Source organism: Medicago sativa, chromosome 3 (genome assembly GCF_051527215.1).
Source record: "Medicago sativa cultivar Bolivia chromosome 3, Bolivia_mono, whole genome shotgun sequence".
Lineage (NCBI taxonomy): Eukaryota > Viridiplantae > Streptophyta > Magnoliopsida > Fabales > Fabaceae > Medicago > Medicago sativa.
In genome coordinates, this window is record NC_140751.1 from 59,125,823 (window position 1) to 59,188,172 (window position 62,350).

Genomic DNA, 62,350 nt, shown 5'->3' on the forward strand with positions numbered 1-62,350 from the left:
CTGCCATCGGTCTGGGTAGGCGTGGTCAACTCTCAGACGTCGTATGTAACTCTCGGCCCGTATTATAATCTGGTGGGTTTTAGGACGTGTCCATCGTATGATGTCGTTTGCTTAACAGACTAGGGTCGGACCCGAGCAGAGTCGGATCGGGCTTTTACCCAATCCAGAACAATTTTATTTATTTTTATTTCTAAATGTAAAATAGATCCTTGTTGACAATATATTATTTTCCTAAAGTAATTGAAAACAAAAAATGGTCTATAAAAAAAATGATATAGTTGCCAATGGACACGCAACCAGCCACAAGCATCCGTTGTATTAAAGTACTAACGCCGTTAACTAACAACAGAGTTTTTTTTATTGTTTTTTTAAAATAAGAACTAACAAGGGATGTTTATGTTAATTAGATTAGATAAACAAACTAGGGAAGTCAGTATTCATGTTTAGAGGGAGTTTGTGTGTAGTTTAGGGAAGATGAGAGTAATTTACCCAATATACTTTTTTTTTGTTGATAAAGCTAGGAAATGAAATAAAAGAAATCAGGAGCTGCCTGAACCGCTTACAAACAATTAATCCATGATTATTCTAGTAGAAGGTAAACCTAAAGAATTCCTAGAAAGAAAATGTTCCACAAATGGAGGAGGAAACTCCCACCATTGGGAAGTGAACATGGCTAGACTTTGGCCATTCCTTGCCAAAGCATCAACAACTAAATTGCCTTCTCTAAGAACATGAGAGAAAGAGCATGTAATTTGGTTAAAATAAACCATACAGTTATGCCATTTGGCCTGCATCCTCCAAGGGACCCCATCTTGTTTATTGAAAGCTTTAACAACCCTTAAGGAATCAGTTTCAATGCAGATATTCCGAAGAAGTAAGCTAGAAGCTTTTTCCAAAGCAAACATACAAGCGCTGAATTCAGCCTCTAAAGGTGTAACATACCCAATATTTTGGGCAAAGGCACCTAAACAAACAGAAGAGGAATTTCTAAGCACAACTCCAATAGCACCTGAAGGAGGGCTCCAAAAAGATGATCCATCACAGTTCAACTTGATACAACCAAAGGGAGGAGGTGTCCAGCTAACATCCTGAGTGTGAGTAAGCCGTCTAGGCTTTAAGGCTATACCAAAGAGCCTAGCAAGCTTAAAGTCTGTCATAGTAGCTGATCCCTTGCTAATAGACAGGTCAAAACTAAGCTTAACTTCAGTAAGCATAGTATGAAAAAGAAAACTCATAGAGCAGTGCTTGTTGGAGAAGCACCTGTTGTTTCTTTCAATCCAAATACTCCAAATAATGTGAACAATAGCAGAATTTATCAAATGCTTCACCATTTTACTATTGATAGCAGTACTGCCCATAAGAAGAGATTGAATGGATGAGAGGTCAAGAATGTAATCAGTGCCCTTCATGAGCCAAAGCCAAAGTTGCCCAGTAATAGCGCATCTGAGGAAAATATGGAGGGAAGTCTCTTCAGACTGCTTGCAGAAACAACAGATTGACACAATTATACAACCTCTCTTCTTGAGATTATCCTCAGTAGGGAGTTTATTATGTAGAAAACGCCATGAAATGAAGGCCCTGGAAGGAGGAATGTATGTATTCCAAAGAAGTGTGTGCCAAGTAACCTCTTGACTATGACCCAACATGAAATTAAAACTAACTTATTTGTCATGTTCAGGGCCGGCCCTAGGCATAGACCGGGAGTGCGACGGCCTAGGGCCCTTGCCGGTAGGGGGCCCTAAAATTTTTTTTACGATAGGGGGTGTATATAGAATTATTTGGTTTTTGGGGGTGTGTATAGCAAAGTTTACTTCAACAAGGCTGTGCTGAAGCCTGTTAATGTTTATGGCCCTTTTGTCTCAATTTGCTATATATACCCTCTTATATAAAAAGATTTCTATAGAATCCTGCTCTTTACCCAAACAGTATTGCTCATTCCCAAAGTAAAAGACCAAACTGCCCCTACGCATGTTAAGTTACGCTAGTACAAATATTAACGCATGTTAACATGCGCTACGTAGGTTAACATGCGTTAGTGTTATTTGTTGAAAAGCACTGCGCATGTTAACATACGCTGGTGTTATAAGTAAAAAAAGATAACGCATGTTAACATGCGTTAGTGTAATGGAGTGCGTGAGTTAACTCACGTTGCCATTTGCACTGGCGTGAGTTAACTCACGTTCATAGCAGAAACAGAAACTACATGCATGTATGCAGTAACAGAACAAACTTTTGAAAAGTCTAGAAAGACCTGTAATCACGCCACATTCATAACTTAACCAAATTACGCCAGTTTAAGAAGTTTATCGGATAATACGACATAATTGATCAAAATTAATTAAAAACATCATTTTTCTCACGATCACATAATCACACATAAACGATCCAAACGGTCCAAATTTTACAAATACGCCGGTAATGACCCGTAATAATTTAAACACACTTAATGACACGTAAACGATCCAAAATAATTCTTTTCGTATATTTATATAATATTAGTTACATATTGGCCATAAATATCAAAATTACACAATAGGCCACCAAAAAATATGTCGGGGTGTAATACCACCAAAAAATAGGACGAACACCCACCGACCCAAAAGTGTCATAACCTATCTAACTAGACTAGTGATAGTGCATAATCTCCATCTTCATCCATGACTTCGTTCTCTTGCTTTGGCTTTTCCGGGGTGTCCAAAGTAATAGGATTGTGCTCATTTGTTGGTTTCTTTGGCGGCTTCGGCTCCTTTGACATGAGCTCATCGAAGGCGGCGTTTCTATCCAAAAACTGAAAAAGTCATTGCTCCGCTTCACCAATCTTGTGAGTCATCCACTCCTTAGGAGGAGGTGGTAGCGGACAATTTTCTTTCAACTTCACATGAAGAAAGTGGTCCGGAATCAAGCAAAGGCACATTATGTTGGAATCTGGATTAAGTGGTGGAGCACTCCAGATTGGAAAATATGTCTCACATGAACCACCCAATTCGGGCAAAGTCAATAGAACAACCGCTCTATTGTAGCAACTAGCAATAATGTGACCCATATCCGGAGTGGTCAACCACTTCTCTGGAGGCGCAATACCACTTCTACTTGTTGGAGGGTGTAAACCATCCAAGATAAGTTTGTAACGGCTCTCGATAGCATATATTGGCAAGTAGTCACTCTTGTGAGTTTTCAACTCATTAATAAGTGCATGCGAACCAAAACATGATCATCCTCATGAAATCCCATGTGCCTAGCTACAACCCGGAAACCACAATTACCATCCCCTCGAACATTCACAATGTCTTCAACGTATGGTCTCATGAGATTTGGAATTTGTGACATGTATGGTATTTGTAAATAAGGTTGTTTTTTTGAAGTAGAAGTTGAAGTTTGTGAGCAGGAGCAAGTGCCAAGACGAGAACCTTTAGTCTTATGAGACTTACTCTTGCCATGTGTGCATTGACTATCGGGATTTTGAGCATCAATAGTCTCCCACCTAGAGGGGATTCGACCGGTGGACCTCGTTTTCGGTGTAGACTTCACCCTTTTAGGTGCCCCCTTGGTGGCCACTTTTCTCGGAGGTGGCTTCAACATTGTTTCCTCCAGAAATCCTAGTTCACGCAACTTGTATTTGATGAAGAGTTTCATCTTGTAAGGGGACCTCTTGATACGTTCTTGAATGGCGTCCCATTCATCCGTAACGGAAAAATTGGCATCAACCTCTTCTCCAATTACACTTAACATTCGCCAATGAGAGTGTATTTCTTCCAAAAGAATAGGCAATTTTTGCTTTCTCTTCTTGGCAAGAATACAAGCACAAGGCAACCTGAACGTTGCCATTTGCACACAACCACAATCTTCTTTAGCAAAGCCGAATCTCTTAGAGCGTTCATATTCTTCATCGATGAAACCCAAAGCGGCCTTAGCGACATACCCCTCCAACTCGGAGAATAACTTGTTTTTTTGTATTTGTGCACCATGACGGTTTTGCTCCTCCCAAAACTCCCATGTATCTCACCGAATTGGTTTTTCAACATTTTGTCTATTTCATCCCAACATGTTGCCAAATCTCCCACACTACTCCTCAAGTATCTTTTCAATTGTGCATGAGCTGATTCAACAATGTTGGTGCTCCTACACCCTAGATGCAAGTATGTATTCGTCCATGCCCTCACAAAATGCTTCTTAAGGGGCAAAACGGTTTCCTCAACATATTTAACATACAATGGAAACGGTCCGCATACCTCATCTTTGAATGTCAACCATGCAATTGCAAATGAATCATCCGTAGGAGAGTTAACCACATCTCTCCAAGCATTCACTATTTTCTTAACAAGCTCACATTGCTTGTCATCATCCGCTTCCTTTGCTTCTTTGGCAACAACTTTTCCTTTTCCTTTCGAAGGATTGGCATTGACTTTATAATCCGTGATGCACCTAGATCTTACATTCTTCTCAATATGAAAATAGCAAAGCACATGGTCCGTTTTAGGGAGAACTTCGGCAACGGCTTTGCTCAAAGCGGGGTCCCTATCGGTGACAATCACCTTAGGCATGTTGTGTTTTGAGGTCAAAAGACCAACCAACATCTCAAGTGTCCATATGAAGTTATTCTCTCTTTCAAAGGAAAGAAAGGCAAACGCAACCGAATAGGTCAATTTGGTAGAGGTGACACCAACAATCTCAAATAATGGCATTCGGTACGTATTGGTTTTGTAGGTGGAGTCCATGACCACAACGGTGGGAAAAGTGTTGAGCATATCAATTGAATCCGGATGAGCAAAGAATAAATCTTCAAGAGTGGTTTCCTCGCTATTTGCTCTTGTGAAATAGACATACCGATGCTTCTCCAACTTTGTAATCAAGTATTGCAACTCGGTCTTGTCCTCCCTTTGCCCCTTGCGCCATCTAGTTCATGCATTATACACTTGCTTGATGCCTATCACACTTTCTTTGTTTCTTTCCTTCAAATCCGTGAGAATATTCCTAGGCTTTGCCAAGCTCTTTGTCATGTCGATAACTCTTTGCTTCTCCTCCCCTTTTAGTCGACCCGCAAGAAGGTGGCCGGATAAGTTTGGCGCCAATTCATGGTTGTGAACTCCACAAAGCATTGCAATCCACCATTCTTGTGTTTTTTTTTCAAAGAAGCATTTCAACCTAAACGGACAATTGCACTTCCTTGATCCCGTGCCTTCAAGCTTCGGTTTCTTCCTCGTCTTAAGTGGCTTGTATTCACCACTCCTCTCACATTGCATCGTCATGTATGGTGCTATTGTACTAGATTTATCTATAGAAATAGTAAATCCCGCCCTAGCCGCTTGTCGACTAACCCAACCATGCAATTCTTCTCGATCTTTCCATCTCTCGTTTGTTGTAAAAAATGTACCGGTGTTTTCATCAATAACACGAACACCGATAGGTACCGGTTTAGGCTTCTCTTCAAAGTTACCGGTAGGTACCGGGTTTGCTTGATTGTGAAGTATGTGAGCTTCAACTCGAAAAGGAATTTTCACTTTAAACTTCACATCATTGGGTGGTTTGCCTACGCCGGAAGCTTCACCGGAAGCTTTGTTTTTGCCCGGTTTGGGCTCAACGCTATCCTCTGCCACATGTTCCACCATGCCATTCAATGTCTACTCAATAAAAAAATACAAAGAAAAAATAAATAAATGACTTGTGCGGCAAGCAAAGCAAGTAAAAAAAAGTGGCGCAAAATTTCAAAATCTGGGCAACAGACTGGGCAACACACTAGCGTGAGTTAACTTGCACTAGTGTTATCTTCCTACGCAAGTTAACTTGCGCACACCTCACAACTAGCGTGAGTTAACTCACGCTCAGCCCTAGCACCTACTGACAAAAATGACGTGACAGGCAGAAAAACCAGGAAAATAGGATGAGTTTTGGTGATACATTACCTGTTCTTTGATGCTTGATGAGCGTAGAAACTTGCTTCCTGACGATTTGCAATGATTTGGAGTTGAGATTATGACCCAAAAATTCGCACTTTTTGGGTTTTTGGAGGTGGAGGGAAAGAAAAAATGGTGTTTTGGGCTTGCATGCTGAGTTTTGAACAAAAAACTGCACTTAGCGTGACTTAACTCACGCTGCATGACTTAACTCACGCTGCGTGACTTAACTCACGTAGCGCATGTTATGTTGCGTAGGGGTAATCTGGTCTTTTACTTTGGGAATGAGCGAAATCATTTGGGTAAAGAGCAGGATCCATTTCTATATACACCCTCCCTATAATTTTTTTTTAGTTTTTCTTTATAACTAGTTTAGAGACCCGGCGTTGCCCGGGTTAGATATTAAATAAGTTTTATAAGTTTGTGTGCACGAATACACGTGTCAGTATATTTGATTGAATTTATTTAAATTTACAATTATAATAATTTCTTAAAAATAAATATAAATGATGAGATGAATGTCCAATGCAAGAATAAAAAGTGTAACAAAATCAATAATGAATTAATCCAAGTGGTAAGAGTTTTGTGTCCCTTTAAACATGTGGTCATGGGTTTGTTTCGTGGCCCATGCGTATGAGAGAAAAAAATCGATTGAAAGGGAAGAAAGTGGTTGATATATATATATATATATATATATCAAAGTATATGTATGAGAAATAATAAAATTGGTGTTTGGCAAACCTGAAGAAGGAAAAATGTTATATGAAAAGAATGTTTGGGGTTTCTGCTTGTGCTCAAAATATGTAAATATGTGATTAACGAAAATTTATTTATTTATAGTTAACATATGCATTAGAATATGCTGCTAAAAGATAACATAATAACTAATCGAACCCTTTTTTTCCTCAAACATAAAAACTAATTGAATGATACAGTGCTAAAAGATTAGTAATAACTAATTGAAGCTTCTTTTTCTAAAAAGAAATAAACAAATTGGAGTCTTTTAATCATAAAATAAGATCATATATGTAAACTTTGTTGAAAGTATTATGTGTAGTTTGTTGTGAGATATTTCTGCTACATAAAATATTAGAAATTCAATAAAAATTTAAAGAAAATATTGAGTGGATAAGATCAAAAGTTTGTTGAGATATTTATGTTAAATAAAATATTTGTTTTTAAAAATAGAAAAAATAATAAAAATACTGAGAATGAAAGTGGAAGTGACACGTGGCATAAAAAACCTTACTTTATATATATACTATTGATGTGCCAAAAAAATTATTATCGAACAAATTTGTGATATTTTTTGGGCCCTTTGTTTCTAATAATATGCCTTATTAATATTAAATATATTGGTCATATTTATTATCCAAGAAATAGAGAATTTTATAACAAAACAAATTATATTTTAGTTTAAAATAAGCCTACTAGAGAAATTAATCTTAATGTTGTCTTTCAAATGTTCCAAAAAATTAAATTATATCATTATGCTAAATCATGTGAGACGAATTTAGGATCATGTGACCCACTCATCTTTTTTTCTTTCTTTCTTTTTTGGTAGTAAAAAACGGGGAAAAACGAAAAGAAGACCTGATAAAATCACAATAACGAGCTAAAAAAAATTATCATGTATTATGTAAGAGGCCCTTTTCTCATATTATGCCTAAGGCCTATAAAACTCTAGGAACGGCCCTGGTCATGTTACCATCCACAGAGTCCTTCCAATTAAAGGTATCAGGCATATGTCCTTTCGGAAGAGGAATTTGTAAAATTTTCTCTGTTAACATAGCATCTTTCTAGATGAAATACTCTGGAAGACTCCAAGAACCATCCACAATATAGTCTGACACAGTCATGGACAAATTTTTGTGCATACTATCAGGTAAATGCCAGTGATCCACAATAGGAATATCAATCCAGTTTTCGGTCCAAAAGAATATATTCTCTCCATTTCCAACCCTCCAAGTAGCTTTTTGCTGAATAAGAGAGACAAAATGCTTCAGTCCTGGCCAGATTGATGAATTAATGTGATACATTTTGGCCTTTCCTTGTTTCAGAAATCTCACCCTGCAGAACCTGGCCCACTGCTCGTTAGAAGTAAGCAACTGCCAACAGAGGTACAACAGAGATGATTTGTTAACCAAACCAGGATCCTTGACAGACAATCCACCTTCCTTATAGGGCCTACATAAGTCTTTCCAAGCAATGGTACAAACCTTTCTCTGAGAGACATCCCCACTCCAAATAAAGTTACGGATGTGCTTAACAAGAGAAGATATAAAACTAGCAGGCCATTTATACACATGAAACGAAAAAACAAGCATGCTACTTATGATTGAATTCACAAGCTGAACTCTTCCCATAATGGATAGAAGTTTTCCTTTCCAAGATCCCATTTTAGCAATAATTCTGTCAAAGATGGGTTTAAGATGAATGGCTTTAGGCTTCCCTTTGAAGAGGGGAAGACCAAGGTAAGAGAAAGGGAAACTACCATGACAGAAACCAGTAATGGAAGTGATGACCCTTCTTCTAAACAAAGGAACATGCACATCATAGAATTTACTCTTTTTAGCATTGATCAGTTGACCTGAGAACTCCCATAAGTGTTAAAGATATTCATAAATTCTTTGATATTAGCTAAAGTTCCCTAACAAAAAATTAGCACATCATCAACATACAAATAGTGACTGGGGACAAACAAGTTTTTGCAGGCTTTGATTTGAGAGAGTTTGCCATTTTCCACTAAAGAAGCTATTCCTCTACTCAACACTTCTTCTGCTAAACAGAACAGCAAAGGTGATAATGAATCACCCTGTCTAACACCTTTGGTGCAACCAAAGAAACCAACCGCTTTTCCATTCACACTGAAAGAAAGTCTGGCAGAAAGAAGAATGGTGTGAATCCATTCACGAAAACATTGGTTAAAACCAAAACACCGTAAAACTTGAAGCATAAACTCCCAATTAACAGTGTCAAAAGCTTTTTTGATGTCTATTTTAAGAGCAATTCCTTCACCAGCAGATTTCTTATGGAGTAAGTTCACTGCTTCAGAAGCAGTCATGATGCAATCATGTATATGCCTGCCTGGGACAAATCCTCGTTGATTCACAGATATAATTCTAGCAGCAATAGAACCAAGCCTGTCTACAAGAATCTTAGTGATGAGCTTGAATTGAAAATTGGCCAGAGCAATGGGCCTGAAGTTATCAAGACTGTCTGCTCCTGGAATTTTAGGCAGTAAGATAAGAAGGTTAGAATTAAGGTTAGGCATTATGTAGTTATTGGTAAAGAAGAATTGGGTAGATTTAATCGCATCTGCTCTAATAATATGCCAATAAGCCTGATAAAAATGCCCAGAAAATCCATCAGGGCCAGGAGCTGAGTCCCAACTCAAGGCAAAAACTGCATTCTTGATTTCAGGACCCAAAGGAATAGAGGTAAGGTGCTGATTATCTTCATGAGTAACCAAACAGGGAATAAGAGTTTGAGGAAGATCATTCACCACAAAACTAGGAGGTGTGGAAAAAATAATGGAGAAATAATGCAGAACATGATCTTCAATAGCCTTAAGACTATCATAGACCTCTTCACCACATCTTAGCATGGAAATTTGACTTTGAGTCTCTCTAATTTTCATTGCATATTGCTCTATCAAGCCTTTGTGCTATGTAGGCAGAACCCTCTCTTTTGTTGGTCCAGGTATATTTCACTCCTTTGGTGTCCAGATGTATCAAATAGTTTCTGTTAGTCTAATTTAGAAAATCAAAACAGGCAGTTTGATGGGGTAACCTTCCTCCAATTTTTTCATGAGCACCAAGCGCAGAGTTAAAGTCTCCAATAATAAGCCAAGGCCCTCTGTGCAAGTTGATGACATCAGTAAGAGCCTCCCAAAGACATCTTCTGTTAGTGTATAAGGTATCTGCATAGACAATAGCAATGAAACAAACTGTGTCTTCAAGCAAGCAAGAGAAAACCAGACATTGTTCATGATCCAGCAGTATAAAAGGTTTGAAATTTTTACTCCAATGGCACCAAATACTAGGAATATTATCATGTCTAGTATTAGTAGCATGATTGGTTAGATTTATTCTTTGCCATTGCCAGGCCGGGACACTGTCAAAACTGATCATAGGTTCAGCCATAAAGAGAAAATCTGGCTTATGAGTTTGAATTATTTGATTGAGATAAAGTTGAGTCTAGAGTTACCAATCCCTCTGACATTCCAATAGATCATCTTCATTGTGTACTTTTTATGTTATTGCTCTTCTTAGATCTGGTAATAATTTTACCAATACCAGTTTGATTAGCATTTCTTGGACTTTTATGTCTTCTTGCCTTCTTGGTAGTTTTTGTGATAAAACCAGTTTCATTGTTAGCTTCCAAATATTGCAAAGCTACCGGATGTAATTCATTAGGATCCATCCCTAATTCTGAATCAGTGTCAGGTGCAATAGTGCTATCAGAGCCATCTTCATTGTCTACTTCATCACCCCAAAACATAATAATTATTTTCACACTCTGCAAACAGGACTCAGTGTGCTTAGTAGAGTTCTTGGAGACTTGCAATTTACCTTTAGCTGGCCCTGGCAATTCATCAGTAGTGATAGGTGTCATCTGCACTGGAGCCTTATCAGGTTTTTGCACAATTAAAGGATCCCAAGCCTAACCAGTTGACACAGAGACAACCCCGGGGAATGACTGCCTCCCAGGAGTGTTGTTCTGCACAAGAGAAGATGAACCTGGTATGGGGAATGACAGCCTCCCATATGCAGAGTTCAACAACTGATTGTTTGTTAAACAAGATAAAGCCTGGGAAGACCTTTTATCTAAATCACTAGGAATTTCAGAGCTAAAATCTTGAGCCAAACAGTCATTCTCCTTGGAACTTGGTACAACAGGTTCAAGAATAGTTGGAGCCTTATTCATTGAGCTGATGTCTAGCACCTGGTCAACTGGTGAAGCCTCCCCTACAGGAAGTTCACTTTCTGCTTCAAGTAATACCTTAAAAGCATTGTGCATAGCCAATGTTGAAGGAGGGTTATTCTCCTTTTGGATTACAGGTACCACTGTCACATCCTCATTGACTCCTTCCTGTGTGACACTCTGATTCAAGACATTGATATTCTTACCCACAATAACAGGATACATAGATGAAGCATGATTTCCAGAGCTAGATGTCACATTATGGTCCATTTTGCCTAAGTGTTTAGTATAAGGTTGCTCAGCTAGCTTTCCAGGCATGTTAGACATATTTTGTTTCTTTGTGGCATTGGCAGTATTGGGTACCATTTTCGTGATTTTAGAGGGAGCCTCATGAGTGTTGGTGGAATTGATTTTCATGCAATTTTGAAGATTATGTCCAAGCATCTTACAATTAGCACAGAATAATGGTTTCTTTTCATAGTGAACCTGAATGGACAAGGCATGGCCCTCCCTTTCCACAATCACAGAGTCAAACATTGTCTCAAAGAGATCCACATCAATCAACACTCTAGCAAATAAGCCAAAACGTCTTTGCTGTATAGCCTCATCTATGGTCAAAGGAGTCCCTAATCCCAAAGCAATTTCATAAAGAGTTTTCTTCCTCCGATACTCTTGAGGAAAATGCAGCAATCTAACCCATATTTGAGCATGTGTTTGAACTTGTGCCTGAGGAATAAAGTCCCTTGTCCAGCAATAGAAACACAGAAAACCAGGCTTGAGATTCATCACTCCCAAAGCCCAAACCTTACGCATATCCTCCTCAGAATCAAAATTGAATTCATAGTAACCCTTACCCAGAGGAAGCAGATTCCAATGTCGCAAATTTGGCCATGAATTGTTGAGCTTCAGTTTCAGAGCTTGCGTAGTCAATGGTGTATCCCCTTTGTGCAAAGTGATTCTTCCATGGAGATTACGCCTGCAATCAGCAATACCAACTTCATATTCTGCCTGAGTTATCTTAACTCGCACCGAATTTCCCATAACTACCTTAGGAAGTAACTGAGAAGGTTGGCATTCGCAAGAGTCCGATAAAACTTGAGCAAAAGATTTCCCAGATTCCGGTGGTTTCGCCACCGTGGGAACCACCGTATCCATGTCAGCAAGGAACGGCCATGGACAGACCATGGCGAAGAAGCAGAGCTAACACCACCGAAAGAAACCAAGAAAACCGGAGGAAGCAGCAGAGCAAGGATCCAAAGAATGTGACGAAAGAAACCACAAAACTCTGAGAAAGCGACGAGAGGAGATCAGAGATGCAGAGAGATGAAGAAAACACCTGAGAAAAGTGTAAAACACCGAGAGAAAACGGTCACCGGAGCCTCGCCGGAGCTAGCCAACACACCGGAGAAGAACAGTTACGGCGAGGAGAGAGAAAATTACAATCAAAAGTTGAAACCCTAGTAGAGCGATATTTTCCCATCATCTAAATCATAACTCTCTTAAGGTTAATGATTTATTTACCCAATATACAAACGTTCCTAAAACCAAACATGTCCAACTAAATAGAAGTGCTTGTGAGTATAATATCTTTTAATGATATATCATCTAAGTTGATGTATTGATCAATTTGTATGAATTTTGTAGATGTCAATGAAGCCATAGAAACATTTTAAATAGAGGAAAATAGTTTTTCAGATCAAATAATGAATGAAACAATTATGATGAATAAGAGAAGAAGATATTATTTCAAGGTAGCAATTTATGCAGCACTTCTGCTAGTAGGCCAGTCATCTGCAACACTTCTAGCAAGATTGTACTTTGAAATAGGAGGAAACACTAAATGGATGGCAACCGTTGTTCAACTTACTGGTTTCCCTATTCTACTACCTTGTTATTTTTTCATCTCATCTTCCAAAAAGTTACCACAAATAATAATATCATAATTGATCAAAATCAACCATCTAATTTCATGCTAGCTTTGGAATACATCTCAATTGGCCTAATTGGGGCCTTAATTTGTTATTTATTTTCATTAGGGCTAATGTACCTCCCTGAATCTACTTTTACACTTATTGACTCATCCCAATTAGGTTTCAATGCTTTATTTGCCTACTTCCTGAATTCACTCAAGTTCACACCTTTCATAATCAACTCTTTAGTCCTTCTAACAACTTCTTCTTCCTTCCATGTGTTCCAAAGTGAGTCATCGAATTCCACAAATGTTTCCAAAAGAATGTATGTGATTGGATTCATATGCGCTTTAGTTGCTTCAGCACGGGTTGGATTGGCACTTTCCCTTATCCAGCAAGCTTTCAAGAAGGTTGTTAAAAGGGAAAATTTCAGAAGTGTCATTCTAGTTTCTCTTGTTTTGGAGGAGGATTTTCAGGAGCAGTCGTGATGCCAGTTTCGATCAAACTCGAGTATTCTTTACAACGAAGCAGATTCTCCATCAACATAGCTCAGTGATCGTAGAAATCATCAAACTTTGGAATAGAAGGTTGGACGTAATATGCAGATTCTGCCATGGATGAAGCTTGAGAGACGAAGAAGAAGATGAAGATGGAACGAACGTAAAAAACTCGTAACTAAATTTCACGTTACTTTTAAATCTTGGTACAAGGCCCAACAAAGATTCCTGATACCACTTGATAGGAGAAAATGTTTGTGTTATTATTCATTGCATTCAAAATACATGAGGGAGATGCTTATTTATAGCAATGTATCTAGTCTAGACATTAGTACTAACTAGTTTACTTGCTTTACAAGTAATACTACAAGCTTAGACTTAAACACAAAAGTAATCAATATTAAGTACAAATCCTAACAAATGTGAATACTTTCTACCCTAATGTTTGGTTGAATATATACTATTTATCCAATAATTCAATGTATGTCATATTTTAATTTCATTTATTTTGAAACAAATTTAATTTTTAAATAAATTTTTCATACAGGGTACACTAATACCCAAACAACTCTAAGGTACTTAAGAATTTAGACAATAAAAACAACTATTTTTGTTTCTTCATTTCGATGTAATTAACATTTAGCAATTATTATCATATTAAAACCATCAAAATTATGATTTATGAAGAAAAAAAAGAAAATTAAAGAAGTTAATTGAAAAGAAAAAAAAAGCAAAAACATATATATTTTTTATTCATTTTATAGAATTGACAATTTGCTTTTAAAATCTATGTAATGTGACAAACTGTCTTAGAAGAACATAAATTAAATACACATCATAATCATAAGAGTACAATTTTTCTTAAAAATTAAAATTATTACTTTCATAACTTTTTAAAATACAATTTTCATTAAGATGTAATAAACTGAAAACTACTAACAACATCAAAGTTGGTTTAAGTTCTTATTATAATACCCTAGCCAAACATATATGGTTCACAACAATATAAATCGAATCGATGATATGAACGAACCCGATCTTTTTACAAATTGAATTGGTTTTATTTTAGTGGGACATCGAGTTGAACCAGATCCACACTCACTCCATTCTATCACCCTCTTCTAAAGTTAAAGAGTCTTTGGTAATGTGAGGAGTGTTTCTCTTTTCGGTTATGATGTCGCTCTCATCCAAATATTGTTGATACACATACGATATGAAGCCCCAAACAGCAAGTACCATGGAAATGGCCTTTATCCCATGCATTTTGTCTTCAAAGAAAACCACAGCTAATATAGGAATAATGGGCAAACCCACAACACTGATAGCATTAGAGAATAGAGAAGAAACCTCACAAATTAGACCAACACAACCAATACTAAAGACTTGCCAAGTTATGGTTATGAAAGTGAGATCAAGAACATAAGAAGCTTTCCCCATCTCATAATCTTCCATTTCTTTCTTTATACCATTCCACTCTCCACTTGCAAAAAGTCCGATTAGAGTAACACAAGTACCTACGAGTTGTTCATACAACATCATATCCATGACACTTTTAAAATTCTCCCTTTTCACAACCTTCTTGAATGCTAGTTGTGTAAGGGAAAGGATCAATCCATACCCTGCAGATGCAACTAAAGTGCATATGAATCCAATCCAATACATTTTCTCGGAAACATTTACGGAGTTTGATGACTCACTTTGAAACACAAGGAGGGAGGAAGAAATTGTTAGAAGGACTAAAGAGTTGATTATAGAAGGTGTGAACTTGAGTGAGTTGAGGAAGTAAGCAGATAAAGCATTGAAACCTAATTGGGATGAGCCTATAAGTGTAAAAGTAGAGACAGGGAGGTACATTAACCCTAATGAAAATAAGTAACAAATTAATGCATTCATTAGGCCAATTGAGACATAGACAAAAGCTAGCATGAAAATAGATGGTTGATTTTGATCAATTATGATATTATTATTTGTGGTCAGTTTTTTGGATGATAAGATGAAAAAATAATATGGTAGTAGAATTGGGAAACCAGCAACTTGAACAATGGTTGCCATCCATTTACTCTTTCCTCCTTTTTCATAATATAGTCTTCCTATAAGTGTTGCAGATGATTGGCCTACTAACACAAGTGCTGCATAAATTGCTACCTTGAAATAGTAGATTCTTTTCTTATTGGTCATAATTGATCCATTCATTATTTGATCTTCAACACTATTTTCCTCCAATGAAAATGTTTCTTTGGCTTCATTGACTTCTATAAAATAGCACAATTTGATCAATACACCATCTTAGAATATATATCATTCATATTGGACAAATTTTGTATATTGACATGTAAATTTAATTTGTATTCGAAATTGTTAGGCCTGTTTGGTTTTAGGAAACGTTTATTTATTTATTATTGTATTTTTTTACAATCACTTTTACACATAAATAAATTTGACAACAGGCCACTTTTACATTTAAAAGTGAAAATACATATAAAGTCCTAAGCAATAGGTGAGTTGGGAGATACCATAAAAGTACTAGCCAGAAGGTTTAGAGTTCTAATTCTCAAACTAAGATTGATTTTAATTTTCAATAACCTACTGTTTTAATATTTTTTAGAAGACTATGGTAACAAACATATTTTTTTTTTTAGAATATGGTAATAAAATAATAAAATATTATAACTTCATAACATAATTAAAGTGCTCTTTGTGTTTTTGAAAGATATTATTAATTGTTTGAATTTATAAGACTGGCAATTTCATAACATAGTTAAGTGCTCTTTGTGTTTTTGAAAATAGAAGATGAGAGTTACATACCCATTTTGTGAAGTGGTAGTTCTTGAACTTCTCCCATATATTTAGAAGGTGAAATTAATAAAGTTTGAGAGAAGAATGAAAGAAAATAGTGAGAGTTATGACAAGGGGGTAAGCGTTATTTAAGAATGAAAAATGCAATGCACTACGAAAAAGTGGTCCACATGAGTCTCATTCGTTAAAGGAACATCCCTATTAATGTCCTACTAATTGCTAGTTGAAACTATAATTTACACAAGTTATTATTCCGAAAATATTATGTGTACACTTCATTAATTGGGTATACACCTTGAAATAATTAGCAAAAAAGAGAGAACAAATAGTTTGATGATGTGTAAAAACAAAAATAGTTTGATGATGTGATATGAATAGAGAGATAAAGAGAAAACAAAGTGTTGAATGTGTATATGAAATTTAGAGGTGTCTATTTATCATTGGAGTAATTATATTTGTACAATCATTTTGTGACAATAAGTTTTATGACACTTCTACTTCCCTCTTCTTTTATAACAAAAAACAAAAGAGAGAAAGAGTTGGAAAAGTATGAGAGATAATTATAACAAAAGTATATGAGAGATAGCTGCCCTAAAATGACTATTCAAATAAATTTTTTGTTATTATTTACGTCATCTCTATTGGATAATTTTCAACTATGTCATCTCATAACAACCGTAAAAATATAAAGTTCAATAAAGATATAAATGAAATGCAAGGCATACAAGCAAATGCGGTTGTTCATGCGCTTGCAGGAGAAACCACGTTTTTAACTAGTTCTGCTGAATATTTTAACATACTCAGTTGTATTGAATCTATGATTATTAATGAAATGATATAAACATGTTTCTTTACAAAAAAAGATATAAATGTCGCTGTAAATTAATTTTATACTTATATCAAATAAAACCTCGTCATATTTGCACAAAAGTCCACTTTGTTTCCTATATATAAATTAAAAAAGGGGTAATAGTGTTTTACCCCCTATAATATAGGTCATTTTCAGGTTTACCCTCTGTAATTTTTTTTTTTGATTTAGCCCCCTGTAAATTTCCAAAATTTCTGGATTTTTTTTTCCCTTTTTGAATGGCTTATTATGGGGGTTTTTAAGATATTTTTTTAGAGGGGGTAAATCAATTTTTTTACAGGGGGTAAACCTTGAAATTACCTATATTACAGGGGGTAAAGCCCTATTAATCCATTAAAAAACTAACCTTGTAACCACAATATTATAAAATAACAACAGAATACAATATTTTTTTTTATTACAGGCTTAAATATAAAACTAGTTTATATTTGTAACCAAAATATAAAATAACAACAGAATACAGATTGTAACCACAATATTATAAAATAACAACAGAATATAATATTTTTTTTATTAGAGGCTAATATAAATATAAAACTAGTTTATATTTGTAACCACAATAGAAAATAACAACAGAATACAGATTTTTTTTTATTAGAGACTAATATAAATATAAAACTAGTTTATATTTACGTACACATCTACCCTAATATAGATAGCGAAATAACATTGAAATACATTCTAGATTTTATATCAGGTTTGTGAAATATTGCAAGTGGGAGTGGGAGATAGATGGAGGAGTACATACAAGTCTATTTGTATAATTTACTTTTGAAAATAATTAGAATTAAAATATTTTAAATTAAAAGTCACAAATCATAGTTCAAGTGAGATTCAATTTTAAAAGCAAAATTAATTCAATGACATTACTGAAATATGTCAAAATTCAAGAATATATATATATATATATATATATATATATATATATATATATATATATATATATATTTGAATGGCAATATATATTGCTATTAAAAAAACCCAGAAAATGGTTGGACCGAAAAATAACGCAAAAACACCCAGCAACTAAAGAAAAAAAAAACACCAAAAAGTCCCCAAAAACACCACAAGCTCTATAAAGGAAATGAACTTCCTCTGCCAGAAAGAAATATAAAAAAAAAAAAAAAAAGACACCCAAGGATGGCAAGGAACAGACCCGATCATCGCCACAGGCCCCTATCAGATCCAACGCAGAACGAGTTACAAATCTCACTCGTAGTACGAGCAAGGGCTAGCAGTGTACTTCGCCAAGAACCACTTCCAGACTAGAAGTTTTACTCTATCCACCAAATGATCAACTGTGGTTACCTCTAATGCAGATTATATCATTGCGGGAGTTCTAGATAGAGCACACAACATCACAGTAAACCTATCTTTCTTACCCCGTCCTAGTCCTAGAAAAGTCTCAAACTACCCACCTAAACCAATTGCAGACAAGAAATCCCACCCCAACCATCTAGCTAATGCGCATACAACACAAGTAGAATGTGAGGACAAAAGACAAAAAGATGGTCCGTCGACCCCAAGGGATCCCCACATAAAACACACCTAGCATTACCCATAGGCAAAGCCAACCCACGTCTGCTTAGATCTTGTCTGATCGGTAAACGATCCTAAAAGAGCTGCCAAGAAAAAACATTCACCTTCGTAGAAGCCCAAGACTTCCACGCCAAAACATGGGTTGTAGTCACATCCCCCACGGCGCCCGTGGCCTCCCCACCTTGAAATCAAACACAAGTGAACCGTAGTTTATTTTTGTTCTTCTTTATACCCTAATATAGATAGCGAACTAACTAGTTTATATTTAGGGCACACAAATACCCTAATAAAGATAGCGAACTAACATTGAAACACATTCTAGATTTTATGTTAGGTCTTTGAAATTATTGTAATTGAGAGTGGGAGATAGATGGATACATACATGTCTGATTTGTATAATTACTGTTGAAACTAATTAATTAGAATGTAAAAGCAACTATATTTAAAATTAATAAGTTACAAATCATAGTTCAAATGAGAATCAATTTTTGAAGAAAAATGAATTTCAATGGCATTGCACAAGTAAGTCAAAATCCTAGTGTCAGTTTCTAGTCTCCCTGCCTTGAAATCAAACGCAAGTAAACTGTAGTTTATTTTGTTATTTTTTTGATTAAAAGTAAACTATAGTATTACGTTAAATTTCACATGAACCAAAGTATTCCACTTATATTCCATCCGTAATGGCTAAAAGTATAGAGGGAAATGACATGCGTGAAATAATTGAGTTTATGGACCCCATTACGTGTTGTACCAATTTGCTTAAAATAAAAATACTGATAAGAAGAATTCAAACAAAGGAAACCTCAAGACCCACACGTCTCTAAAATAATTTGTGCACTCCTATTACCTATTTTTTTTTTGTTTTTTTGAAGAGGACACTCCTATTACCTAGTGTTTTTGGACACATCTTATATATTCTTTTATGACGAGGTAATTCTTCTTACCAATTCTCAAAAGTACTTTTTCGAAGAGTTTCTCTACTAATGAAAGAATTCATTACCTTGCACCGATAAATCATGATACTATATATAAATTGAGACTCTTTAATACATGGAAACAAAATATATTTCATTAGTTTGAATAGGGTTTTATTGTTTGTTTGTTTAAAAGACTATAGCGGTGAAACTCGCACACATAGAGTTTGGATTTGCACAACATAGTAAATATCTCTTCAATTTGTTTAACGTCAGAAATGTACTTACTAGACAGTTTAAATGGAGTTAAAAGACTAAACTTTGCATACATCAGCTTATTACACAAAAAGAATGAAGACAAATGAGCTCAGATCTTTTTCTTTCTCAAATTAAGATTGATTTAAATTTTCCATAGTTTACAATTTTTAAATGATAAAATAGTTTGAAAACATAGAATATATTGTCGTGCCTCTCCCTTGATAAACATCTCTATTTTTTTTTCGGGCTTAAATATGTGATTCGTCCCTGCAAATAGGGGTCGCTTAAAATTTCATCCCTGCAATCGCTAATCCTTTTTTTTTGCCCCTGCAAAGTTTAATCGGTTAAAAATTAGTCCTTTGACCCAGTTAATCACTGCCACGTCAGCAATTTACCAAAAATGGTATGGGAATTGACGAAAATACCCCTGGCTTATTTTTTTTCCTTAAAAAAAAATTCAAAATTTTGAATTTTTTTTTAAATTAAAAAAAATCTGAAAAAATAATTAAAAATCATAAAAAATTTCAGACAAAAAAATGTTAAAATTAAAACTGAAAAAACTGAAATTTTTCGGAGAAAAAATTGTAAAAAAAAATTCGGGAAAAATCTGGAAAAAAAAATTTGAAGGAAAAAAAAAATAAGCCAGGGGTATTTTCGTCAATTCCCATGCCATTTTTGGTAAATTGCTGATGTGGCAATGATTAACTGGGTCAAAGGACGAATTTTTAACTGATTAAACTTTGCAGGGGCAAAAAAAAGGATTAGCGATTGCAGGGACGAAATTTTAAGCGACCCCTATTTGCAGGGACGAATAACATATTTAAGCCTTTTTTTATTCTTTTTAGGGTTAATAGTGTTTTTCACCCCTGTAATATATGTCATTTCCGGTTTTCGCCCCTATAAAATTTTTGGTTTGATTTGCACCCTCGTAAAAAAAAAATTTCGGAAAACACTCTTTTTAGGCCATTCAAAAAACTTTTTTTCAAGAATTTTGGGTTTTTGAATGACCTAAAAAGGGTGTTTTCCGGAAAAAATATTTTTACGAGGGTGCAAATCAAACCAAAAATTTTACGAGGGCGAAAACCGGAAATGACATATATTACAGGGGTGAAAAACACTATTAACCCTTCTTTTTATAAAGAATAGAACCACAATCCAACAAAAGTACCGGTGAAAATTTTGCCTTATTTTTTTTTACCATAATTTTGCTTTCTTTTTATAATAGTGAAATTGTTTTTTACTATACATGCGTCATATATACTTCAAAGAATATTTTGCTGAGACTTTTACTTACAGTTTGGTCGAACTTTAAACTACCAAGACGTCTTCCACTAGGACCTCGAGAGCTAGGACAAAAATAATAATAATAATAATAATAATAATAATAATAATAATAATAAGCATAATATTAAATTGGAATTTACTAAATTCAAATGCCAAGTTATTTCATCCGAAAGGGTTTACTCAGTTCAGTCCACTTATGCCTCTCTCTTGGATGATGTTTTGCCATGGCAATGGGGCAGGGTAGAGACGGGTTTTACCTTCCTCGTCCCCATACCCTACTCCCATATGCTTACCTATTACCCTGCCCAAACCCAACGGGGATGAAAAATCGAATCACATCCCCGTCCCCGATGGGTTTGGGTATACTCGTCTCATACCCATCCCCCGTAGTGGATGTTTTTTTTCCAATAAAAATTAAAGTATTTTTCAGCCCGAGCGTAATGTTGTAATTCATTATCCAGAAAGAGATGATGACGAACGATGACTGTGGTGATGGTGAAGAGGGAGGCCCTGGTTATGGTGATGGAGAAGAGAGAGGCCGAGAGTGTGAGATATGTAAGGAGAAAAGAGGGAACTATAGTGTCATCTGAATGACTGAGGCTCTGATTGTGTGAGCGAAATGATTTAGCGTTTCGGCTTCTATTTATATAAAAAGGGTAATAGATTGATTTTTATACGTTCGGGATGAGTTTGTGTATGGGTTCGGGGTGGGTACCTATATCCCTGTTACCCGTCCCGTACCCGTGTTTTAAAATCAGGGAAAACTCATACCCAGTCAAAACGGAGAAAACCCATCAAAATGGATTTGATTTGGGAGGGTACTCACGGGTATGAATTTTGTTGTCATGCCTAGAGACAGGAGGGAGGGTGTCAGAGTTGTATGATTTGTTTGTGTGGGTTATTGTATATAGAGTGTTATGTATATAGAGCTTATTGAAAATTAATCAACAAACTAACCATCAACAAACTCTAATTACTTAGCTGAATTATTACTCTTAACAATTATCTTCTTTTATTTTCTATCTTTCTGTTCACAGTTTTCAATTTGAGAATTGCTTAAATGTTACCAAGAATTGTGCAACAAAACCAGTATTCTTTCTACTTTGTAAAAATTAATATTGTTTTCATTGTTTGCCAATCACAATATGACCATTGAGAACATTTTCTCATTGAGAAACGAAAACATTTGATTATATCAATTAGATTATAATGTTGTAATATTTTATTATTTAATTATATTTCGATATTATTATGTGGGCAAATATCGTAATAATAATTATATTAGCTATCATTCTTTATAAATGTATTTTGGCTAACCAATCGGCCTTTGTTTCAGGGAGGTCAATTCTTGATAACGCTATGATAGCAATTGAAGTTGTTCACCACATGAAAGTGAGTAGGCGTGTCAAAGATAAATATGTTGCTCTTAAGCTTGACATTATCAAAGCTTATGACCACATTATTGGCTTTATTCGAAGGATGTTATGGTGAAAATGGGGTTTGCTGACCAATGGGTCCACTGGATTTTGATGTGTGTGGAGACGGTGGACTATTTTGTTATTGTTAATAATAATATGGTGGGACCAATTATACCTGGTCGGGGGTTGCGTCAAGACAATCCCTTGTCTCCTTATCTTTTCATTTTGTGTGCATAAGGTTTATCAGCGCTTATTAGACAAACTGAACGACAATGAGACTTACACGACATAAGAATTTATATTGATGCACCTGTCATTTCTCACATTTTATTTGCCGATGATTGTTTTCTCTTTTTCAGGGCCAAAGAGCAAGAAGCACAAGTGATGAAAAATAATTTAGAGACTTATGAGGTTGCATCTGGCCAGGCCATCAGCTTGCCAAAGTCTGAAGTTTATTATAGCACTCACGTGGAAGCTCCTCCAAAAGATTCCATCACTAACACTTTAGGTGTCCGGGCTGTTATGGGAACGGGGAAGTATCTTGCTTCCCTTCTATGGTGGGGCGTAGCAAAGAAGCAACTTTTGGTTTTATAAAGGATCGAATTTGGCACAAAATCAACAGTTTGAGTAGCACATGTTTATCTAAAGCAGGAAGAGAGGTAATGATAAAATCGGTACTCCAATCCATACCTTCATATATTATGAGTATATATCTTCTCCCAGACAAATTGATTGATGGGATTGAAAAAATGATAAATGCTTTTTGGTGGGGACATGGTGGTTCTTTGAGAAAAGGTATGCATTGGTTGTCTTGGGAGATTGATTGTTCATAAAACTCATGGTGGCATGGGATTTAAGAACCTTGCTTCTTTTAACGCGGCGATGCTTGGAAAACAGGTGTGGAAATTTCAAATAGATGTTGATAGTCTTGTAACTAGATTATTATTATTATTATTATTATTATTATTATTATTATTATTATTATTATTATTTTGAAGAAGTTAAATTAATCCACCTAAATTGGCATCAGAGAGAATCGAACTTGGGACTTTAAGGAAGAGCATACTCCCAGGTCTCAAGCCAATATAACCAGGCCAACTCAAATGGGTTGTAACTAGATTATTTAAAGCTCGTTATTTTCCCAACAATATTTTTTTAAGGTTAAGGTTGAGAAGAAACCTCAGTTATGTGTGGAGAAGTATCTGTAATGCTAAAATGGTTGTGAAAAGAGGTGCAAGATGGCACATAGGTACAGGAGAAAATATACCTCTGTTTGGTGCACCATTGCCTAAAGATGGACTGTCTTTTGCATATTACAATCCCATATTCGCGCCATTATCCCATGCTAAAGTCAAGGACATTATTGATCAGCATCACAAGATATGGAATACTCCTTTAATCTATAATATGTTTGATCATAATACGACACAATTGATTCTAAATACACCGCTACAACCTTTGGTTACTGAAAATAAATTAATTTGGAAAGCAGAAACGAATGGTATGCATTCGGTGCGCAGTGCCTATAGAACTCGTGTTACTGAAATTGCAGATAATTCTCACCTACATGCACCAGGCCAGTGGCAACTTATTTGGAGATTAAAAGTCCCCTCCAAAGATTAATAATCTTGTTTGGCGGGTTTGTCGGGGTTGTTTTCCTACCAGAGCTCGCCTAAGTAGCAGAGGTATGCATTGTCCTATTAACTGTCCCCTTTGTGATAACAATTATGAAGATAGTATCCATGTTCTTTTAGAATGTCCTACTAATGTGCATATATGGTGTGAGGTTAACCTTTGGGACAAGATTGATCGTGCTCTTCGACAAGATTGTAACATGGATGCGGTGGTGTTTACTATGCTATCTACACTTAACCCATCTCAAAGTGCTCTTTTTGCTACAATTTTGTGGAGCCTTTAGAAGAGAAGGAATTTAAATTTATGGCAACAAAAGGTTGAGACAAATGCCCAAGTTTTGACTAGGGCGACGAATCTCCTAAGGGACTTGAAGTCCGTGCAGCTCATGAGAAAAGTAGGTGACACAATTCTAGCCACACCTCATCAGGAGCAAAGCAAGCAAGAAATGATTATATGGGAAAAACCAGCGAGAGGTAGGTATAAATGTAATATCGATGCGTCCTTCTCCTCCTCTCTCAACCGAGTTGGTATTGGTATATGTATTAGAGATAATGCAGGTGACTTTGTGCTTATGAGAACTGATTGGTTTTCCCCTCTATGCGATGTTACGATAGGATAAGCAGTTGGGTTGCCCATCACGCTGCAATGGGTATCAGACCTCCGATTTGATAATGTTTATTTTGTACTAGATTCACCACAGCTCGTAGATTCTTTTCATACATGGGTAGATGATAATAGCGGACTTGATTATATTATTAATGCTGCAGACAGTTATTTTAGGATAGTTTTCAAAACTCTCATGTCGAGTTTAATAGAAGGCAAGATAATGGGGTCGCTCACAAATTAGCGATGGTAGCCCCATCTGATCCTAGCCCAAACATTTATGATGATGTATCGTCATGTATTTGGCACCTTTTGAGTAATGAAATGAATTGACTTCCTTCCTTCAAAAAAATTATATTAGTTATTTATCAATTGTGAGTCTTAGTTGATTAGTGATCAAATTAAGTTATGAAGCTATTAGATTTCTAATTGGATGATTAATTAAATATTTAATTAGTTGATATGAACCGCAATATAAGTGGATGCCTGGATGAACCATTAGCGGAATAATGGGAACTTTAATGGTCATCCAATATAAAAGAGGTTATGATCCTCAATACACCGGACACGACAAACTCTCTCTTCTCCTCATCTAAAGAGAACATGAGGCATAAAGGTACCGATTGAGGAAGAACCAATATAGCCGTCGCAAGCATTGTTGTGTATTTCAGATCACCACATCTTCTCTCTGTTTATCGTTGATGTTGAGATGACTGTCATCAAAGCTTCATCCATGTATTTCTTTTACCCAATTAATAATATTCTTGATAAATCAAACAAGTCGTAGACTCAATCATAATCATGTTCAATGTTTTGTTTGCTTTCACTATTGATTCATAATTATTGAACATATTTAATGAAATCTGTTTTTATTTAGACCTAATTTCCAACATATAATTGGCAGATAGAGTTAGATTTAACTAAGAATATCATATATATTCTGACATACATCCATTTCAGATTTCACTCATCTTTCATCCTTGAAAAAGGATCATTTCCCTTGAGATTTTAACACAAGGGTGTCCAATGCACATCTCCACCTTTCATTAATTGTTAAAAAATGGAACTGCATATCATTTGGTAAGAGAAAGGAATGGATGAGATTGCATTGAAGGAAATTGTAACAGAAGAGAATATCCTCCCTTCATCCCTTACCTTCTCCATCAACTCATCTCCTTCCCAATCTACTATATTCCTAATTTTTTGTTCCTCCTTAGAGCAAATGGATCACACAGGTAGTCGTTTATTTCTATACAACATTATCGTAAATGCATAGGTGAACACTTTGATACCCTGAAGTTTGGTTGAGTATATATTCATCATTCAATAATTCAATGAAATATCATATCATATTTTTATTTAATTTATTTCAAGTTAAATCTAAATTTTAAATAAATTTTCATACAGTGTACAATACATTGATACCCAACAAAAAACTTTAAAGTACTTAAAAATTTACATAGTAAAAACAACTATTTTCTTTTCTATATTTTGATGTCACATTTAGCAGTTATCATGTTAAAATAATCAAAATAATGAAGAAGATAACTGCTAAAAAAAGCCCAAAACATAATTTTTGCTAAACTATACTTCTAAGAAAATTGCTTTTTTGACATAGAATACTTCCAATTGACACATGGAAATGACCTTAATGCCCTGGCGGTAGTTAACTACCGCTGGTAAATACGCCGGTTGTTAACAACCGCTGGCTTCTAGCGGCAGTTAACTACCGCTAACACCAGTTACAGAACCAGTGCAGTCTGTAACTGGTTTTTCCCAGGAAATGTGTCCTGTTTTACCTGTAATTTCAAATGGCAATTCCGGAGGAAATCAAACCGAAACAACAACATCCAGCAATCATAAACATTTACATTTAATAGTTTATCAATTATTCGGTTACATTACACCAAACCGATAATGCGTTAACGTTTAACAATTGTTTGAAATTCATCAAATTTTCCACATTATGCAAAACATTACATGTAATGTACATTAATTACTAATAAATGCGAAACTCAAATATATTGATATACATATAAATAGTTGAAGGTTAGTTACATTATATCACCCAAAAAATTGGTCATTACATTATATATCCAAAAAAATACGTCGGCGCGTATCAACCAAAAAACAGATTAACACCGACCAAAAAGTGTCACATTTCATCTAATAAAAGCAAATCATCTAAATGTTCCAGAACATCTTCAAATTCGGTGTGTGCTTTAACCGGAGTGTCATCAAACATAATTGGATTGTCTTCATTTGTTGGCTCTTTTGGTGGAACCGGTCTCTCTTTGACCTCAATGTCCATGAGTGTTTGGAAACGATCGTGTTGATCCAAGAATTCATCCTCCCTTGTTGCCGCCTCTTCGCTCCTGTGATTTCTCCACTCCGGGGATGTTGGAGGTAGTGGGCAACCATCTTTTAATGAAAGAAGGACAAAATGATTTGGGATTAGACCAAGGCAAATCATGTTGCTTTTCGGGTTAACCGGAGGTCGTCCTCTAAGTGGGAAAAAAGTTTCGGAGATGTAGTATTTCCATGTAGTCATCTCTAACACCGGCCTATTGTAACATGATGCAACGATGTGTCCCATATCCGACAATGTCAACCATTTGTCGGGAGGTGCAAAGCTACTAGGATTTTTGGGAGGATACAATCCATCTAAGATGTACTTGTAACGGACCTCGCTCGCATATACCTCAATGTATTTGCTCCTATGCTCTTTCAACTCTTGAATAAGTGCTCTCCGCACCATAACATGACTTTCTTGCGTCAAACCCACGGCTTCCGCTATAGCCCTAAACCCACAATTCTCGTCACCAATAACATCCACAACTCTCTCAATGTATGGTCTCATGAATTTTGGCATGTAATACATAGGATTGGATGAATCATAACTTATTGAAACCAAACTAGGCTTAGGAACCGGAACCGGAGAAATGCCAATGCGAGCACCTTTTCTTTTAGTTTGTGAAGATTTTTTCCGTGGTGAAGATTGACTTTCCGGATGTTGAGAATCAATAGTCTCCCACAAAGATGGGATCCTACGTGTAGTTTTGATTTTTTTGGGAGCTCCTTTGGTTGCCACCTTTCTTGGAGGTGGTGACGACAATGTGGTCTCCGTAAAGGGTAACAACCGCAAAGCCTCTTTGATTTCTAGTTTCATTTGGAACGGAACTCTTTGGAGACGTTTTTGGATACCACGCCACTCCTCCGCGACCGAAAACAAATCTTCATCACTTTGTTCTTTACCCATGTACAACTTATGCCAATGCGGGTGTATCTCATCCAATCGAATGGGCATGTTGTGACGGATTTTCATATCAATGAAGCATGCACAAGGTAGGCCATACGACGTCCTTTGAACACAACCACAAGTTTTCTTCTCAATGCACAAGGTTCTCCTAGCACGCTCTTCTTCCACAAAAATAAAATTCATGGCTTGTCTAGACACATTACCACCCAACCCAGAGTACAAAGTGACATTTTTGTATCGATGTTCCAAGACCGTAACGCTCTTACCAAACGATGATTGTATCTCCCCAAATTGGTTTGCCAACATCTCATCTATTTTATGCCAACAAGTACCCAAATCACCCTTGGAGGTGGACAAATATTCCTTCACCACACCATGAGCTCCTTCAACTCTATTCGTGGTCCTACACCCAAGATGTAACACAAGGTCTGTCCATGCCCTCACTAGTTTGTCCTTATAAGGGTTCAATATGGTTTCTTGAACATAGTTAAGAAACTTTGGATGATCCTTACAAGCATCTTGGAATTCCACTAGATTAGCCGCATATAACTCTTGAGTAGGAGATTCAACCAATTTTTCCCATGCATCAAATATGGTATCAACCAACTTACTATGATTCTCCTCGTCGACAATCTTCTTTTGGCCATCCACCACAACAACGTTTTGTTTAACTTTGCAATCGATGATGATTCTTGATCTAACATTTTTGCCAACATGGAAATAACAAAGTATTGCACTACTACCGGGGAGAACATTGTTTACGGCGTTCATCATACCCGTGTCCCTGTCGGTCACTACCATCTTAGGCATATCACTATTTGGTCCAAGAAGTTTAAGCAACATTTGCAAAGCCCAAGTAAAGTTATGCTCCTTCTCGGACGTCATAAATGCAAAACCAACCGAATATGTCAAATAGGTTGAGGTGACTCCAACTATTTCAAACAATGGCATCCTATACAAGTTGGTTTTGTACGTGGAATCCATTGTCAAAACAGTAGGAAAAGTGTTAAACAACTTTACCGAAGTTAGATGAGTCCAAAATATGTCTTGAACGGTTTGACTTTCCTTTTTTTCTCTTACGTAATAAACATATCCATTCTCTTCCAACTTTGTGATTAGATATTGCATCTCCGTCAAGTCACCCCTTTTTGCCTTTTTGAATTTATGACGTTCATTGTAGACTTGCTTGATATTTGTCATGGTCTCTTTCCTTTTATTCCTCAAGTTTGTCAAAATATTTTTTGGTTTCACCGAAGAATCGGTCAAGTCATGTACAATCTTCTTGTCGTCCTCCGTTAATCTTCTGGCAAGAAGGTGCCCTGCTACATACGACACCATCTCATGGTTGTGAACGCCATTAAGAATAGCCAATTTCCAAGCATTGTCTTCACTAAGGACATATCCACACACCTTGAACAAACACCCACATTTTCTTGATCCCATTCCTTCATGCTTCACTTTTGTCTTCGGTACTTTGTGGTCGCCGCTCCGTTCACAAACCAACTCCAACATAGCATTTCTTCCTTCACAAGATATTCTAATGACAACCGTAAATCCAGCCCTATTTGCTTGTCGACGGACCCAACCGAGCAATTCGTTTTTATCTTTCCATGTGTCTTGGGTTGAAAAGAAATGAGCCGTGTCCACATAGGAATTGACGCTTGAAGCCTCAATTTTAACGGAGACTTCGACCTTAGCGGGAGCTTCAACCTTAATGGAATCGACAACTCTAGGTTTTCGATCACCTGCATTCTCAACATTATCTATAAATAAACAACATACAATTACTAAACTAATTAATAAACATCTATCTATAATTAACATAAACAAAAGAAAAAAAACACTCTATCATATATTCACATAAACATTTATCTAATATTAATAAACATCTATCTAATATTAACATAAACATCTATCTAATAATCCTTCACATTATCATATATTAAGTTCTCAACCCCATACCCTAACCAAACATATATGGTTCACAACAATATAAACCGAATCAATGATATCAACCAACCTAATCTTCTTACATATTGAATTGGTTCTACTTGAATCGGACATCATGTTAACCCAGATCGACAATCACCCTCTTCAGTCACCCTCTTCTAAAGTTGAAGAATGTTTGCTAATGTCAGGAGTGTTTCTTGTTTCGGTTATAATGTCATTCTCATCCAAATATTGTTGATACAAATATGATATGAAGCCCCAAACAGCTAGTACCATAGAAATGGCCTTAATCCCATGCATTTTGTCTTGAAAGAAAACCACAGCTAATATAGGAACAATAGGCAAACCTAAAACACTTATAGCATTAGAGAATAGCGAAGAAACCTCAAAAATTAGTCCAACACAACCAATACTAAAGACTTGCCATGTTATGGCTATGAAAGTGAGATCAAGGACATAAGAAGCTTTCCCCAACTCATAATCTTCCATTTCTTTCTTTATACCATTCCACTCTCCACTTGCAAAAAGTCCTACTAGAGTAATACAAGTAGCTACCAATTGTGTATATATTATCATGTCCATCACACTTTTAAAATTTTGCCTTTTCACAACCTTCTTGAAAGCTAGTTGTGTAAGGGAAAGGATCAATCCATACCCTGCAGATGCAACTAAAGTGCATATGAATCCAATCCAATACATTTTCTTGGAAACATTTGTGGAATTTGAGGACTCACTTTGGAACACAAGGAGGGAGGAAGAAATTGTTAGAAGGACTAAAGAGTTGATTATGAAAGGTGTGAACTTGAGTGAATTGAGGAAGTAGGAAAATAATGCATTGAAACCTAATTGGGATGAGCAAATAAGTGTAAAAGTAGAGACAGGGAGATACATTAGCCCTAATGAATATAAGTAGCAAATTAATGCATTAAATAGGCCAAGTGAGACATAGACAAAAGCTAGCATGTATGTAGATGATTGATTTGGATCAACAATGATATTATTATTTGTGGTATGTTTTTTGGATGATAAGATGAAAAAATAATATGGTAGTAGAATTGGGAAACCAGCTAGTTGAACAACGGTTGCCATCCATTTACTCTTTCCTCCTTTTTCATAGTATAATCTTCCTAAAAGTGTTGCAGCGGATTGGCCTGCTAAGACAAGTGCTGCATAAATTGCTACCTTGATATAGTATATTCTTTTCTTATTGGTCATAATTGATCCATTCGTTATTTGGTTTGGAAAGCTATTTTGCTCCAATGAGAATGTTTCTTTGGCTTCATGGACTTCTACAAAAATAGCACAAATTGATCAATACATCAATTTATATCATATATCATTAATATTGGACAAAATTGGTATATTTACATGTATTTTTAATTTGTATCCAACTTTGCTCGGCCTTTGCATTTTTTTTTTCAATTACTTTAAAACATAAATAAATTTGACAACAGACCACTTTTACATAAAAAAAAAAAAAAACATAACCCACCAATATTTATCGTAGTATAAATTAAAATAGTGTATTTGCAAGCTAAACAGGTCGTGTGTATATATATACATACATGTAGACACACGTGAGGGTGTTAATTTACTCTCATCTAAATACATAAATGAGTATTTTAACAAGTCTACTTCCACTTGTTTTTGACGAAAAAACCATTTTCTATTATTTTGAAGTAAAATATTAACTAAAAGTTAATTTTGCAAATTTTATGTTAAACATTTACATATCTATATATGGGGCTGCTTACTTACTGACAACTAAAAATAAAGGTGGCCTAAACATGATTAACGACAACCTCAACATGATGAACGATATTAGAATTAAGGATCAATATATGTTTACCCCTTGTAATATTAGCGGTTTCTGGGTTATCCACGGTAAAAAAAATAAAATAATTGTTTAGATTGCAACCCAGTAATTTGTAGATTCCTTGGTTTTGGACCTTCATGAATTTTGATTGTACAAAATCGATGAAATGGCAGTGTGCAAACCAAAATTTACTCAAATTACAGGGACAAAAATACCTTAAATTTTGAAATTTCATGGCATGAAATTACAAAATCAAAGAATCTTCAAATTACAGGGTTGAAATCTAAACAATTTTTTTTACAGAGAGGTAATCCAGTAATTGCAAATATACAGGGGGTAAACATATATTAACTCTAGAATTAATACGACCATCGCTAATAGTACAAGAAAAAATTACAGAGTTGAACATCAAATTTACATAATTAACCTTTAGTTAATATTAGTTCAAAATAATAGAAAATAGTTTATATATACCTTTCTACCACTCATTCACCGACTATATACCTTACTAAAATAATTAAGAAGAAACTTTTGTGTTCCATGATTGTGTTTCTTACTAGTTGTTTTCTGTGGATTCTATTGGGATCTTGTCTATATCCAGTTCATCGTATATTTTTTCCGTTTTTGAAAGTTTTTTTTTTTTTTGACAAGTTCCGTTTTTGAAAGATATTATTAGATGTTTGAATTTATGAGACATGCAATTTGATAACATATATAAATTATATTTGTGTTTTTCAAACTTGTCTATATCCAGTTCATCGTATATTTTTTCCGTTTTTGAAAGTTTTTTTTTTTGACAAGTTCCGTTTTTGAAAGATATTATTAGTTGTTTGAATTTATGAGACATGCAATTTGATAACATATATAAATTATATTTGTGTTTTTCAAAATAGAAGATGAAAGTTTGAGTTACATACCCATTTTTTGAAGTTGAAGATCTTGAGCTTCTCCCATATTTAGAAAGTGAATGAAATAACTTGAGAGGAGAATGAAAGAAAATAGTGAGAGTTAAGACGGGAGAAGTGTTTGGTTGTGTTATTTAATAAAAATCCAAATTATGATGGGAGAATTGATGTACAACGAAAAAGTGGTCCACAAGAGTCTCATTCTTGGTACACCAATTATTATTATTATTATTATTTTGAGAGCTGCTACACCAATTATTATTCACTGGTACAATAAAATTATATACTTTTCTCTTTAGTTGATGGATAAATTTTTTACTATGTCATTTGATAACAACCGTAAAAATAAAAATAGAGTTAAAATAAAATTAAACTCATTATGTTACAAAAATAGAACCTCGATGTTACAAAAGCACCGGTGAAAATCAAACTTTCTTTTTATAGTAAAAATTGTACTTCACTATACATGCGCCATGATCACAAAATATATATAATTCAAAAATTAAGAGGCAAATCAAGTAATTTAGCTCAAATTACTAATGGGTTTTGGTCCAGGACGAATCCTTTTAAAGAATCCAAATTTGAATCATATTTGAAAGAATATTTAGTTAGATTTTACTTACCACTCAATTAAAATCCAAATTATCAAAACGTCTTTGTCTGAATTTACTGAATTAAATTAGAATTAAATTATCAAAACGTCTTTTCCTGAATTTACTAAATTAAATTAAAATCTAAACAAAAAAGAATAACTATAAAATTAAGAATTAAGTTGGAATTTACAGAATTCAGATGCCAAGTCAAATTGCAACTTTTATTGCTGGTGGGTGAGTGGGGACATGGAGGAGAGACAAGGTTGATGGAATGGTGTGAGAAAATATAGTGTTAAGAGACTACAATAATATTATGTTCCTCACTTGATTTAATGGCCCAAAAAAACTTTCTTATGGTAGGAAATGATTCCCCTTTCCCATGTTAAATGCCACCTGGTAAGTGTATCCAAATAAGACTTTTATCATATCCATCAACACATGTATTCTAAATGATGCAAGATCTAGCGCCTACCATTTCTTCAAGATAAGTTCTGGATGGATTTTTTTGAAACACATATAGGCATGACAATGGGGCGGGGTGGAGACGGGATTTACATTCCCCATCCCCATACCGGATTCTCACATACTTACCCGTCACCCTACTCATATCCAATGGGGATGAGAAATTGAACCCCATCCCCGTCCCTGACGGGTTCGGGTATCCCCGCGCCCATCCCTGTCCCCGTATTGAATAATTTTTTTTAATAAAAAATAGAAGTTCTTTTGCAACCCCTAGAGAAATATTGTAATGCATTATCCAACAATATGTTCACTTTAACATTTGTTAGACCGATTGATTTAGTTGCTCCTTTAAATATCTATGGTAGTTTTTATACAACACGACAATTATCAAACAAAATAACATGTCATATCAACATTAAATAGTTTTCTTCATTCGGGACGAATTTGGGTAGGGTTCGGGGTGGGTACCTATATACCCGTTACCCGTCCCATACCCTTGTTTTGAAATCAAGGAAAACCCAAACCCATACCTAAAATCAGTCAAAACGGGAAAAACCCGTCAAATTGGGTTTGGTTGGGGTGGGTAACCACGAGTATGAGTTTTGTTGCCAGACACATAGCATCACTCATAGGTTAATTATGAAACCGATACTATTACTAGTAAAGATTTCTTAAAGATATACATTTCTTAAATATATGAAACTGATACCGATGAGACATTGAAAACGACTGATGTTAAGAGGTTACGTTTATCAATCAAACACCAATGTTGTGTCTTTCATCTTTTGCCTTCTGTCTCGTACGTGCCTCATCATTTATAGTGATCCAGAAATTTTAATCAAAGGTAACAACATTTTTTTTGGGAGTTAATGGGAGCAACAGCAAAACAAGAGTTAACGGCTGTAATTTATTTATTTGTTTAAGAAATGAAAATGGGATACATAATAAAAAGTGGACTTTGTCAAAAAAAAAAAAAAAGTGGACTATCTTCCGGGCACAAAGTGTAATTTATTAACTGTGCTTTTTATGAAATTTTGATTTTGATTAAAAATATAAATATAGATGTTTTTGAATTTCAAATTATAACAAACCCAACTAAATATGTTTATTTAGTTCAATTATAATAACAATATAATAAATATAATATAAATTCTTATATTTTTTAACGACATCGACAATAAACAATATTATAGTAATATTTATTTAAAGATACAATTAGGATAATGAAAACACCAACCCAAAATAATCTCTTCTTTAAATTTTGTTTAAAGATATAATTAGGATAATGAAAAAACCAACCCAAAATACTCTCTTGATTTTTTTTTAAGCAAAAGAAAATAATATAAGATAAAAAGAACAAGATACAGAGAGTGGGGGCACATTAAACCTGACCGAGGATTAACCCAAACGGGAATACATCGTGTAATAACAAAAGCGGATCCACCCTAATCTATTATAACACAAAATCAATAATCACAGGCGCAACCTAGCGAACCCGCATACGGGCGCGAAACCAAGTTACAAAAAAATATGAAGAGTGAAAATGTGCAAGCAACAAAGAGGATTTAAACATGGTGAATGGAGTGACCGTCAACACGGTAACAAATCCAAGTGCCAGCTCCCTGAACAAAGCAGCAAGCGGTTAGCTCATTCGAGCATCAAAACGAGCGTGTAGGCAGACATGAACCACCAAACACAACAAGTTAGTAACCTGACCCTTTCAGGTTGAAGTAACCTGACCCTTTCGAGTATAAAGAACCTGACCCTTTCTGGTTTTTAAGACACACAGTAACATCCCCTTTCGGGTTTTTGAATCTCATCCCCTTTCTTATTGGAACAATCTCATGGCGATCAATTGACACAGTTGGGACATCTTCCTGCATCATGAATGAGTTTTGTATCTTATTTAAGTTTCTTAAGTGTCACATTTTTTTATGACAACAGTTTAGAATCCATGGTATCACCTTGGATGGGTTAAAATCCGGATGCATCACATGATCCATCATTTGCAGTGTAAGGGTAATAGCTTTCTGTTCTTATGCCATCTTTTTGCTTTATGTACTCAAAATCATATTCCATTAGCCCACCATTGCATCCTTGATTTTCTTGATTGTCATAATCTACAAGGGTAATAGATTTGACACTTACTTGACATCAATCATAAAAGATTTCCTCTCCTTTTTAAGCAGCATAGTTTTCTGATTCATTTCTAGCAAAGAGAAATCCAGTGGATTTTGGTGTTCAAGGTTTCATTGATAAGAGAGTAAAAGAACATTATTAAATAAAATAATTCAGTGTGTTTCACTATTTGATTAATTGTTAATTTTGTTTGATCAAAATTGGTAAAAAGATTCATCTTACTAGTTTATACTACCTGAAAGGATGCTACACTCACAAAGGAGTCGTGAAAACGTTGATAAATCGATGCCTAAGTCAGGTTATGAAAACTTTGAGACTACTCTACAAAGATAAATCTATAGACTTCGATTTTAGTCTTGTTATTGCCGGAAAGTCTTGTATCATTGCTGACAAGAGCGGTTCTAGAAATACATTAGCTTATCTTCTACCAATCATTCAACGTCTCAGACAACAAGCTCCTACTCTTCTTATACTCACACCCACAGCAGAGTTAGCATCTCATGCTCAATTCTATTTATTTAAGGTTTAGAGACTCACTAACTCACTGCTATTATTATAACTGTTGTTTGTTGTTACTTGCTTTGCAGGTCTTCCATAATTGTCGATAAATGTCTAAATCTGGGGTTCCATTCAAATCTATGCTTGTCGATACTTTAAAGCAGGGCGTGGATGTCTTAATAGCTACACCTGAACCAGGTCTTCCATATTATACAGAACAAAATTAACAGGAAAAAGGAATCAAGATAAATAATGCTTTTAAATTATTACGTATTAACATATGTGATAATGTAACTATGTACCTCAATCCCATTCATGACAGGCATTTCCTTGTCCATGAAAATAATATCAAATCTTTGACCACTGCAATGAATATCTACAGCTTCCTTGCCATTTTTTACAGCTTCACTTTTCACACCAGCTCTTTTCAATAGACCTCGATGAATCATTCGAACAAGCTTATCATCATCTACAGTAGGTGCTGTTAATTCGTGCCTGAATTTTGAGGTTCCATTAGCTCTTTCTGAATTCTGTATTATAATCCCAATGACGCAGTGGATCACACTCTCAATGCTCAAAAATTGTAATTCAAATTTTGTAGTTTCATTTACTTAAAACTCAAAACGTAATGTCCCAGCAAGGTGATAAACACCGACCATCATCAAATGTTGGTGTCTAAGTTCCGTCGATCCCTTTAAGGTGTTGGATCCAGCCTCTTCATCAAAAGGAAGTTGCTTAACCCTGAAAAACGACTGATCAAAAGATACATCCTGATAGGTTTGTGCCATCTGCAGATATGTTACGATAAACTAAGGGTCTATAAAGCAATTCTCTATCAAAAGGGCGTAATATGTTTCCATTCTCTTGGGTGTGTGATTTTGAGTGAATATAATTTTTACCATTTATGGTTGTCATGTGTCTAATTGACAAGTTTGTATTGAATGTTTCTCTTACAATATTATCTACCAGATCATTTGAAACCAACTCATCAATTTGTTTTTTCAACTCAAAGTCACATTATTCGCGATTCGCATTGGCACGTGGTAAAAGTTCCCGAATGGCAACATGAGAAGAATTCAGTATGTATCGAGGTATGATGCTTCGGTACTTGTTTTTATTGCTAGTACTACCTAATCAAGTCTATTAGGCTATCGAAATTTTTTATCAGAAATAACACTTAAAATTTATCAGAAATAACAAAATATTTATTAAAGTGAATCATCTAAGCATGAATCTTTTCAAGTGCTCCACATTATCCCCACCCTGAGGCTTAAAACATATTATTTAATTAATTAAATTAATTACTAGTGCAAAAAAGAAGAAAGATTATTGTAGTAGGAGTACCAAACTAGTGCGCACTTACCGATTTTTATTTTATTTTCACTTAATTTTCTACTTCTTTTTTATCTGTGTTATTTTGCAAAAAACATTCTCTTTGCAAAATTTATGTGCTGCACCATAGGTTTTCCTTTCTCTTTTATTTCCTACTCAATCTTTTCTTTATGAACGTCAAAGAAAAACGTCTTCTTCCTTTTCTTCGATCTTCACCGAATTGTCTCGGTTCATCGATTCATTGGTCTCCATGAGTTAGAGGGGAATTTTTACAAACCAATTTGTAGTTTGCAACATGTCAAGCGAATTATATGACTATGGTTAATCTCCTCTGTTCCTAGCACACAATTTTCTTTTTCTACAACTTCCTTCTCTTCAACTCTTTTTCCCTTTAGAAACTAACGCATTTCTAATTCATTTTCTTCCTCTTCATCCACTTATCATTATCTTTATCTACAAATAAAACATAATAATATCAACTATATATCATTATCTTTTTTCTAAATGAATGATAGTATCCATGTTCCATCATATTAGAAAAACATAAGAGAATTCAAACATAGAATAATATGATAAGCCCTGTTGAGTAACCAAGAACATTGAAGAAAAGAGAAAACTAGAGAAGAAAATCAGAGTGAAATGAGAACTTTTTCATTGAATAAGAGTTTGTTACAATGATCTCTTATATAGGTTGTTATTGTAGGCACATACTATGCTACTGTGTATCAACCCTATTACATTGTACCCTATCATCCCTATAAACTAGGAAGTTAGTTATTTCTGGTAACCAACTCTGAACTAGTGCCAGCTCATGTAACTTGCAGTGCAAGTAACTAAGGTGTAGTGTTAGCCTGTGGCACAAGTAATTGAGAGGCATTGTGTTCCTGCTGCTCATCATTCAATAATGATTCTTCTATCCTTTTTGTACTGTGTTTCAACATCCTCCCACAAGCTTGACCATGATAAATATTTATCATTCCAAGCTTGGATATAAATTGGTTGAACTTTGGAGGTGCTAAAGGCTTTGTTAGAAAATCTGCCAATTGCTCATGTGTTGATATAGGAAGAAGTCTGAGGATTCCCTTTTGAATCTTTTCTCTAACAAGGTGACAGTCTATTTCCAAATGCTTTGTCCTTTCATGGAAAACTGGATTGGATGCAATGTGAATTGCACTTTGACTGTCACAATACATGACTGGTTGCTTGCTGCTGTTGACTTTCAAGTCCTTTAAAAGATAGAGCAGCCACTGAAGCTCACATGTAGCAGTGGAAAGAGCTCTGTACTCAGCTTCAGAGGAAGATCTGGAAATGGTTACTTGCTTTTTAGCTCTCCAAGAGATGAGTGAAGAACCTAAAAAGAAGCAGAATCCAGTTGTTGATCTTCTGGAATCCACACACCCTGCCCAGTCTGCATCAACATAGCCCAGTAGTTGCTTCTCTGAACTTCTAGGGAAGAAAAGACCAAGACCAGGATTGTTCTTAAGGTATCTTAATACTCTACAAGAAGCTTTGTAATGTGTGATTGTTGGGGAATTCAGAAACTGGCTCAGCTGCTGTGTAGCTAAAGAGATGTCAGGTCTAGTAGTGTTCAGGTATAACAGTCTGCCAATGAGCCTCCTGTAGCAAGACACATCTTCAAAAGGTGCACATGTGTCTTGATGCAACTTGATGGAAGTATCTAAAGGTGTTGATGCAGGCTTGGAACCTAAAAGACCAGAAGAATCAAGTAAATCCAAGCAATATTTCCTTTGAGAGACTGAAATGCCTGCTTTAGAGTGAGCAACTTCCAATCCTAAGAAATATTTGAGGATCCCCAAATCCTTAATCTTGAATTTAGCATCTAGAATGGACTTGATTCTTTGAAATTCAATCAGAGAAGTACCAGCCAATATGATGTCATCAACATAAACTAAAATTGCTGTAAAATTAGTGTTATGTTGAAGAGTGAATAAGGAGTAATCAGATGTGGACTGAGAGTAACCTTCATGAAGCAACAAAGCAGTCAATTTTTCATACCATTTTCTGCTTGCTTGTTTCAAACCATAAAGACTTTTCTGCAGTTTGCAGACTTTGCCAGGCAAGCTAGAAACCCCTTCTGGTATACTCATGAATACATCCTCTTGCAAATCACCATGAAGAAATGCATTGTTAACATCTAATTGGTGTAAATGCCAGTTTTGAATAGAGGCAATAGCAAGAAGGGTTCTAACTGTAGTGAGCTTAGCAACAGGAGAAAAAGTATCAAAAAAATCCAGTCCCTCAATTTGATTGTAACCCTTAGCTACCAATCTGGCTTTGTACCTTTCAATAGAGCCAGCTGCCTTATGTTTCACTCTATATACCCATTTACTGCCAATTGGCTTCACATTGGGTGGTAAATCCACAATGGACCAGGTACCATTAGCAGTCAATGCCTTTAATTCATCATTCATAGCCTTTAACCAATGTTCAGACTGACATGCCTCCTTATAGGTTTTAGGCTCAGTACTTTGAGTAATAGAAATGGAAAAGACTCTATGTGATGAAGAAAGATGATCAAAAGAGTGAAAATCAGTAATGGGATAAGAAATACCTGAGTTGACTGATTTTGATGATGAAATGGAAGAGTTATTGCAGATGTAATCTTTCAAATAGCTGGGGGCAGACTTGACTCTGGTAGACTTATGTATAACAGGTGATGAAGGAAGAGGAGGGTTAGTGATGGAAGTGGAAGATGGTGGTTCATTGGTGGAATTTGAATTTGAATTGAAAGGGTCTGACACAGTTTCAGAAGGAGGAGTTTCAATAACAGGAGCAATATCATAATCTTGTGCTAGATGTGTATGATATTCCCATGAGACATTTGAAGGATTATTTTTATAAGGAAAAATACTTTCATGGTGAGTGACATTTCTAGAAACAAAAATTTCTTTGGAGTGAGTGTCAAGAAGAATGACTCCTTTCATACCACTTTTATAACCAAGAAAAATACACTTTCTTGCTCTAGAAGCAAGTTTGACTCTGTTTGCCTGAAGAGTTGATGCATAAGCTAAAGAGCCAAAAACTTTCAATTGATGCAAATCAACATTTTGATTGTGTAATAGAAAATAAGGTGTTTGATTGTTTAAAATGGGGCTAGGCACCCTATTCATAATGATGACTGCATGAACTGCAGCATATGACCAAAAAGATTTAGGTAAGTGGGATTGAAAAAGAAGTGCTCTAGTGATGTTTAAAATGTGTTGATGTTTTCTTTCCACCCTTGCATTTTGTTGGGGTGTTTCAACACAGCTAGTTTGATGCAAAATACCTTTAGAGGCATAAAACTGAGGCATATTAAATTCAGGGCCATTATCACTTCTAACAATTTTAACATGACAGTCATGTTGATTTTCAATTAAGGTGATGAAATCTATGACATGTTGTCTAGTTTCACCTTTAGATTTCATTAAGGTTATCCAAGTGAATCTACTAAAATCATCAACAACAGTTAGAAAATAGGAATGATTATGAACAGAAGAAATTGAAATAGGACCCCAAATGTCAAAATGCATCAATTCAAAAGGCTTTTCAGCTTTATTACAACTTTCAGGAAATGGTAATTTCCTGTGTTTAGCAAAGTGACACACATCACAAGTTGCTTTAGAATCTACATAGACAAAAGGAAACTGAGACTGTAAGGACTTCATTCTAGAAAAAGAAAGGTGACCTAGTCTAAAATGCCAAAGGGCACTATCTGGTAAAGGAGCAAAGTTGGGAACAATCTTGCTTGCTGAACAAGTCAGCTTATTTGAAAGATTCAAGTAGTATAACTCCTCCCTTTTATCACCAGAACCAATCATCTTCTTGGTTTTCTTGTCCTGAATAAAACACTGGAAACCATTAAAACTCACAATACAATTTAAGAAATTTGTTAATTTGGACACAGAAATGAGATTAAAGTGAAATTCAGGGACATAGAGAACATCATGAATGATAAAATCATCAGAAAATTTAATGGTTCCAGATTGATTTGCCATAGTTAAATGACCATTAGGTAGTTTTATGTTAGTAGGAATGATTTCATTGTAAGAATGAAACCATTTTAGATTTCCACAAATGTGATCACTAGCTCCTGAATCAATGATCCAAGAACTTAGAGTAAAATTGTGACAAGTTAAAGAAGAACAGAAACTAGTACCTTGCCTGTCAGTTGGTGAATGACCAAGAGACATGGAAGAAGAAACCTGATTAGAAGCATGTGCAGTTTTTGAACCTTGGTTAAGAGATGAATTCTGAAGTAAAGATATTAACTTCTCATATTGCTCATGTGTAATAGCTGGAGCAGTAGTTTTGCTATCACCACATGATGAAGACTTCTCATCATTAGTAACATCCTCCTTTGCAATATGATTAGCAGATGAAGAACCAAAAGTCTTTTGAAGGTGAGGTGGAACTCCATGTTTCTGCCAACAAGTTTCCACAGTGTGATTCTTTCTACCACAGAAAGTACACACACGTACACCATGTTTAGAATTGGTTCCTTGAGATTGTGATTTTCCAGAAGAGTCTCCCTTGTACTTTCTGGAATCAGCATAGTTAATCAAAACTGAATCTTCACTAGGTGAAGCAAAATTTCCTTGTCTTTCATGTTGCAAAACCATGGAAAAGATTTTGTTCATGGAAGGTAATGGATCCATTAACAAAATTTGAGACTTAACCATAGCAAAGTTCTCATTCAAACCAGTGAGAAATCTAATTGCATAAAGCAGATTATGATTTTGTCTAGCATTTCGCATGAATTCACAAGAACAACGTACTCTGCACACACAATTTGGTACATGCATATATATCTCAAGCTCCTCCCACAAAATCTTCAACTCAGAGTAAAAAGCAGTTACAGACTTGGATTCTTGTTGCAAAGCATAGATTTCTTGCATAAGTTCAGAAATTCTTACCAAATCTCCTTGAGAGAATCGTTCTTTCAGATCGTTCCAAACATCACATGCATTTTCCATGAAAATTATGGATTGTGCAATTGAAGGAGATACAGAATTTACAATCCAGGAATGCACTAAGTTGTTGCAACGATTCCAAGGTCGAAACAGAGGATCAAAATCATCAGTGATAGGTTCAATTGTACCGTCAACGAATTCAAACTTCATTTTGCCTCCTAACGCTCTTCGCATTGATCGAGCCCAGGAATGATAGTTTGAACCGTCCAAAACCGGAGAAACAGTGACAGATGAAGGTCCATCACTAGGATGAACGAAGAAAGGACTAGATTGATCAGTGAGAACATCGTTGTTACGAGGCGCCATTGATGGAGCTTGAGAAAACTTGCGGAAGACGAATCAAAAGGCTTTGATACCATGTTGAGTAACCAAGAACATTGAAGAAAAGAGAAAACTAGAGAAGAAAATCAGAGTGAAATGAGAACTTTTTCATTGAATAAGAGTTTGTTACAATGATCTCTTATATAGGTTGTTATTGTAGGCACATACTATGCTACTGTGTATCAACCCTATTACATTGTACCCTATCATCCCTATAAACTAGGAAGTTAGTTATTTCTGGTAACCAACTCTGAACTAGTGCCAGCTCATGTAACTTGCAGTGCAAGTAACTAAGGTGTAGTGTTAGTCTGTGGCACAAGTAATTGAGAGGCATTGTGTTCCTGCTGCTCATCATTCAATAATGATTCTTCTATCCTTTTTGTACTGTGTTTCAACAAGCCCAAAATTAGAGATGACGTCGTGTGAAAACAAACAATAAGCAAATATGATTAATCTTATCAAATCACCATGAAGTTGGAAAAAGACAATTATTTGGACTATGTTTTTAGTAAGCCGTTTTTATGTCAAGTATAAGGGTAACTTAGTCTGCATGATTCCAAGTTTGATTATCAAATTCGGAAAATGGTCTATGCTACCCTCCGCAGTCTGTTGGCACTGAACTAACTTGAAACAGAAAATTGAGCTTCAACTAGACTGAAATTTGTGGTGACATTAAACACAAAACGATTTACTCATAAGGTTTGAGGCAAATGAATCCTTAGACTGCACATGATGAAGAAGATGAGTTTGATGTTCTGGAATTAAGATCCAACATATTGATAAGGTTTGAGGCAAATGAATCCTTAGATTTGCAGCCAATCTGTAACACCAATACCTAATTTATGTAGAATTATTCAATGTGCATTAAACTTAGTACTAGATACATTAAAATTACAACATTAAAAAAATTCTCTAAACAAATCTTAGCATATGTCTTATACAACTGAAAGAGTACCACCGACGTGTACATACATAGGTCACACTGAATATAAAAGTACCACTGATGTGTACATAATCATAGCATAAATTAAAAGATTTATTTATGTGAGAATTTATAAGCATAAATGTCCATATAATACATTAAAGTTAACTAGGTAGTTTGTAACATACTACAAAACCACATCAAACATTGATCAAAGCTAAATTTTATGTGAATCGTTCAAACTCCTTGCCATTCCGATAAAGGTCTCCGCATTCTGCTCTCCATAAAGTCCTTACAATCTGAACATTTGGTTTAGTGGTGAACGATAAACGTTAAATCTGAATGTCACACGTTCAAGTTTAGCATGAGTTTGTAAGTGCTTTTTGCAGCACCATGATATATCAGCAAGTTGTTCCATATCCAACTATTGCTATACCATGATCTAGCTCTTTGCATCAATCGAATGTAAATACTCCATGTAATAAGTGTATGCAAAATTAAGATACTAATTAGCTTTAACATTGAATGCTAATTAATAACATAATTTTTCTCACTCTAACATTCTCTCACTCTAACATCATGTACTCACGTCTTTTCCGGAGGATGCGCGAGAGAGATGACAAATATTTCCCTCCTTCTCCCTCCATCTTCTTGTACTACATGTTTAACATTATGTTTCTAATATTTTATTTTAATAAGTGTTTTGTTAATGTAAAAGTATTACGATTCCTTGATCAAATAATAAAATGTGCTAAATTTTGGTCAATTTAATTAATGTTATTTTAATTTTGGTCATTTTAATAATTTATATCATTATCGTAAAAAATCTGAGTAAATACAATTTGGATTGTATAATTCTCAAACGTCAGTTACACTTCATATATTATAAAGTCAAACGAGATAAAATTGTCAATTAAAAAACACGTAAGAAATATGTAAGATGGGAAAGAAAATTTAAAAAATTGTTATTCAAACGAAAATATTCAAAGCTCGAATTAGTTAAGTAATTATTAATACAAATATATTCAAGGAACAAATACTCAAGAAGTCAAGATAGTTAAGTAATTATTAATACAAAAATACTCAAGAAGTCAAGATAGCCAGTGCTAAGAGGGATTTGTTTACAAAATATGCTAATCATGTGCGGCTGCACAAGTACACCTTACCTTTTACATCTGAGCACGTGTATATTCATAGCCTTCAAAGGACGCAAAACCCACAAAGCCATTTGATGGAGCTACATTCAATCTGAAGCAAAAGTGGGCTACCCTATATGTTGCACCTTTGACATGGCACCAGATAGTGTTCCTGCTAACACTCAAGGAACACCAAGATCCCCCTTGGATACCTTTTACCATGATTTTAGTTGCCATCAGAAACATGGTTCATCTCAATAATAAGTTTCAAATCATTCACCATTATGCACAATTTGTGGTATGTAAAGTAGCTCAAATTAATGCATATGTCTTAAATTGATGGCAAGTTTGCATAATAATGCATCTCATCTGCATCCTCAACTGAGATGTAGATGTTATGCGTTTTGATGAATAACATACTTTGGTTATTTACTATTGGTTCAACCATGAATAGTGAATGCCTGATTCGTCCACTTAAGTTATCTATGATTGTATTGATTTTCCATTTGAAACATCTTTACTGTCTCTTTGCAAGCCATGGGTGGTAATTGAAAAACATTTTGTTTTTTAAGAATACACCACAGGAAGGAAAGAATAGAACAAGCAACAATTTGAAGAATAGAACTCAAGAATTTAAGATAGCAAGTGCTAAGAGGGATTTGTTTATAGAATTTTCTGATCATCAAGTGCGGTTGCACAAGATGCTTGCATTTTTGGTGGGAAGTATATCTAAAATCTGAAAGTTTGTTAGATATGTGAGTTTGTAGGATCTCATGATTTTAGCATGATGTTTTTTGAAATTGAAACAATTGTCATTTTCTTGATTAATTATGATGTAAATCTTACCCTATTCCATTTTATGTTTTTATTTATATAAATAGATTGTGAAAGATTCAATGGTGTAATACATATTAAATGTACTAGCTAGGATTATAATGTGTATCACGTAAAACCTGAGAAAAAAATGTGAAAAAAATTGTGAAAATATTGAGTTGCAAATGACAATTTTAAGTTTTAAGTTTTATAATGTCCATTAGTCCATTACACATAAAAGTTTTAAGCGTATTTAAGATCTCAGATTGGCATACACTCACAATTTCATGATCTAAAATGGTGATTTCCAATATTTACTTTTGTATATCATTTTGTTCATTTAGTTGTAAATGACAATGATGAATGTTGCGTGCTAAAATCTGATAAAACAATCAAAAACATGCTGCATACTAAGACAATAAGAAACGTTACATGCATGAGAATTTCAAGCAGTAACTTAAATTAAAAGATTTATTTATGTGAGCATATATAAGCATAAATGTCCATATAATACATTGACATCAAATCTAAGATTCAAATATTACAAGTTCATAAGTTAATAATGTAGTTTGTAACATACTACAAAACCACATCAAACATTGATAAAAGCTAAATTATATGTGAATCGTTCAAAGTCCTCGCCATTCCGAAAATGGTCTCCGCATTCTGCTCTCCATAAATTCCTTACAATCTGAACAATTGGTTTAGTGGTGAACGATAAACGTTAAATCTGAATGTCATACGTTCAAGTTTAGCATTAGATTCTAAGTGCTTTTTTGCAGCACCATGATTTATCAGCAAGTTGTTCCATTTCCAACTATTGCTATACCATGATCTTGCTCTTTGCAGCAATCGAATGTAAATACTCCATGTAATAGGTGTTTGCAGAATTAAGATACTAATTAGCTTTAACATTGAATACTAATAACAAAAAATTTCTTGGATACTGTGACAATTTTGCAAACTAAATATTTTTGAATTTTTGGTGATGGAACTAGGCAACATATTTGGTGGTAGCTAATTATTTAAGGCCAGATTCTCTCACGCTAACATTGAATGCTAATTTTGCTAGTCACGTTAACATTCTCTCACTCTAACATCATGTACTCACGTATTCTCCGGAGGATGCGCGAGAGAGATGACAAATATTTCCTTCCTACTCCCTCCATCTTCTTGTACTACATGTTTAGCAATATGTTTCTAATATTTTATTTTAAAAAGTGTTTTGTTAATGTAAAAGTATTATGATTCCTTGATCAAATAATAAAATGTGCTAAATTTTGTTCAATTTAATGTATGTTATTTTAATTTTGGTCATTTTGATAATTTATGTCATTATAGTAAAAAATCTGAGTATATACAATTTGTATTGAATAATTCTATAACGTCACTTACACTTCATATATTATAAAGTCAAAAGAGATAAAATGGTCAATTAAAAAGCACGTAGGAAATATGTAAGATGGGAAAGGAAATTTAAAAAAATTGTTATTCAAACGAAAATATTCAAAGCCCAAATTAATTAAGTAATTACTAATACAAAAATATTCAAAGCACAAATTTGTTAAGTAATTATATTAGTTGGAATTAAGTCAAACTCCTACAGTTTTAACAAATATACTCAAAGCGCAAATTAGTTAAGTAAAACTATGATGCACCTATATATATTCTCTCTTTTCACAAATAGGGTGATACAAACTCCAACCCTTACCACAGCCGCCCCTGCTCCTTTTCCCCTTCTGAGCAAAAATTCTTCAATTTCTATGTGATCAATCTTTGCTCTTCAATTTCCATGATCCACACATACTTAAGTGTGACTTTCGTCGAGTTTTGATTAAAGCTACATCATAACATCCTCAACTGGCAGGTAGTATTGTTCTTAAATATTTATGTATCACAGTTTCTGTTATGTATTTCGATGAATAGTGTTCTTTGGTTATTTCCTATTGGTTCAACCATGAATAGTGAATGCCTGATTCGTCCACTTAAGTTATCTATGATTGTATTGATTTTCCATTTGAAATCTCTTTACTGTCTCTTTGCAAGCCATGGGTGGTAATCGAAAAATGGTTTGTTTTTTAAGAATACACCACAGGAAGGAAAGAATAGAACAAGCAACAATTTGAAGATTGTACATTCAGGAACTCAAGAATTTAAGATAGCCAGTGCTAAGAGGATTTTTTTACAGAATTTTCTGATCATCAAGTGCGGCTGCACAAGATGCTTGCATTTTTGGAGGGAAGTATATCTGAAATCTGAAAGCTTGTTAGATATGTGAGTTTGTAGGATCTCATGATTTTAGCATGGAGCTCTTTTGAAATTGAAACAATTGTAATTTTCTTGATTAATTATGATGTAAATCTTACCCTATTCCGTTTTATGTTTTTATTTATATGAATAGATTGTGAAAGATTCAATGGTGTAATACATATTAAATGTACTAGCTAGGATTATAATGTGAATCACGTAAAACCTGTGAAAAAAATGTGAAAAAAAAATTGTAAAAATATTGAGTTGCAAATGACAATTTTAAGTTTTAAGTTTTATAATGTCCATTAGTCCATTACACATAAAAGTTTTAAGTATATTTAAGATCTCAGATTGGCATACACTCACAATTTCAAGATCTAAAATGGTGATTTCCTCTATTTACTTTTGTATATCATTTTGTTCTTTTAGTTGTAAATGACAATGATGAATGTTGCGTGCTAAAATCTGATAAAACAATCATAAACATGCGGCATTCTAAGAGAATAAGAAACGTTACATGCATGAGAATTTCAAGCAGTAACTTTGTAACAGCCCGATTTTCAAAACAAGATTGCATTTTTTTTTCTTTTAAAAATAACTCAATGCCATGCACTAAAGGATTCAGGATCGTCTTTAATTTAAAATCAGAGTAAGTAAAACATTTTGAAAGCATTACCAACAATACAATCTGAATCAAATGTCACATTTTATAAAACAATATTAGGCAATGAGCTTTTAATATCAAATCATGCACTGCGAAAGTATAAATTAGTGTTCGAGTATTCATTTCCCATGGTAATATCATTTACAGCGGTGCCCAAACAAAAGAAGTAAAAATACATAAACATAAGACACCACAAGTAAAACATCTAAGTTGATCCTTAACTCTGAACTGGATGACATGGTACAAGATCCCACCAATGGCATCAAGCCTGACTGCCAAACTGCTACACCTCCAAAACCTTTGCTATTCCCGCAAAGCACACTCCCTATTTGGATATGGGGCAAAGCCCGATCCACAAATTAATGGAAAGGGTCACGATCTAATAACAACATAATTACAAAAATACTGCAGGCATATATACTAGCATGGTAAATGGCATCGGCATAAACATTCCTCACACAAAATATAATGATGCACAATTAGCCTAGTAAATGCAGACTCTACATGTGTGATACAACCTCCACTGGCCTATCACATGCAAATGATTCCGGAATAATCCACTCCGCAGAGGGTAAGAAAATCATGATTCTCATAGATTTAAGGTGGGTTCCTTCACGGCAGTCCACACACCGCGCGTCCGTGCGTCTCCACAGACTACCGCGTACTATAAGACCAGATTTAAGGTGGGTTCCTTTACGGCAGTCCACACCCCGCGCATTCGTGCGTCTCCACGAACTACCGCGTATTATAAGACCCAATCTCATAGATTTAAGGTGGGTTCCTTCACAGCAGTCCACACCCCGCGCGTTCGTGCGTCTCCACGAACTACCGCGTACTATAAGACCCGTGCGTCCAACGAACTAACATGTACCATGAAATGCTTGAACATATATTGTCCACTCAATATGTGCAAATGCAACTCTTATACATCATTCAACATATGTAGTATAAAAACATGCCTCAACTGGCAGTTCACATATTATCTTTCAATTCATATCAAACAACATTTCATGAATCAACATGCATTTCATATATTTATTCACAAATCATATGAAAGCAACGCACATCAACATATCATAATCAAGTTGATTGCAAACAAATCCCACACTGGGCAAACACACTCACTTAACATATCATATTCACAATACACACAATAGCACATACACCATCCAGGCATTTAAGTAACTATGATGTTGAAGAAAGTGCCCTTACCTGAGCAAAGCATTCCTTAAAATGTACAGCTCTACAACTCGTAAGCATCTACCTCAGGAACGTCTCTAAACCCTCGAGCTACGTATCCTAGCAGATACAATAACTTAGGTAAATATCGGCTCTAAAGCTTCCTACCCATTCTAGGTGAAATTCAACTCACTCGGAAATATGATCAACTTCAATAATTCCAAAAACTTAAATAAAATGTTTTCCAAAAGAGCATTCGTCTCAAAACCTCTCAAAACACTTAATCACCATAAATTTGACAAAAGTAACTATGAAGAACTCTCTCTCATCAGAGACTTTTCTTTCGAAAATTTATCTACTCAAAACATTTTGTTCTTTAGACAATTTCAAAATAACAATGTTTCTAAAATATTCTCCTAATACTTCGATGAGACTAATTTAAATTGCATTTTTCCTTAAAATCACCCAAGGAAATATTTTCTCAAATACTCTAAGTCTTCTGAGAGACCTTAAAGATTTCTAAACAATTTGACAAATACTTTTCATGTTCAGGTGAATCCCAAAATATTATCCGTTTTGAAACCTCTTTTCAAAACCACTCAAAAATAAGATAAAATGAATCTGACGAATTTTCGACAAAGTCTCCTTTGTGTTTACATCGCATACCAGACCCTCTGGCTCAGTCAACCTAACACAAATTCACAGAAAAAATATTTTCACCATTCAACAGTTCAAACATAAAAAATTCGAACTCTGATAGTGTCAGCAGTCACTTCCAGCGTCAGCTCAGACACATTATTTTCAGAAAATCATAATAAATTCATCCGTCGTCGGAACGTCGCGAACCATAGGTCCATTTCGAATGTCTCGACGACGCAAAGCCATTGGTCAACTCATTTTCACAGTTAAACAGTTAAAAAATGACGAAAATACCCTTGCACGTTTCAGCCCTTTCTTCCAGACAACTTTTTTCAAAAACTAATCGGTTGAATCAACTCATTTACTTGTCTAAAGCATAAATATCAAATAAAATTCACATTTCGACACTTTTCGAAAAACACTAAAACTTTAAAATGAACGGATCGTAAATTTTCTTTCAGATCTATACTCATACGGACTTACCCAACAACATTAATACATAGCATCACACAAGAAAATCGAAACTTGACACCCAACACCAACAAATGCTCAAAACCGAGATTTAAAAGAGGAAAAAGGGGAGGAATACCTCATCTATTGACAGTGAATCACGCGTGGGAAGATAGGAATCGTCAAGGGCTTCGTTTTGATATCTCGTTGGCGCGATTCGGACAAGGAACGAAGAAGTTACGGCCACGGAACGGTGGAGAAAAGAAAAGTTGCGGAAATGAGAGAGGGAAGAGAGAGAAAGTCTTGATTTTTCTATAAAAAAGTGGTATGAACCTCTATTTATAGAGTTTTGGTTTTGGAAATAAACCGGACCCGGTTTTTTTCGCGGTTCAAGGCACACGTAACTGATAAAGTTCTATCTTAACTCTGATGAACCTCTAACAAGTCTCAAACATCTTAGAATTACTTCCTTACTCTAAAACCACTATTCATTCTCTAATATTTTCTTTTCGAAATTTTTCTCAACCAGCAGGTATGATATTGCTAAATTCCCAAAACGAATAGTAAATTCCCTGAATGAATATAATGACTCTCATGGTCCATTAATATTTCATTTGCAGGCGAATTCATAATTGATTTTACCCGAATCCCCAAACTCGCAAAAATGTTCAACAAGATTAAGAAAACACATACTCATTCATTCCCCTTAACTCAAGTCACAAAAACATAATCATTCTTAACAAACATCATGAAAATCATACTCAATCACCCAGAATAGAAAAACAATATATGTGAGTCAATCCTAGACCTCACATAATCTAACTTGCTCTTCAAGTTTCCATTCAAAATAATAGTTTTGGAATCAAAATAATTTTTCGACAAAATGTCATTTATTAACAAAGAAAACATCAGAACAAAATACAAACCCTATATTTAGTTGTAGTTGAATTACGGGTCTTACATTACTACCCTCCAAAAAGAAGTTTCGTCCTCGAAACTAAGATAAGAGTAACGACTTAACTAGTCATTACTGCTACAAATACTGACATGACAAGACACCTACTGTGACCCTTTACAAAGTCGTATAGACTTTAAACTCTAGACATCAAAACTTAGTCTTCCACTCGAGATTACCTCAAACAACACGCAAACAAGACACTTGGTCCCTCAAGAGCCTAGGTCCACAATAAAAATTCTTGATGTCTCCACATCTACCCTCCAAAAATTTCACACTACAACACTGGGTAAGATTGACTTGTTCCATTCAACATGATGTTCACTTTCTATCAACAACACATTAAGGATGATCAGTTCCCCAATTTGTCAATAGATAGCTAGCAGTCATGATGGTGGCGCAGACCATCTTAACCAAAATGTAATAGTGTTTCTTGCAACCTGCACTCAGGACTATCCTGAGGCACAAGGAATATAATCATTCCAACATAAACATCAATTTCCATTAGTTTCTATAGTCATCTTGCTTCTTGCCGGTGAAGGACAACCTCTAACACTCGACTAAGAACCTCCCAATATTCTCAAAATTGCTTTATCAAGCCTCATATAAGGTTAAGATCCTCAATTCAAGCGCTATACTCCTTTAGTCTTCCATATCTATCATTTTAATTACATCTCTTAACGAAAATTCTCTCTTGAATTTTCTTCAGGCCTCATCATCCATTAGTTTTCCTCTCAGTTGAGGCCTCAAAACTACATAAACCTCTCGAATAGCTATCAAGTGTAGAACATTTGTCACGTCCAAGACAAAATACACAAACATTCACTGCTACTCCGACCACGAAGTTGATACAAGAACCACGAAGTTGCCGCCTCTATAGAGAGTTTTCATCCCTTATTAATATTCATACCTTTTTGACTTACTCCAGTCACACTACTTTACCGATCTGAAACTCTTCACATAGGAATCCTATTAAAAATTCACAACTTGTTGACAAGTTTACACAAACACCATTTTCAATGGATCAAAATGTTAAAATCAACGTCCTACTCAATGCTTAACAATGTTTACATAGAATTTCCGTCCAAGGTTTCCAATACTCTCATCATGCCTTAGCATCTTAAATCTCCAGATCAACACCTAATTTGTATCAACATACCTTAACCAAAAATATTTCCTTCCCCGAATCAACGTTTATCCTCACATGAACTCTTTATACTTTCCTTAAATAACCATGTGATGTCCCAAATAAGTCTTTCCTCCCGTAAACTCCTAGCCTCTTTTCAATAATCCATATGAATCTTAATACATTTCAACTTTCGGGCTCCTTATGAAATTCCATATCCAAAATATATCTTGAAACACTTCCATTCTCATCATTGTTCCACCATCAATGTCGCCAACATCTCAAATCATTGATTTCTTAACACGTGGATATCACGCCTTGGTATACTTTACTAATTATTTCATCATAGACGTAATCCTCATAAATCTACTTAGAACTCCTTCATCCTACCTTTCTGAAACTCGTAAGTACAACTTCAACATCCTCATGGATTTCCTGCAATCATTCCTTACTAGACTTAAGCTCTTCCACTCAAAAGTACTTACCTTTTCAGTCAACTACACACAATAAATATACATTGTTAACATCGATGAAACAATGCTCTTAAGTCCAAAATTCAATACCACAGTGGCAAGTCCCAAATCATGTGTAACAATTCCTTCATAAATTCTCAATCTTGCAAGTGATCATATCTTCCATCTAATACTCATAACGCATCCCGAACCTTGGCGGAGTCCATCACCGTAGTCACTTAAATTTCCTTTTGATTCCAACATTTCCTCAATTCTTAGACTGCCTTTACTCTCTTGTCCATGCCGAACACTAACCTGTCGGGTAACTACTTTGTAGGCACTACCCTCTTTGCAGGTACCTCAACTTCATACTTTTTGACTCACTGGTCAAAATCCAAAACCATAACCGATTCAAAGTTATGTTGGGTTATTTCATAAACGTACATGATCCAAACTTCTCTTTTCTTTACGATTATTGTCATAGAGGAATAATCTTGTAATTTTCCAATTTCACTTGAGTCATCAAGACCTAACCAAAGATCATGGAATCCTTTTATCCCAAAAGAATCATCTATTATGCATAGCTTTTGGTTACCATCATAGACACACTTCACCAATTGACGATCCCCCATCTCATAAGCACAACTTCTGGTTACCATGACATATACACTTCTTCACTCATCGATGAGATTCCATCTTACTCTCACAACCTTCATCCAAAATTAGTTTCCTTATATTCCCAAATTTCAAGTACACACTTTCTCCCTTTACATCTCAAAATATTACTCGGTCCAATCTTGAATTTTTTCGCGTTCTCTTAAACTATTAGGTTCCTCTCAAAGCATACCTAACTCCAAAAATTTACTTTACGGCTTTACGTCAAAGTACCACCGAAATCACATACTTCACTTATCTCACAAACAATTGAAACTCATAACCAAAATCCCAACAATTAACTTGTTCAAGAACAACTCATCCAACCACGAAACAATCTGATAAGTGAAACACATTGTTCACGCTTAGTCATGGAATAAATCCTATTTAAGTTCCCATAACATTCAATTCACTTCCATATAATCCAAGAAGAATCATTACATCTTAAGTCCAAGGTATCTCTTGGTTCACCACCCCAAATCTAGCCGATAATATCTCTAACTTAAGATCCAACCACCTCAGGGTTATCAATCAAACCATCACTATAACACCACCCAAGCATTCTGAATGTTTAGACTCTCCCGATGCTCAACAGTCTTAACAGTCTATAGACTTGGCACTACAAAAATTTACAACTATTTTCTTAATTAATACTTCCAATCATTATCCAATAAACATAAGATAGCTCATAGATCCATGGTTGACTCCTAAAGTTTATACAGCAACATTCAACAAGTTACACTCGCGCAACTGCACAATGCCTCAACGCTCATTCTCAATACTTCCTATTCTCTTAGATCGTACAGAGGTCAACACCCATCTGCACAACACTTAGTTTCAAACCTTTCTCCTCTAGATGTCCATCATTAAAACGCCCAAGTCCCAAATCTAAACTAGCTTGGGCACCTTGTCTCACATTCCAAGGCAACTACTACCTTCAATCCTTTTCTTCGTATTAAGAAGTCCAATAACTTCAACATGCGGCACCCCTTTAGCTCCAAAACAAGCACCTTTGCTCGTATCCAAGACGTCACATTTGTCACAAATGACAACTTTGCTTAATGCACCACCATGGTGGTCACATCACCTCACCAATTACCAACTCCATTCTCTTTCATCTTGAAATTCACCAAAGAATACATCAAATGCCTTCTTCAAATTTTCTCAAACTTTTCTATCTTTCCATTAGACTCTCCACCAATTGAGCATTCACTGATCTCAACATAACACTCGTGGCTGTCAATCAAGGTAGCTCCTAAACCTTGGTAGCAGTTCAAGAGGAAGGCCACTTTGGAGCTTCAAGAGATAATATATCTTCTCCTTGATTTTCTAGGGTATGTTTTTATCTCTAGTAGTTTGTTTTTAGTCACCAAGTGTAACTAAATCTTTTTAGGTTAGAGTTCTAAGACGAACCTCTGTATATTTTTGTTGGATATTTATTTAATTTAATTTGTCGTTATTTATTTTATTTATGCTTTTGTCTACTATATAGTTTATTAGGAAGTATTTTTATTTCTGTGAGAGATGCAACGCTAGATTAGGTACTTAGGTTGTGACAAGACCTAATATTGCTATCACTAACTGGATGCTTATATCTTGATATTTATATCCCTTTACTGTTAACTATCTGTCTAGGAAGTAAGTGACTATTAACTAGCCAAAGATGTCATAAGATTGTTGACCCTAGACGTAGGTACCCAGTGGCTAAAACCCATTGGGTCGTGTGGTGCATTACTGAAGCTAGGAAACAGCTGGTTAGTAATTAGGGAAACAAGCACCTAGCTGTCCGACTTAAAGCTATAACCTATTAAGACCATTCTCTTGAAACCCTTAGTAAGGCAGACATAGATTAAGGCTGCCTGTTTGTAAAACTACTAAGTAAGCCCAGCGAGAGTGTTCTGCGAGTGTCCTAAGATTCATAGATGGACATACCTAAGCGAACCTTGTGTTGGAACAAAATGTGTTTAACATTACCCTTTGAGAGTTTTGATGATAACAAGGTATTAAAAATTGTCAATTCGATAAGCTAATATTTGTTCAAGTGTACATGACCATAGACAATGTAACACCCCGTTTTCCCAACATAAAAATTTCATAATAAATTAGAGTATCTTTCAATCATAAACGGAATGCTACACTTCTTAGAAATCGTAAAATAGAATAGATAACAATTTATCCTTCAAAAATCATTCAACATAAGTATTTCAAAACTTCGCAGCGGAATTAGTTCAATCAACGTAAAAAGTATTTGGCACGCAGGCCTCATCAGAAAAATCTCATAAGTTTTGATTCAGTATTTATTCATAAAAAGTTCATAAATTACACGTAAGGAATAAAAGTAAAAGCAAGCCCCATCCCGTTAAATCAGAGCCCCAACCATAAGTTTTTGGACTAACTTAGGATTAATTATGCTAAATTTTCTTAAAGTTTTCTGAAGACCCATTTGGACTATTTTCATCATAACTCAAAATCTACACATAATTTTCTAGTCACTCCAAATCCATTAGAAAGCTAACTCAATTATCTACAACTTTTATGTTTACACCCAGAGCTAATTCAACACGGAAATGAGTGAAAAAGACGCAAGAACGCAACAATCGAAGTTCTGACAGCAACGAAAACACAACAAGCAGTCACCCATGAGGGGCTGCCTTGCTGCGCTCAAGCGTGGAAAGCTGCACCCAGGCGTGGGAAGGCAGTAGCCAGTGACCTGCGCAGCAGCTCTGTGCAGTCATGGTTTTTCCCGGTTTTACCATTTCGTCCGTAAAAACCTAACCGTTACCCCGATTCCAATTCCGTTTTCGCCAACGCGTTCTATTCGACAAATCCTATCATATTTTACTAAAAAATCATTGTTATACCCTAATTTTGGACCTAAAAATACTTATTCAATTCTTCTTTTTTTGCATTATAAGTCATTTGAACTGTCTCTGATCCATTACATTTTTCTCTGCATTTTATTTCAATGTTATTTGCAAAATTCACATAGAAGGGTATTTTAGTCATTTCCTATGTCAAAATTTCTTTCAATCTTTTAAAAATTTGTTTGAGTCCTTTCAATTGGTTAGAATAAGTCCTCATTTCAATTCTATGTCAAAACCCATTTCAAAAATTGCATTTGAAGTCATTTTGAGTCAAGTTTTGCCCCTAGGGGGCATTTTAGTCTTTTCAAGTGTCAAAACTCTGTTCAAATCTTAAAAATTGTCCCTGAGTCTTTTCAATTGGTTTAAATAAACTTTTGTTTCAATTACCTGTTAAAAATCCACTTTTAATTTGCATCTGAGTCATTTTCAGTCGTTTTAGCCCCAGGGGCATTTTGGTCATTTCACACGAAATTTCGGCAGAGAGAGGTTACTTTAAAGTACCTCATTTAGGCCATTGGTTCGTTTTAGTCCGTTTTGTCAATTTTAATCGTTTCACTTTACGTTATTTTCCGGTTACCAATTTTAATTCATTTTATTTTTAATTTTTCATTTTTATGCCTTTTTTGTTAAAAATTGCAGTTTAATCCCTTTAGTTTAGTTAATTGCATTTTAGTCCATTTTTGTCCAAGTCATAGTCCAGTGCCACGTGTCAGGTCCTAATTTGTCCAAGAGTTAGTTATGCCACATGTCATTAATCCATTGGTCCAGTCCATACACTTGTCAGCTATAAATCCAGTCACAGACCCAGTCATCACACACTATTCATTTTTCCACTTTCCCCATTTACTTTCTGCCACATCACCAACCCTCTAACAACTTTCTCTCTCTCTTTTTTCCCTCTCCACCGTAACAATACCAATCCACCGCCACAACCAATTTCTCCGACCACCACGAACCACCGCAACTAACTCCCATAACCACCAAGTTCATCAATCACAACCGATTCAACCGCCGAATTCAACCGCTGATTCATCCAAACTCCAGATTCACGTGAATTCAAGAAGCTCCATGATCAATCTCTGATCCGAAGCTATATACACGTTGCAATTCGCATTCAGATTCGGCAGCAATAGAAAGAAACAACAAGGAAGAAGCAAGAAATTGAATCATTTCCGCAAACGCACAACACCTTCAGATCGTGAACCTTGCAGGCTCCATTTCGTGAATCAGGCATCAGCATCAAATTGTTGGTCACATTTTCGTCTGATTCGAAGCATAGGACCTCCAGCAAGCTTGGATCCACACTTTCACTGAAGCTTCCCGTTCTGCTTCCTCCATTTCAATCCAGGTATCACTACTTCAAACCTGCGTTCGAATCTCTATCTTGATTCACGATTTGTGCCGCGTTTTGGACTTCTTTGCATGAAATCAACTGTTAAGTTCTATATCGGTGCTTGTCTTCATGCCTGGATTCATCTTGCCGTTCCTTTTTAGGATGAAATCGAGTGGTTGAATGAAATTTCATGTTGATATATTGATTGAATCTGCTTGCATTAGTGTTGTTGCATATGATTGTGGTTTATTCTAATTGTTTAAAAGTCAGTAATGTGAAGAATTTGAAGGATTGAAGAAGTTCATTTGAGAAGAAGAGTACGGTTGAGAGAAGAAGAGGGTTTGAGTGGCTGAAGCTTAGAATTAGGGTTGGATTGTGTGATTATCTGTGTATTGTTAAGCTTATATACCATCCTTTAATCATGTGTGTGCTTCCATTTGTCCTTGCTGTGCTCCTCCTTTATTTTTAACCCTGTGATCCATCAAGCGGCTATGATGAATTTTTGTGACTTGATCTGGACCTCTTGATTCATCAGACGGTCCACATCGATTCACCCTGAGCCCGAACCCATGAACCCATGCTCCATACCCGCTCCAACTCTTTAATCCGACCCGTTTTTAACTTGAACTGGGCTTGGGCTTTGACTGCCTGCAATTTTCGTTTTCAGTAAAATTTTGTGCTATTTTCACCCCGCAAATTGATTTTCACACCCTTTTGCACTCAAAAATGTTTTAAAAAATTCCATAAAAATTTCTAATAATTTTTCTTGATATTTTTGTTGGTTCCTAGTGATTTTTACCTATTAATATTGACTAGAAAAATATTGGTGAAAATGTTGATTTCTTGATTAGTTTAGTACTTTTAATTTCGTTAAAATCTTGTTAAAGCTTCCAAAAACGGTGTGAAAGTTCTTGTGATTGTTATTGATGCTTGAGACTTGTTTCTTGGGATATTTTTGCATGTTGGAAGCTGTTAAAAAATATATATATGATGCTTCTCATTAGTATTTTCACTTGTTGGTTAGATTTTGTGAATTTTTACTATGTTCTTGATTCTAATACTTTGATATATGATGGTGCTACTTGGTGTGTGATTCTATGATATATATGCCCCTGAATTTGTGGTTATTTTACTGCTTGATGTGCTGATTTGTGACTTACTTGTGTTACAAGTTATGTAAATAGTTCTATGTGGAATTAAAGTGTAAAATAGGCCTAAAAATGCTTCATAATTGCTTAGTTTAATGCTTCTCTCTAATCCTCATGGTTAAAATTGAAATGGAACCTTTAAAAATTGATTGAAACATGAGGGTTAGGAGTTATGTGTTGGCTTTGCTTTTGTGGTCAAGTTTTAGGTATGTTTTGCCTTTGTTTTGGTGTATCTTGAAATTTTGTGATGTTTACTTGCTTACATCTTCTTACCATATTACATACTATGCTACTAACCATTTTGTTCATCATTTCATAAAGCATCCCCATCTCATCTCATATTCACCTTTATCTTCTTGCAATTTAATTTCATGCAAAAGTTAGAGTGTAAAGTTTAGGAAATATTGTAATATTTTTTCTTTCCTTTTTCTTATGCCTTTAAATTTCTTACAAGACCATAGAATGTATCTAGGCCAATGATGTAATAAGGACAATGGACTCTAATAATGTACACCGACACAAGCACCGACACATGCACACACACCACTTTAGGTATATGGCTAGAATATGCATGTTTAGATGTATGTTTAGGATTGCATGTTTAGATGAATGCTTAGGATTTATGCTTAAAAAAATCAATTTTCCAAAAAAAAAAAAATGAACAAACTTCACTCAAACTATTTTCAAAATAAACCTTGGGATCAAAATCCCATTGTATTTTCCTTTTTCATTTTCTTAATCAAATTTCAATGAATTGTAATCATACTTGACTTTTTCCAAAATAACTAATTCCACCTCACCATTTCTAAATCTCATGCCCTTGAGGCCTATCTCTTATTCTTCAAAATTTCATTTTCAAACTTAAAATCAACCAACAAAAACAAAAACATTTTTGGAAGAGAACTACGGTGGATTTGATCCCTTAAACGGGTACGTAGGCAAGGAACCAAAATTCCTTCAATTCAAATAAAATAAAAATTCAAACACATTCTTCTCCCTCCAATTCTTCACTTAGAATACCTTTAGGCTTAATATCATCTTTCAAAATAGCATTTAAAAATAAAGCGCGCGCGTAGAAATTAAAGACGGTTCCTATAGGATACTATAGTCGTTATGGGTGCCTAACACCTTCCCGTAGCGAAAACAACTCCCGGACCTCGATTCTCAAGGGTTTTGCTTACTTTTTCCCTTCCCAAGAAAAAATAAGATATCACCGGTTTGAAAGGTTCAAACGTAATCAATGTTTGACACCCGAAAACCAAGATAAAACAATCATATTTTTAAAATTTCCAAAACAGCTTATCCTAGAATCACTTATTTCTCAAAAACACTTAAAATCACTTTTTCTCAGAATCTCAATTTTCATCAAATCTCATGGTTCTATCATCCAAACAGCATCTAATTATCACCCTATGGAATATCTAAGGTCTGTACACAAGTTCCACATCAATCTAACAAGTTTTTATGGTTCAATCATCAAAATCGGTCATAAACCCTAATCCTTAATTCTCACAAAACTCATCCTAATTCATGCTAAATCCATTTTTCAGAATCATACACTTAATAATGTTGAAAGTTAGTCTCACCCTTACCTTAGATTATTTTTCTGAATTCCAACGGCTGCGTTCTTCGTTCTTAGGGTTCTCTCTCTGAGTTCTCCTCTTTCTCCAAAAAGCGGTTTAACGTAAAAACTCTTTCTAACCTAAGTTTCCTTATTTATAATACTAATCACTCTTCCTAAATCTATTTAGGCCCAATAACTCTGTCTTCTTTCTATTTTAACCTCCAATTCTACTTACACTAATAATTCTCAAATTCTAATAATTAATAGAATAATGCCACAAAATAAAATACTGACACCTCATATATATAAATAAATCACATAAATAGATTATAACTTAATAAAAATAATTAAATAAAAGGAGGGTGTTACAACTCTCCCCAACTTAAAAGAATTTCGTCCTCGAAATTCAAAGCACAAGAGAAAATAAATTTAGTTATTGCTTCTTCAACTAAAACACTAAAAAACCACATCAAGTTAGTCAGTTAAACATGATCACATAATAAAACACAACTTCTAACTAGAAAACACAGCGACAATATTCAACCGTCACACGACACAACGACTCTTCTACTTGGCCGGACGGACCGACCTGCTCTGATACCAATTGTAACACCCCGTTTTCCCAACATAAAAATTTCATAATAAATCAGAGTATCTTTCAATCATAAACGGAATGCTACACTTCTTAGAAATCGTAAAATAGAATAGATAACAATTTATCCTTTAAAAATCATTCAACATAAGTATTTCAAAACTTCGCAGCGGAATTAGTTCAATCAACGTAAAATGTATTTGGCACGCAGGCCTCATCAGAAAAATCTCATAAGTTCTGATTAAATATTTATTCATAAAAAGTTCATAAATGACACGTAAGGATTATAAGTAAAAGCAAGCCCCATCCCGTTACGTATCAGAGCACCTAGACACAATGCGAGGAGTCCACTCACAACCCCCACTAGTCTTTATTACCTGCAAGTTACCCATACGAAGAGCAACATTTTCATGCAAAGAGGTGAGATGTCACAGTCAACAAATTAAACATATAATTCAACAAAATGCTTTTAATAACATAAAACATCATTAACATATCAAACATTTATCACTTAGCATCATATAAAATCATAATCAAATATCATCTTTAATTCATAAGCAAATATCATCTTTAAAACATAAGCAAATATCATCTTTAAAACATAAGCAAATATCATCTTAAAATCATCATACATCTTATTCAACTCAACACTTGACTCGACGATGCGACTCAACTTGACAATGCAACTCTTAACATCTTAAACCTTCGTAAAAACTTCTTGATATGCAAATGCATGTGGTACCATTCAGAGCATCAAGCCCCCAACATATATGAGCATAAATAGGCTCTTCAACAAGGTGAGCAAAAGCTGCCGAGCCTCAA

The 62,350-nt window shown here is 35.0% G+C and overlaps 7 protein-coding genes, 1 long non-coding RNA gene and 2 pseudogenes across 8 annotated transcripts; 2 read left to right on the top strand and 8 right to left on the bottom strand.

Moving 5' to 3' along the window:
• Positions 1 to 569: 569 nt before the first annotated feature.
• LOC146938665 (uncharacterized) lies at positions 570 to 1,646 on the bottom strand. Its single transcript, XM_085749664.1, has one exon. The coding sequence runs from the start codon at positions 1,644 to 1,646 to the stop codon at positions 570 to 572; it is 1,077 nt and encodes a 358-aa protein (XP_085605790.1).
• Positions 1,647 to 2,797: 1,151 nt separating this feature from the next.
• Positions 2,798 to 4,715, bottom strand: LOC146938666 (PKS-NRPS hybrid synthetase cheA-like). Its single transcript, XM_085749665.1, has 3 exons — positions 3,963 to 4,715; positions 3,208 to 3,921; positions 2,798 to 3,163 (listed from the first exon to the last, which is right to left on the bottom strand). Exons 1-3 carry the CDS (start codon positions 4,713 to 4,715, stop codon positions 2,798 to 2,800), a joined length of 1,833 nt encoding a protein of 610 aa, XP_085605791.1.
• Positions 4,716 to 4,898: 183 nt separating this feature from the next.
• Positions 4,899 to 6,162, bottom strand: LOC146938667 (uncharacterized). The gene has a single exon (XM_085749666.1). The coding sequence runs from the start codon at positions 5,604 to 5,606 to the stop codon at positions 4,899 to 4,901; it is 708 nt and encodes a 235-aa protein (XP_085605792.1). The 5' UTR covers positions 5,607 to 6,162.
• A 4,394-nt stretch (positions 6,163 to 10,556) lies between these two features.
• On the bottom strand, positions 10,557 to 11,972 carry LOC146938668 (uncharacterized). Its single transcript, XM_085749667.1, has one exon. It carries the CDS (start codon positions 11,970 to 11,972, stop codon positions 10,557 to 10,559), a length of 1,416 nt encoding a protein of 471 aa, XP_085605793.1.
• A 17-nt stretch (positions 11,973 to 11,989) lies between these two features.
• LOC146938669 (putative purine permease 6 pseudogene) lies at positions 11,990 to 13,215 on the top strand (annotated as a pseudogene).
• Positions 13,216 to 14,094: 879 nt separating this feature from the next.
• On the bottom strand, positions 14,095 to 15,474 carry LOC146938670 (purine permease 21 pseudogene; annotated as a pseudogene).
• Positions 15,475 to 23,516: 8,042 nt separating this feature from the next.
• LOC146938671 (uncharacterized) lies at positions 23,517 to 24,219 on the top strand. Its single transcript, XM_085749668.1, has 2 exons — positions 23,517 to 23,877; positions 24,035 to 24,219. The coding sequence occupies exons 1-2, from the start codon at positions 23,517 to 23,519 to the stop codon at positions 24,217 to 24,219; spliced, it is 546 nt and encodes a 181-aa protein (XP_085605794.1).
• A 2,322-nt stretch (positions 24,220 to 26,541) lies between these two features.
• On the bottom strand, positions 26,542 to 29,622 carry LOC146938672 (PKS-NRPS hybrid synthetase cheA-like). The gene has a single exon (XM_085752581.1). The coding sequence runs from the start codon at positions 29,620 to 29,622 to the stop codon at positions 26,695 to 26,697; it is 2,928 nt and encodes a 975-aa protein (XP_085608707.1). The 3' UTR covers positions 26,542 to 26,694.
• Positions 29,623 to 29,630: 8 nt separating this feature from the next.
• LOC146938673 (putative purine permease 10) lies at positions 29,631 to 32,574 on the bottom strand. Its single transcript, XM_085752582.1, has 2 exons — positions 32,482 to 32,574; positions 29,631 to 31,037 (listed from the first exon to the last, which is right to left on the bottom strand). The coding sequence occupies exons 1-2, from the start codon at positions 32,516 to 32,518 to the stop codon at positions 29,893 to 29,895; spliced, it is 1,182 nt and encodes a 393-aa protein (XP_085608708.1). The 5' UTR covers positions 32,519 to 32,574; the 3' UTR covers positions 29,631 to 29,892.
• A 16,023-nt stretch (positions 32,575 to 48,597) lies between these two features.
• Positions 48,598 to 49,873, bottom strand: LOC146938674 (uncharacterized). The gene is made up of 2 exons (XR_015033398.1): positions 49,785 to 49,873; positions 48,598 to 48,897 (listed from the first exon to the last, which is right to left on the bottom strand). It is a non-coding gene; the product is annotated as an uncharacterized LOC146938674 (long non-coding RNA).
• Positions 49,874 to 62,350: the final 12,477 nt, after the last annotated feature.

Excerpts from the sequence above, each read along its gene's own strand:
- LOC146938665 (XM_085749664.1), bottom strand. The coding sequence starts at position 1,646 with ATGTTGGGTCATAGTCAAGAGGTTACTTGGCACACACTTCTTTGGAAT.
- LOC146938666 (XM_085749665.1), bottom strand. The coding sequence starts at position 4,715 with ATGGACTCCACCTACAAAACCAATACGTACCGAATGCCATTATTTGAG. Across the intron at positions 3,922-3,962 it reads GGAGGAGCAAAACCGTCATG|GGGTATGTCGCTAAGGCCGC; the intron begins GTGCACAAATAC and ends TCCGAGTTGGAG. Across the intron at positions 3,164-3,207 it reads GATTTCATGAGGATGATCAT|AGTGACTACTTGCCAATATA; the intron begins GTTTTGGTTCGC and ends AAAACTCACAAG.
- LOC146938667 (XM_085749666.1), bottom strand. The coding sequence starts at position 5,606 with ATGGTGGAACATGTGGCAGAGGATAGCGTTGAGCCCAAACCGGGCAAA.
- LOC146938668 (XM_085749667.1), bottom strand. The coding sequence starts at position 11,972 with ATGGATACGGTGGTTCCCACGGTGGCGAAACCACCGGAATCTGGGAAA.
- LOC146938671 (XM_085749668.1), top strand. The coding sequence starts at position 23,517 with ATGGTTGTGAAAAGAGGTGCAAGATGGCACATAGGTACAGGAGAAAAT. Across the intron at positions 23,878-24,034 it reads TTCTCACCTACATGCACCAG|ATAGTATCCATGTTCTTTTA; the intron begins GCCAGTGGCAAC and ends ACAATTATGAAG.
- LOC146938672 (XM_085752581.1), bottom strand. The coding sequence starts at position 29,622 with ATGTTAATTATAGATAGATGTTTATTAATTAGTTTAGTAATTGTATGT.
- LOC146938673 (XM_085752582.1), bottom strand. The coding sequence starts at position 32,518 with ATGGGAGAAGCTCAAGATCTTCAACTTCAAAAAATGG. Across the intron at positions 31,038-32,481 it reads TCTTCAACTTCAAAAAATGG|AAGTCCATGAAGCCAAAGAA; the intron begins GTATGTAACTCA and ends CTATTTTTGTAG.